The 55,843-nt window shown below is 42.3% G+C and overlaps 2 protein-coding genes across 9 annotated transcripts; one reads left to right on the top strand and one right to left on the bottom strand.

The window, feature by feature from the left end:
* Positions 1-200: 200 nt before the first annotated feature.
* Positions 201-30,722, top strand: ttll9 (tubulin tyrosine ligase-like family, member 9). Of its 8 annotated transcripts, none has more exons than XM_078418929.1 (14): positions 201-246; positions 2,729-2,769; positions 4,320-4,412; positions 8,444-8,555; positions 9,909-10,094; positions 10,766-10,834; positions 12,456-12,546; positions 13,462-13,502; positions 14,792-14,879; positions 17,620-17,678; positions 19,865-20,061; positions 22,028-22,141; positions 22,962-23,080; positions 26,950-30,722. In XM_078418929.1, exons 1-14 carry the CDS (start codon positions 232-234, stop codon positions 27,015-27,017), a joined length of 1,293 nt encoding a protein of 430 aa, XP_078275055.1. In that variant the 5' UTR covers positions 201-231; the 3' UTR covers positions 27,018-30,722. The 8 variants fall into 8 exon arrangements, with proteins under 8 accessions (XP_078275055.1, XP_078275060.1, XP_078275057.1 ...); XM_078418934.1 differs by having other exon boundaries at positions 8,449-8,555; XM_078418931.1 differs by lacking the exon at positions 8,444-8,555 and adding an exon at positions 8,586-8,710.
* Positions 30,723-38,585: 7,863 nt separating this feature from the next.
* LOC144604674 (uncharacterized) lies at positions 38,586-41,782 on the bottom strand. Its single transcript, XM_078419316.1, has one exon. It carries the CDS (start codon positions 41,704-41,706, stop codon positions 39,109-39,111), a length of 2,598 nt encoding a protein of 865 aa, XP_078275442.1. The 5' UTR covers positions 41,707-41,782; the 3' UTR covers positions 38,586-39,108.
* Positions 41,783-55,843: the final 14,061 nt, after the last annotated feature.

Here is a 55,843-nt window from a genome sequence, read left to right on the forward strand (position 1 = left end):
GGGCAAGTGCCCTTTGACCTCTGTGTCTCCCTCTCCTCTGACTCTCAGTCTGAAGAAGGGTCTCGACCCGAAACGTCACCCATTCCTTCTCCCCAGAGACGTTACTCCAGCATTTTGTGTCTATTCGGTGTTGAGCACCATCTGCAGTTCCTTCGCACACCCCCAACCGCGCATGTGCGTGTCGCGCAGAGCGGGCCGTCGCCATGGTGACGGTGCGGCGCGGAGGCCGCCATGAGCCGCAGCAAGGTGCGCTCTCCTCGACACATCCCTCTCAACCCGGACCCCAAACTCACTTCCCCATGATCTCTCTCCCTCTGCTTAACGCGCCCAATTCCTCTCCACCTCTCCCTTGTCCACTCGCACCTCTGCCCCCTCCCATTGCTCGGCATCCTTCCCTTCACCCTCTGACCCCCCCCCCCCCCCCCCCCACTCCTCCTCTCGTCTTCCTCTGGCACTGCACGTACCTTCTCCCCCTCCGTCCCCCCTTCCCTTCCCTTCCTCTACCGCCATCCCTCGATCTCTTGCAGCGCCGCACCGAGCAATGGCAGGGGTTTGGGGTATTGCTTTATTATTGTCACGTGTACAGATACTTTGTTTACTGTACACGAGTACAAGCCAAGACTCACACACACACACACACACACACACACACGACGTAACAGAGATATAGATACCGTCCTGGAGCTACAGATGCTGGTTTCCAAAACGAAGACACAAAGTGCTGGAGCAACTCAACAGGTCTGGAGAACATGGATTGGGAATGTTTCAGGTTGGGATGCTCTTCAGAAACTGTTGAAAAGTTAACTTGTATTCCACTGGAGTTTACAATACTACTGTTAATAGTTGTTCAATAAATTCACTGAAGTATTAATATGCTCAAATTCCCATTAAATACTAACAGTAGCGCATTAGTGAGGGATTGAACAGGGTAAAACCTAAAACAGTGTCTGAAGACAGGCCCCGAATTGAAACGTTACCTATTCACACTCTCCAGAGATGCTGCCTGAATTACTCCAGTACCTTGCCTTTTTTTCCACGTACAATAGATAGCGCAAAGGGAAAAATAACCGGAGTCCAGGATATAGTACTGTGAACCTTCATTATAACAGACCATGGGGGGTTATTGCCGATTGTCCGCTCTGAGTAAGGGATTACTGAGTAATAGAGTATCGTTGTATACAGCAAGTAGTAGAAACAAAGGACTGCTCAGGCAGGAAAGGCAAGGATCGGCGGAGTCATTGGGAACAGCCTGTGACGGCCGGATTGCAGGTAAGGATCGGCAGTATGTGCAGCCTGTAAGCGGCCGAAGAAACTGTGGGCTAGTGATGGCGGCAGTAGGTCTGGCCTTGAAGCAGCCGGGGAGGTGGTGCAGGCTGACGTTAACAGCTGTCCTTTTGCTGTTTACTGTTTCGTGATATATATAATTGACTTTGATGTAAACGAAGACAAGTTGGTTAGCGAGTTTGTAGATGACATAAAGATTGCTGAGGTCACGGACTGTGAGGAAGATGTCAAGGTATGCAGCGGGATATAGATCAGCTATAGAAATGTGCTGAGAAATCACAGATGGAGTTTAATCCGAGCAGATGTGAGGTGTTGCACTTTGGGAGGTCAAATGTAAGGGGAGAATATACAATTAATGGCATGACCCTTACAGCACTTAATTATAGATGGATTTTGGGGTCCAAGTCTATAACTCCCTGAACGCGGCAACAAAAAGAGAGAGTGGCAAAAATAAGCATATGGTTTGCTTGCTTTCATAGGTTGGGATATTGACTATAAGAGTCAGGAAATCATGATGCAGCTTTATAGGACTGTTTAGGCAGCATTTAGAGTATTAAGTACAGTTCTGGTCGTCCCATTGTAGGATGGATGTGGAGGCTTTGGAAAGGGTGCATTGGAGATTTACCAGAATGATTGCATTAGGGGGTATAGTTGCAGGGAGAGGTTAGACCGACTCTGGGAGACCTGATACAGGTAAATATAATTATGAGAGGCATTGACAGGGTGAACCTTTTTCACAGGACTGAAAAATCATATGCGAGAGGGCATAGCTCTAAGGTGATAGGTCTATTCAGTAGTCTGAGGAGAAGTTGTTTCTGAATCTGGTGGTATCCTTTGTATCTTCTGCCTGACAGGAGAGGGCAAAGAGGGAATGGTCTGGGTGAAAGCAGTTCTTGATTACATTGCTGCTTTCCTAATGCAGCATGAAGTGTAGATGAAATGGTTTGTATGATTACATAGGCTGCATCCATAGTTCTCTGCAAGTTCTTGTGGTCTTAGGTAATGCAATTGCCATTCCAACCATCTCCACTTTAGCACCATTGATGCTGACTGGAACATACATAACCCATTTCTGAAATCAATATCTAGGTTCTTCATCTTGCTGACATTGAAGGAGATGCTGTTGTCTCGACACCATGTTACTAAGTTCTTCATTTCCTTCCTGTACTTCCTGATTTCCTCTATATTGTGGGATCTTATGTATTTTTATGGGAGGGGGATTAGTATGTGAATGGGTGTGGTGGAACCAGCTTGCCTCTTTTCATCGTCCCCTCCATTCCTTCTTCCCCTCTTTCCCCTGCATTTCCCTTCCTTTCCTCCCTGTCGCCAACTCCCTGCTTTATAACCCTTCACCCCTACGTCCCACCCAGCACCTTCACCTGCACCTTTCCTTTACTTTTAACTCGTTCTGAAGGTGCAATAACATGTCTTTTCTTATCTATAGAGTGTTGTGAACAAAGGACCATTTGGAAACGTGAAACAAAGGTGGGTTGATTTGTTTTATTCGGTAGTAAATAAACTGATTAAATGGACTTTCCCTCTCCTTCAAAACCCCTTCCCCAACTCATAGAATCATAGAAAATTTGCTTTTAGTGGTCCATTCAACCTATTTAATCTGTGCCGGTCGGACAAAGTGTACCCAGCTTAATCGTATCTTCTGTCTCAGGATCATAGCTCGTCAAGCCCATATTTAACGCAGTTCACAGTGATGAGGATTTGAGCCTCAACCCTCCAAAAGGGCAATGAGTCCCAGACCCCCACTGCCTATTTTTCCTTATCACTCTTTAATCCTTCAATCAATCAATTTAAATTCATTGCCCTTGGTTTTTTGACATCCTTGCGAAGAACAATTGAACCTTTCCTATTATTCTATCTCAGCCGCTTATAATTTCATACAATTCACTTAAGCCTCCCCAATTTGAAGAAATTCCTGGTTTATTTAATTTTTCCTCAAAGTTGTCATTTGCCAGTTCCCGCAAATATGTGTTGTTCATACTGTGACCTAATGTATACAGTTCCAGCATAATCTCTAGTCTTGTATTCAATGTTTCAAATACGAAGAAATAACATGCCTTTAGTCTATAGAGCCATTCAGCATGGAAACAGGCCCTTTGGCCCAATGCGCATGCCAACCAACATGCCCTTCTACATCAGTCCTGTCTGCCTGCATTTGGCCAATATCCTTCTAAACCTATCCTATCCATGTACTTGTTCAAATGTCTTTTTAACATTGTGATAGTACCTGCCCTCAACTACCTCATCTGACAACTCTTTCCATACTCCCACCACCCTTTGTGTAAAAAAAGTTGTTCCTCGGGTTCCTATTAAATCTTTCCCCATCTCACCTGAAACACTGGTTCTTAATTATCCTACTCTGGGAAAAAGACTCTGCTTCTATCTAATCCCCTCATGATTTTATACACTTCTGTAAAATCGCCTGCCATTGTCCTGCACTCCAAGGAATAAAGTACTAGCTTGGTCAACCTCTCCCAATAGCTCAGGCCCTCGAGTCATGGCAACATCCTTATAAATCTTCTTTGCACTTTTTCCAGCTTAATGACCCTTTGTATAGCAGGGTGACCAAACGGTACACAATATTCCAAATGCGGCTTCAACTTCTTGTACAACTAACTGTAACATAACGTTACAAATTTCTACGCTCAATACCCTGACGGATGACAAAGACACAACATTAACCATCATAAGTCTTCCACCACTCTGGCACCAGAGATTGAACATTTGTAGTCAGAGGCTCTGGAATCTCCTACCTTATTTTAACAGTTAGGATAGAATTCACCCAGGCTTGGTGATTTATCCATTTTCTTCCCTTGTGTCCCTATCTTCTCTACCCCTAACCCCTATCAACCAACATTTTCTCCCTTTTCTATCACATTGCTCCTCTCCAGCCTCCTTTGCCCTTTTCCTTCTCTTTCCCCTATATATTTGGGTGATTAGGTAGCTTGATATTTTGGGTACTGGGAAGTAATGTTACACTCTAGTTTTTGCAGGCATTTACAGTATGTTCTTGTTACTAGGGACCAACGCAGCTTCATACGATTCAAATGTGTTTTGACAAATACTATTTTGGATGTTCTGCGGCAGCGACCTGGATGGGTTGAGGTTAAGGAGTGAGTACCCTATAATTAATGGGTCAGTGGGTGTGGAGCAGGATAAGAGGAAAGGGGTGGGAATAACATTAATTGGGATCGTTTGTGGCAACCATTCTCTTCTGAGACCTTTGTAGAACAAAACCGACCAAGGAACGGACAAATTTAAATGGTACATGTGATTGGACTGGTTCTGAGCAAATTGCTGGGTTAGAGAATGCGATTATGTCTCACAAAAATCTGGTCGCTATAACTAGTTCAGAACCTTCAAGTTCTGGGTGTCTTCCTTTCCTAGCCTGAACCATCATAATTATATTTAGTTTAAGAAATCATTTAATTCTCATGGTATTTTTCATGGGCTCAGATGGTAAAAAAAAAGTACAGTTGTGATTAGGAAACAGTTTGCTCACAACAATCTCAAAGGGACAACAAAATAAAAAAGACCAGATGAATATTGCATAGAGTTCCCTTGCTTTTCTTCAGGTAGGAGCATGTTATCATTTTTGCCCACCAGCGTGGGCACCTGGGTTTAATGTCTCCTGGAAAAAAGGCAGTTCTGAAAGTGTAGTGTTTCTCGCAGCACTGGAATAAATCATCATATCATCATCATATATCTACAGCCGGAAACAGGCCTTTTCGGCCCTCCAAGTCCGTGCCGCCCAGTGATCCCCGTACATTAACACTATCCTACACCCACTAGGGACAATTTTTACATTTACCCAGCCAATTAACCTACATACCTGTACGTCTTTGGAGTGTGGGAGGAAACCGAAGATCTCGGAGAAAACCCACGCAGGTCACGGGGAGAACGTACAAACTCCTTACAGTGCAGCACCCGTAGTCAGGATCGAACCTGGGTCTCCGGCGCTGCATTCGCTGTAAAGCAGCAACTCTACCGCTGCGCTACCGTGCCGCCCGTACGAATCTTAACTATATTGATTATTTTGTGGAGGAAAATGTTTAGGAAACTCATGAGATTTGTTTGTTGTCTTTCCTGGGGATAATTTCTAAATCAGAGTTGCTGTGCAGATTTTCAAAACTGGTGGGGCAGTTAAAGTTTGTAATTGAGCTATCAAGTACTATTAACAAAACTATGAAATCGGGACTATCGTTAGGCTGTTTAACCCTAACGCTAGGTGCTCCCAAAAGAGACCTTTCCATTTCTGTTGTACAGTGTCTCACACCTAAACACATGATATTAAAGTAATGTGCAGGAAGGAACTGCAGATGCTGGTTTACACTGAAGATAGACACAAAATGCTGGAGTAACAGCGGGACAGGCAGCTTCTCTGGAGAGAAGGAATGGGTGACGTTTCTAGTCGAGACCCTTCTTCAGACTGAGAGTCAGGGATGAGGGAATGTAGAGATACGGAGGGGTATTGTGTAAAAATGACAGATCAAAGCAGACGATGATAAGGAAATATAAAATGGTTCATTGTTCACTGAGGGGTAGGTGACAAGGAGGCAATCAGTAAAATTAATCAGAAGGACAGTGAAACTAGTCGGAGAACTAGGGGTGGGGGAGGGATGGAGAGAGAGGGAAAGCAAGGGTTACTTGAAGTTAGAGAAATCAATATTCATACTGCTGGGCTGTAAGCTGCCCAAGTAAAATATGAGGTGCTGTTCCCCCAATTTGCATTGGGCCTCACTCTGACAGTAGAGGAGGCCCAGGACGTAAAGGTCAGTTTGGGAATGCGAGGGGGGGTAAAGTGTTTAGCAACTTGGAGATTGTGTAGGCCTAGGCGGACTGAGTGGAGGTGTTCAGTGAAATGATCGCCGAGTTTGCACTTGGTCTCACCAATACATAGGACTCCGATATATGGGTGAGATTCTGACTTAAGAAATTCCTCCCGATCTTCTTTCTAAAGGTACGTCCTTTTATTCAGAGGCTATGCCCTCTGGTCCTAAACTCCTCCACTAGTAGAAACATCATCTTCATATTCACTCTATCCAGGCCTTTCACTATTTAGTAAATTTCAATTAGGTCCCCCCTCATCCTTTCTAAACTCCAGCGAGTACAAATGGTGCCTTCAAAAGCTCATCAGATGTTAACCCAATCATTCCTGGGATAATTCTCATAAACATCCACTGGACCCTGTCCAACGTCAGCACATCCTTCTTCAGATATGGGGCCCAAATGACCGGTGCCTTACAAAGCCTCAGCATTACATCCCTGTTTTTATATTCTAGACCTCTCGAAATAAATGCTAGCATTGCATTCGCCTTCCTTGCTACCGATGTGACCTGCAAATTAACTTTTTGGGAATCCTGCACCAGCATGCCCAAGTCCCTTTGCACCTCCGATTTCTGAATTCTCTCCCCATTTAGTCTACGCCTTTATTCGTACTATTAAAATGCATGACTCCTCACTTTGCTACGCTGTATTCCATCTGTCGTTTCTCAGCCCACTCTCCCAACCTGTCCAAGTCCTTCTGCAGTTGCTGCTTTCTCTACACTACGTGCCTCTCCACCTATCTTCACATCTTCTGCAAACTTGGCCACAAAGCCTTCAATTCCCACATCCAAATCATTGATATACATCATGAAGAATAGCAGACCAGCACTGACTCCTGCGGAAAACCACGAGTCACTGGCAGCCAACCAGGATAAAGCCCCCTTTGTTCAATCTGCTATCCATGATAGTTTCTTCCCTCTGATACCTTGGCTCTCATCTTCTTTAGCAGCCTCACGTGCAGCACCTTATCAAGGGTCTTCTGAAAATCCAGGTACGCTACATCCACTGACTCTCCTTTGTCTCTCCTGCTGTTTACCTCAAAGAATTCCAACCGGTTCATCAGGCAAGATCTCCCTTTCACAAAACCATGCTGACTGGCCTATTTTATTGTGTACTTCAAAGTACTCGGAAGCTTCATCCTTTGTAATGGAGACTAAAATCTTCCCAACCACTAAAGTCAGGCTAACCTGCCTATAAGTTCCGCTCTTCTGCTTCACTCCATTCTTGAACAGCGGAGTAACATTTGCAATTTCCCAGTCCTCTGGAACCACTCCTGACTCTAGTGATTCTTGAAAAATCACAACTAATACCTCCACAATCTCTAAAGCCTCCTCTTTCAGAACCCTGGGTGTAGTCCATCTAGTCCAGGTGATTCATCCACCTTCCGATCTTTCAGCCTCCCAGACATCTACTACTTACTAAACTTTTGCTGAGAGTGCCCTCCTTCCCACAACTTGTGGCGTTCCATTTGGCCTTTCTGCACTCTCCTCATCACACACAATTCAAGGGGCAGTGACTAAGCCAGCCATGTCTGTAAGGAAGATAGACACAAAATGCTAGAGTAACTCAGGGGGACAGGCAGCATCTCTGGATAGAAGGAATGATTGATGTTTCGGGTCGGGTCTCGACCCGAAACATCACCCATTCCTTTCATCCAGAGATGCTGCCTGTCCCGCTTAATTACTCCAGCATTTTGTGTCTATCTTCGGTTTAAACCAGCATCTGCAGTTAATTCCCACAACATGTCTGTAAGGAGCTTGTTTGACATAAGCTTTTAAGTGAACAAATGACTAACTCAGTACCGACCTAATTATTCCCTACAAATTACTGGAGTGTCGATAAACTGTTACACTCATGCCATAATTTGCATGTTGTTCTGCATACAGCCATGGTATTAGAGCTATATGCACATGTGCATGTGTGCAAACTTTTTAATAAAGATAGCTTGTGGTGTGTGCATTTCCTGTGATCAACTAGGTATTTTCCCCCTCCCCATCATTTAAAATATCATTTAAACTTTCCCTTAACCTTCATTGTTCCAAGGAGACAATCACTGTTCCTGAGCTCAAAACAGACCACAAGCAGAAGCTTTAAAAATGAAAGGATTTAAATAAATGGTATTCTCAGGATAAAGTTATCTGAGTTCTGAAACTCTGTGATTGCAAATCTCGTCACCAGCATGTTTAGAGAAACAGGCACATGGAGATATGTGAAGTGACCATGGTAATTGGTTTTGCTTGCTATCTTAGGTTTATGTGCTTTTTCTCTGGTAGTTGTGTTCAAGTCCTGTTTGCCATTGAATTCTCATTATTGACAGTGAAGGTGAATGGGACTTTTACTGGTGCGACATCAGCTGGCTACGAGAGAACTTCGGCTATACATATATGGATGAGCATGTTCGCATCTGTCACTTTCGCAATCACTATGAGGTATGAAAGTGGAACTCCTGCCACCCACAGGTACGGTGAAAAAGATCTCCAGAGCAGATGGAATGGCCCATACAGAGGATCTTTCTCTTGCCTGTGAGAGACAGGAAAGTATCAATATCACATCTTACTTCAGATTTCCCGAAAAAAAAATCTTGGTAATAAGAAATTATTATGATCCTTTGTTATAGTCAGAAAAAATGCAATTCAGGAGACAACGGGGCTCCTGGGGGGAAGGAGTTGAACACAGGTGGAGCTAAACAACCCAATCTTCTGCAAAGAGTTGTTTTTAAGAAGAGAGATGTCCAAATGCATCCATGCTTTTTTAATATGCATGTTTGCATATATCTTTAAGAACCGGATGTGGTATGACATTTGATAACATGGCATAAAAAACAGAAGCAAAAGTAGGCTAATCAACCCCTTGCACCTGCTTCACCATCAGATAAGATTTTTCACTTCAGCACTGTCTTCCTGCAGTAACCCGGTTCTTTGATTTCATGAATATCAAGCTCAGTCTCAATTATATTTAGTGACTGAACTTCCAAATCTTTCTTAGGTAGAGAACTGCAAATGCTCCTCATCTTTGAATGACAATTTTTATTTTCAAATTGTGACTCCAGGGTATAGGTGCCCCAGCCAGGGGAAACATCATTCCTGCATTTACCCTCCTAGCGGAATGTTATGGGTCAGTCAGATCACCTCTCATTCTTCTAAACTCGAGAGAAAATGGGTCAGGTCTTACCAAAATCAAAGTATAAATCCTTTCGCACAAGAATCATTGTGGTGATACCTGCACTCTTCTTTTATTAATGTATCTTTAATGAGTTAGGAGGACCAGACCTGTATGCGGTGTTCCATTCCAGTAAAACCTTCTTATTTAAAATTCCTAGTTAAATCCAACATACTATTGCCCTCTTAACTGCTTTGTGTATCTGCATGTTAACTTTAGTGATTTGCATGCAAGAATACCGGTCTTCAGAACACCAACAATTAACACTTCATAGTAACATTTTTAATTAATTGCAGTGTTAATTGCAGTAGGTTGCAGTGGAACATCTTGTATGTCAAAGGTGCAACATATATGCTAGTTTTATAGTTAAGTTTATGTTTACATAAATGAAAAAGTAGCCGGCAGCTACTTTTCTGTTAGCCTTCACACTGTCAGAAGTCCTGTTCTAATCTCGTAACAGTGACTGCTTCCCTTCTGATTGAACCTTCCCCATTATATCTCCCACAGTTAAAAGGATTCATTGGAAACAGTAGCATAGTGAACTATTTAAATTGGTCTCTATTTGTGTGTAAATCCAATGTTCAGAAACTGAGGTAGTTTCAATTTTCCCTCTTATGTGGTAGCTGACACGAAAAAACTTCATGGTGAAAAACCTAAAGCGGTTTCGCAAACAGCTGGAGCGTGAGCAGGGGAAGCTGGAGGCAGCTAAATGTGATTTCTTTCCAAAGACATTTGAGCTGCCTGTTGAATACCACCTGTTTGTGGAACAGTTTAAGAGAAACCCTGGAATCACTTGGATTATGAAACCGGTAAGAAAATACAGAGCATGACCCATTACCCCATTTCCTGCTCACTGGAAACCACAGTACCTATTCATTGATCCACACTTCCCAACTGTGACATATCCCCATCCAACTTTCAATATGTAACCCTACATATACAAATATCGACACAAAATGCTGGAGTAACTCAGCGGGACAGGCAGCATCTCTGGAGAGAAGGAATGGGAGACGTTTCGGGTCGAGACCCTTCTTCAGAGTCTGAAGAAAGGGTCTCGATCTGAAATGTCACCCATTCCTTCTCTCCAGAGATACTGCCTGTCCCGCTGAGTTACTCCAGCATTTTGTGTCTATCTTTGGTTTAAACCAGCATCTGCAGTTCCTTCATATACATGTACAAATATAACAGTGGAAGTGGTACACTACCAAGTGCCCTCAAAAATGTACACCCAATGTACAAACAATAATTGACATTTTCCAGTTGAGTGAATGGTTTTCAGTGCAACGAGTGACAGAGGAGGTAGCTAATCCGAGTGCCACTTTAGACCAATAAGCTGACCATTTCAATACGCCTTTTGATTTCAAGCAAAACAGCCACTGAAAATGTTGGCAGCATGTCATTCTCTCTTGGAACTTTACACTTTATGGTAGGAACTTTACACTTTGGTATTGCTTGTTAGCTGAAAATCTTTTTCTTTTAGGTTGCAAGGTCACAGGGAAAAGGTATCTTTCTTTTCCGAAAACTCAAAGATATCATGGAATGGAGAAAGGTACAGTTCTCTGACAATAAGTTTGTAACAATTAATATTCTCATATAAGGCAAACGTCTGTAGTTAGAATGGAATAGTAGAGCAACTAATAGTAACAAATTTTAAAAACTGCCGAAACTGGAAATCTGAAATAATAGAGCCTTTGAATTTCATCTATTCTCTTATCCTCTGTACTTCCAGGTGAAGTAAAGACTAAGTTGCCCTAGTCTTCACTTCCCATCCCACCAATCTCTGCATTCAATGGTTTATCATTAGCAATTTCTGCCACCATCAATGAGATTTCACTCCCAGGCACACCTTATTCTCCTCTTTCAGTATTCAGAATTGACCATCCTCTTTGAGATCCTTTCCCATTCTTCCATCTCCACCAACTGATCCTCTTCTAATTGCACTTTCCCATTAATTGCACGAGATGCAATATCTGTGCTTTTAATTCTTTCCAACATTCAGAGACCAGAGCAGGACTTCCAATAGGTTTAGGAGAGGGTGCAAAGGAGGTTTACCAGAATGCTGCCTGGATTAGAGGATTTAAGCTACAGGGAGAGTTATAGCATGGAAAGAGGCCCTTCGGCTCAACTTGCCCTCGCTGACCAACACCTCCCCCATCTACACCAGTCCCACCTGTGTGTATTTGGCCCATATGCTTCTAAACCTATCCTATCCATGTACCTATCCAAATACTTTTTAAACATTGTAATGGTACCAGTTTCAGCTACCTGCTCTGGCAGCTCATTCCATACACCCACCATCCTTTGTGTAAAAAAAAAAGCCTCTCAGGTTCCTATTAAATCTTTCCCCCCTCACCTTAATTCTATGTCTGGTTCTTGTTTTCCCCACTCTGGATAAAAGACTGTGCATTTACCCTGTCTATTTCTTTCATGATCTTACACGCATCTATAAGATCATCCCTCATCCTCCTTCACTCCAAGGAATAAAATCCTAGCCTTCTCAACCTCCTATAGCTCTGGCCCTCTATTCCTGGTAACATCCTCATAAATGTTCTCTGCAACCTACCAGCTTAACAACATCTTTCCTATAACAGGGTGGCCAAAACTGAACACAAGACTCAAAATGTGGGCTCACCAATGTTTTGTACAACTGTAACATAACCTTTCAACTTCTATACACAAGGAAAAGAGGTTGGATGCACTTGGATTGTTTTGTCTGGAACAATAGAGGTTGAAGAGAGTTGATAGAAATATATAAAATTATGAGAGGCATAGATAGGGTACACAGTCAGAAGCTTTTTCCCAGGGTTATAATGTCCAACACTAGAGGGCAGAGCAATAAGGTCAGAGGGGGACAGTTTAATGGAGATTTGAGGGGCAAGTTGGCTACTACACTGTATAAAGACAAATGACGATTTGAACCACCATTTCAATGAAACAGTAAAGATCACCATGGAAATCAGAAGCCGAATTGGCGGTAGCTTAAGTCCCATGACACCTCTTGTCTGCCAGGAACAGGCGTTGCTCTCCCCAAAACACTCACGATAAAGTCTCATTGCTAAAGACCTTGCTTCAAAATTGCCAAACCTGCTTATCCTGTCCCAACCTCAAAGATTGAGCTGTTTCTCCAAAACCCAGGTATCAATTTTCTCGTGGATCCTTTTATCTTCCAGGATGGGAATCGTGCCGATGACTCCAAAGATGAAGCAACAGTGGAAAGTTATGTTGTGCAGCGCTACATTGAGAACCCCTACCTGATAGGAGGTAGCATTCCCTGTCTCTTTTAGAGCACCTTTAATATGGTTAAATATCCATAGACATTTCACAGAAGTGTTAGCAAGCAACTTTGATGCTGCACCACATCAGATTTAGACTTTTTAAAAATATATATTGATGATATGGATATAAATGTAGGAGGAATGATTAGTAAGTTTGGGGATGACACAAAAGTTGTGGATAGTGAGGATGTTTGTCCAAGGTAATAGCAGGATATAGATCAGATGGAAAGTTAGGCCAAGCATTGGCAGAAGGAATTTAATGCTGACAAATGTTAGGTATGAATTTGTAAAATCAAATAGGGTCGAACATATACAGTCAATGGTAGGATGCCAAGGAATGTTGATGACCAGAGAGACCTAGGGGTCCGTCCATTCTTCCCTGAAAGTGGCTTTACAGGTGGATTGAGTGGTAAAAAAGGTCAGGGCAAAGAATATAAAAGTTGGGAGTTTTGATGCAACCTTACAAAAGACTGGATAAACTGCTCTTGCAGTATTATGTGCAGTTCTAATCGCCACACAACATGTCAATGTGATTGTGCTGACGAGAGTGCAGAGGAGATTCACCAAGACGTTGCTTGGATTGGTGACTTTAGTTTAAGGAAGTGATTGGACAGACTGGACTTAATTTTCCTGAAGCAAAAGTGACTGGGGCTGACCTATGAGAGGTCCAATTATAAGAAGTAAAGACAAGGCAATAATTGATTTTTTTTCCCGTGATAGGGATATCAAAAACAAGAAGCATAGGTTTACAGTGAGAAGAAGAAGTTTTAAAAAGGATTTGAGGGGGAAAGTTTTTTACATAGCGGTTGATATGTGGACCGCGGGCTCAGCCACTATTTATTTTCCCTTGAGAAAGTGGTTATTTATTTGGTTTACTAATGAGATCTTTGGTTATTTGCAGGGAGGAAGTTTGATCTGCGAGTCTATGTACTGGTGATGTCTGTAAGTACTTTTTGTTTCTGAAGACTCTCATGCTTCCATACATATTAAACAAATGCGGCATTCAACTATTTCATAGCATTGGATTAGGTACAAGGTTGTGTACTGAATTGGCACCAGAAAGGATTCTATTTAATATTCAGATATATTAATCATGTTTTACATTTACTCTGATGTTGGATTTATGTTTGCCCATTGAAAAAATATGTATGTAAATTGAATCTTATCTCTGACTGAAAATGATGGATGAATATGGCTAGAAAGATCAACACAAACAATCTGAAATGTATTTTAGAATAGTGTTTCTGAAGATGAATGGGGAATAAAATGAAGGGGTCTGAATACTTTCTGAATGCACTGTATAGAAGAAATGAATTAAAAATATGCAAAAAAGTAATGATGATAAAGGAAACAGGTCATTGTTAGCTATGGGCTAGGTAAAAACGGGTTACAGATAATGAGACTCAACACGACGACTTTGAAGCTAGTACAACGACTTGGATGGGGGAGGGATGGAGAGAGAGAGGGGATGCAAGGGGGATTGTGTGAGAGTGAGTTCATCTTACTGTATGTGCCAGCGTGTTCATTGCTGTTCCCGCATCATGACCAATGCCATTCTGGTGGAGAATGCGGGCATGAGTGCACTGCAGCTCCACACTGAGATGACCACTTTAGTTTCCGAGGGGCCTTATTCTCTCAGAGTTGTTGCTTAAGTCTATTGGTTTAAGGCAATTGACTCTCGGTTGAGGTTGTTTAACGGTGGGCGGCACGGTGGCGCAGCGGTAGAGTTGCTGCCTTACAGCGAAGGTTCGATCCTGACTACGGGCGCCGTCTGTACGGAGTTTGTACGTTCTCCCCGTGACCTGCGTGGGTTTTCTCCGAGATCTTTGGTTTCCTCCCACACTCCAAAGACGTACAGGTATGTAGGTTAATTGGCTGGGCAAATGTAAAAAATAAATTGTCCCTAGGGTGTAGGATAGTGTTAATGTGCTGGGATCGCTGGGCGGCGCGGACCCGGTGGGCCGAAGGGCCTGTTTACGCGCTTTATCTCTAAATCTAAAAATAAATCTAAATATTTAGGTACGTTAACTACTCAATGGATGATGGTAAATTGGGTGAATGTTTAATAGAAACATGACTATGAAATTGTGAGCTTTCCTCTGGTTTCTCAGAATCTAAAGGAGTGTCCACACATGCCAACTCACTCAGAGTTCCATTGGTAAGTGTAGTAGATTTTTTCGTAATGAAAAATACATGTTTAACTGTTCCTTTGCGATTCTCCCTCTATGCAGTACATCCCTCTGAAAGCCTGGTTATATCGAGATGGGTTTGCACGCTTTTCAAATACCCGTTTCTCCCTGACCAGCATTGATGATCATTGTATCCTTTGTTATATAATATTAAAGTATAACATCAACTCCCATAAGAATACTTGTGCATTTGCTGTAACCCACAACGTTCAAAGTATTCTTTATCTTGGTAACTCACAGCAATCTTTCAGGCAGTTCCTAATGATTGAGGATGACTTGCTTCCACTTGACCTCTGCAATTTCTGATTCCTAATGCATCGTCTGCAGAATCTGTATCCTCTGCAACAAGTAGAGTAGGTGAGGGGGTCGACAAGATTGTTCACATTTTTCCATTGTTTGTTATTAGACATGAGAATGATTTTCACCTACTCACATCTTTACTGCCCCTACCATAACTTGCTGAGCAAGATCAAGGGCATCAATGATGGCAACATTTTCCTGGAAAAAAGGATGTTGACGTTGGTTTGCCTATCTTGCCAGTGGATTCGAAGGAAACGCCTCACCCTGCTGATCACATGGTCTTAATATTTATATCCTTTTCAATGTCTCTACACATATACCATTTCCATGCCCTTGACATCTGAATTTCTTCTCTAGCCTTGATACCAGAATATTCCCTACAACCTTAACTCCCGGTCCCTATCTGTTGCCCTGTCATACTTCATGATGCTCCTCAAACTGGGCATAAGTTTCTTAATCCTTTCCATCCAATTATTTGTCCATGTGGAGCATTATTTTGTATTTGTCATTAATACTCTCATTAATGAATCTCCTGGATCCTTCAAACCTTATAAATCAGCAGTATTAACAGCCTTTCATTCTTGAAGAATTCTATGTAACATCTTTTTATTCCCCTCTTGCCTCACAAAATGTATTAGTCCCCATTTCTCCTCTGCCATTAGTCGATGCATATAGCCTCCACTTCCTGAATACAGTGCTCTTCACAATTAACCATTGTACCATTCAATGTCTTTGGAGCCATTGTGTTTTTTTTTTGTTTGCTGTACTGTTTGCTCTAATTTTTTTAACTCATGCCTGCTGGGACCTAATCAAACAACTTTTGAAAATCTGTTTCCTCTGGACATACCTTAGGATAGAGATGTGATTTCAGTCAAATAATTAGTTTGCACAAAGTATACACTCAATCATTTTCTTTATTTCACAACATGTTTCTCTGCCAATTATTGTATCGTCAGTGAAGTTAACACTTTTATCCAATTCTTTTATCCAATTCATTTTTATAAATTGTAAAATGTTGAGGCCCTAGCACCAATCTCCGTGGCACAGTAGTCATTACATCTTTCCAATCTGAAAAGGACCCATTTATACCTAATGGAAATTGATGAAGGTAGGACAGTCAATGTTGTATGCATGGATTTTAGGAAGGCTTTTGATAAGGTTTTTCATGATAGGGTGATCCAGAAAATTAAAATGTATGCGATTCATGATGACTTACTTGGTCGTATGGATTTGGAAATGGCTCATTCATAGAAGACAGTGGCTTATGGTGGACGATAGATATTTTAGCTGGAGATCTGTGACCAGTGAAGTTACGCAGGGATTGTTTCTTGGACCTCTGCTGTTTGCGATACATATAAAGTACCTAGATATAAATGTAGATGGGTTGGTGGGTAGATTTGCTGATGATATAAAAATTGGAGGAATTGCAGACTGTGAGGAAGGCTATTTGAAGATATAGATCAGCTGCAGAAGTGGCAAATGGATTTTAACCCAAGCAAGTGTGAGGTGTTACACTTTGACAGGTTGAATGTAAGGTGAAAGTATGCACTTAATGGCAAAAGCATTAATAGCATTGACATGCACACGGATCGTTCTTGGATTATATTCTGTGGAACGTTGGAGGTTGAGGGGAGACTTGATAGAAGTATTTAAAACAATGAGAGACATAGATAGGGTAGAGTAGTCAGAAGCTTTTTTTGCAAGATGGAAATGTCCAACACTAGAGGCTATAGCTATAAGATGAGAAGGGGAAAGTTTGATGGAGATGTGCAGGGCATGTTTTTTTACACAGAGGGTGGTGGGGGCCTAGAACGCATTGCTGGGGTGTTGGTGGAGGCAGATATGATAGTGATGTTTAAGAGGCTTTCAGATATGCACATAGATCTGCAGGGAATAGAGGGATATGGATCATAAGCAGGTAGGTGAGATCATTTCATGTCCGGCACAAACATCGTGGGCCGAAGGGCCCGTTCTTGTGCTGTACTGTTCTATGTATGTTCTGTCTGTTTCCTGTTAACCAGTTAATCTATCCATACCAATAGGTTACCTCCTACTTTATGAGCATTTATTTTCAATAACCTTTGATGCAGCATCTTAATCAAATGCTGCCTGAAATCTACCTATGGGACATCCCCCTGGTATCCACAGCTAAATCAAACGTTGCTTCTGCTTTATCTATAGCACTTGTTACTTCTGTAAATTGATTGGACATATTTTCCTTTCACAGAATCATATTGTCTTTTCCTGTTCACCGTGATTTTTTGTCTTAGTGCGCTGCTAAAACATGTTTAATAATAGGTTCTAATATTTTCCCCATGGCAGATGCTAAACTAATTGGCCTGTAATTTCTTCCTTTCTGTCTACCTCCCTTGAATAAAGTATTATTTTGTATATGTGCAAAGTTTTGAATGTGTCGGCAGCTTTTTCAATCTTTCTGAAGATCTGGACACCGCTGTATCTAGAAGTGTTTTCACACATTGATGCATGAATATTTCTAATCTGCAATAGTTATGCAATGCAACTATTATATGTACTGGTACTTTTTTTTCCATAATTCATATCTTAACCAGTTATACATCTTACAAATGTGGCTGTCCAGAAAACCGCTCCTGACTATGATCCAGAAAAGGTGGTTAACAATGATCCGTGAAATTGGAAGCGGAGGCAGTAATAGACAATAGACAACAGACAATAGGTGCAGGAGTAGGCCATTCGACCCTTTGAGCAAGCACCGCCATTCAATGTGATCATCGCTGATCATTCACAATCAGTACCCCATTCCTGTCCTCTCCCCATATCCCCTGACTCCACTATCATTAAGAGCTCTATCTAGCTATCTCTTGAAAGCATCCAGAGAATTGGCCTCCACTGCCTTCTGAGGCAGAGAATTCCACAGGTTTACAACTCTCTGAGTGAAAAAGTTTTCCTCATCTCCGTTCTAAATGGCCTATTCCTTATTCAAACTGTGGCCCCTGGTTCTGGACTCCCCCAACATTGGGAACATGTTTCCTGCCTCTAGCATGTCCAATCCCTTAATAATCTTATATGTTTCAATAAGATCCCCTCTCATCATCCTAAATTCCAGTGTATACAAGCCTAGTCGCTCCAGTCTTTCAATACGACAGTCCCGCCATTCCGGGAATTAACCTAGTGAACCTACGCTGCACTGCCTCAATAGCAAGAATGTCCTTCCTCAAATTTGGAGACCAAAACTGCACACAGTACTCCAGGTGCGGTATCACAAGGGCCCTGTACAACTGTAGGACCTCTTTGCTCTTATACACAACTCCTCTTGTCTTAAAGACCAACATGCCATTAGCAAAGTGTAGCATTCATTTGATATGGAAGTAGGGTTCCTGTTATTGAGAGGGGCTTGCAATAATTCTAAATCACCCTCTGATTTGTACGTCGACATCTGGGTGAATGTAATTCATAAATAACGCACGAGAATATAGGAAAGGAGCAAATCACTGAACCCCTTAAACCATCCTTCTCCAATTTTCCTCGTGTGGCTTTACACCTTTAGATGACCAAATATCACATCCTTGATTTAAAATCAATAATTGACTTGGCATATAAAAGTGTTTCCTAACATACAATTCAAATTCAAGTGCAAGTTTAAATCAGGACCTGAAACATCGCCTCTCCATGCCCTCCAGAGATGTTGCCTGACCCACAAAGTTACTCCAGCGCTTTGTGTTTTTTTGAAAACCAGCATCTTTGTTCCTCTCTGTTAATCCTTTCCAAATGCATCCAATGAATCTGCCCTTGATTCAGCCCATTCAGTAATTCTGTAAACATCAACAGTCTTGTAGTTCATCAGCTCTTCCCTGGAACTTATGCATTTTCATCTTCAGCAGTATCTGACTCAATCAATATTACCTTAATACAATATGTCGAGCCACGTCTTTTGCTCTCTGCCTTATTTTTAGTCAATTGCTCTGAAAATTGGTCTTGGAGGAATGGAGAATATGGATCATGTGCAGGCAGAGGTGGTCAGTTTATACGCATCATATTCGGCAGGGACATTGCATCCGTAATCCTAGTCTCGTTTTCAGGTATTTCGCAGTGTTCATTGACCTGCAGTGAAATGGACAAATGCTCAGTCCTCAGTGCTGGGTACCAGACCAGTTAACACTGCAAATCCATGATCCCAAAGTATTATTTAATGTCTTTGAAGGGAATCCCCTTCTTAATATTAACCACTGTTATTGCTTACTCAATTCTAGGGATATCACTTCCCATTCATTATCACATTACTTAATCAGAAGCCTTGGATTTACACTGCACCAATTTCTTTTAAATTTGCATCTTGGTTGCTTTAACTGAAAAACATTCAGGAAGGTCACATGTTTTACTCTTGGCACTCTTTTCAACACAAACTTTATTGAATTCCATCAGCAGTAAAACAGTAAAAATATTTTGAAGAGCTTAACCACACATTGCGTGACATGGCTGTCTTAGGACTAGGTAGCTTTATACTCAGCCCCCCCCCCCTTTTATTTACTGAATCGCACAATAAATCCAGACACTGCAATGTACAGTAAGGTGCTGTGACATATTGATACCCACTGTGGGACACATGTCAATGAATTGCAGTTAGTCTCAATTGCAGTGACTGCAACACTGTCAGATTGGTGTGTAAAAAAACATTTGGTTTACTGTTCACTACCAGACACAGAGATACTGATCCACTATAACATCCTGTTAGACGTTCTGAGTTGCTAAAACATTAGGTAAGACACTGAAACTCACTGGTGAGACATATTGAGACTGTGACAATTCAAATCAATGAGATGCTTTGCTCTCTTCTAGGGGTGCAAATGGTTGATGCAACAGCTACGACAGTATCTAACAGCAAAACATGGCACCGATACTGTAGAAACACTCTTCAGAGACATGGACAACATATTCATCAAAAGTTTGCAGAGTGTCCAGAGTGTAATAATTAATGACAAGCATTGCTTTGAACTATACGGATATGACATTTTGATCGATAAGAACCTGAAACCGTGAGGATAATGAATAATGGATTGATCTAAAGCCGTTTGAACTCATCAGATGTGACTGTGTGTGCCTTTGTGTTTGGTGACTCTGTACATGTTATATTTGCCTGCTATGTGCTGTGTATATGTACTCTGTATGAGTTATGTGCTTTCATATGTTCCTGTATGTGTTGTGGTTCTGTATGTGTGGTTATGTGTTGAATGCATGGAAACATAGAAAATAGGTGCAGGAGGAGGGCATTCGGCCCTTCGAGCCAGCACCATCATTCAATTTGATCATGGCTGATCATACAAAATCAGTACCCCGTTCCAGTTTTTTCCCCATATCCCTTGATTCCCTTAGCCCTAGAAGCTAAATCTAACTCTCTCTTGAAAACATCCAGCGAATTGGCCTCCACTGCCTTATGTGGCAGCGAATTCCACAGATTTACCTCAGTCCTAAATGGCCTACCTCTTATTTTTAAACTGTCATCCCTGGTTCTGGACTCCCCCAACATCGGGAACATTGGACCCTGTCCAATTCTCTTAAGAATTTTATATGTTTCTATAAGATCTCGTATCGTATACATGTCCAGTCGACCCATTCTTTCATCATACGTCAATCCCATCATCCCGGAAATTAACCTGGTAAACCTACGCTGCACTCCCTTGATAGCAATAATGTCCTTCCTCAAATTAGGAGACCAAAATTGCGCACAATAATCCAGGTGCAGTCTCACCAGGGCCCTGTACAACTGCAGTAGGACCTTCTTGCTCCTAAACTCAAATCCTCTCGCAATGAAGGCCAACATGCCATTGGCTTTCTTCACTGCCTGCTGTACCTGCATGCTTACTTTCAGTGACTGATGCACAAGCATACCCAGGTCTCGTTGCACCTCCCCTTCTCCGAATCTGACACCATTCAAATAATAAACTGCCTTCCTGTTCTTGCCACCAAAATGGATAACCTCACATTTATCCACATACTGCATCTGCCATCTGATGCATCTGCATCTACCCAAGTCACCCTGCAGCCTCATAGCATCCTCCTCGCAGCTTGCACTGCCACCCAGCTTTGTGTCATCCGCAAACTTAGAGATGTTACATTTAATTCCCTTGTCTAAATTGTTAATATATATTGTAAACAACTGGAATCCCAGCACCGACCCTTGCAGCACCCCACTAGTCACTGCCTGCTATTCTGAAAGGGACCTGTTAATTCCTATTCTTTGCTTCCTGTCTGCCAACTAGTTCTCTATCCATGTCAATACCCTAACCCCAATACCGTGTACTCTAATTTTGCACACTAATCTCTTGTGTGGGACCTTGTCAAAGGCTTTTTGAAAGTCCAGATACACCACATCCACTGGCTCCCCATATCCATTCTACTTGTTACGTCCTCAAAAAAATCCAAAAGATTGGTCAAGCATGATTTCCCTTTCATAAATCCATGCTGACTTTGACCGATCCCGTCACTACTTTCCACATACACTACTATAACATCTTTAATAATCGACTCCAGCATCTTCCCCACTACTGATGTAAGGCTAACTGTTCTGTAATTCCGTTTTCTCTCTGCCTCCTTTCTTAAAAAGTGGAGTTACATTGTCTACCCTCCAGTCCACAGGAACAGTCGAGAAAACATTTGAAAATAATCTCCAATGCATCCACAATTTCCAGGGATACCTCCTTGAGTACTCTGGGATGCAGACCATCTGGCCCTGGGGATTTATCTGCCTTCAGTTCCAACAGTTTACCGAACACAATTTTCTGATTAATGTGGATTCCCTTCCTCCATTCCACTAGATCCTCGGTCCCCCAGTATTTCTGGGAGATTGTGTCTTCCTTAGTGTTTCACACCTTGTTCCTGAGTAACTTCTCTGCTCATGTTGCATGACATTCTCAATGTTTGGTCTGCAGTTCCAGTCGGCAGCTCTTGAAGACACAGTGATGTCTGCCCCATCACATATTTGGTTTCTTCCTGTTTTATTAGGTGGCTTTTGGAAGTGAATGCATCTCCATCACTGATAGCTAGCAGCCAGGAGGATTATGAGCTGAAATGCCGTTTGCTGCAGGACACAGTGAACATTGTCGACATGGAAGGAAGGTGCGTGAAGAAAAAAACATATTTACATCATATCTTCGAAGTCCACATGATACTTTAACATGCTACAGAGATAAGGAATCTCTTATAAGGAGTACTGTGGGAGACAGATGGAGCAGCCAGTATGCACAAAACAATTTCTCAAAAAAAGTTATGAATGATAAATAATTGACTTTGGCAGTGTTTGTTGCACAAGAAATTTAGTTTAAAATCAAAAGGAATACAGATATTTAATGCCCATCCGAGCTAGTAGATTTTCAGAAAAAGGGCACTTCCTGAAGACCAATGCTCCCTCTGTGTTGCCTTTCAACTGTCTCTCAGAATCTCATCTAATAATTTTTCAACCACTGATGGTTCATCTGTCTGTAGTTCCAAAGCTTTTCCTTGCAACCTTTCTTAAGTAGAGGCACAGCATTTGTCACCCTCCAACCTTTTGACATCACTCCCATGATACAAATATCTTTGGCAAAGGTCCTGCAATTTCCCAAGCTTTCCACAATGCCCTGGGATACATTTGATCGGGTCTTGAAGATCTATCAAGACAGAGTATGCATCTGCTGATTCAGGCTGGGCACCTCTTCAAAGGTAGATGATGCAAGGTCCATTCTATGGATTAGAGCTCCCTGCAGCAACTTCCAATCAACAGAGACCTTTTTGCTGATTCTGTCAGGAATAGCACAGAGCTAAGGCAGATAAACAATATTGTGCACTAGAGCCTGTCTGAAATAAGTATGAGGAGGTTGTAGACTTGTGAAGAACATATACCTCCATATCTTCTTTGTTAGAATACCACATTCTATCACTACCAGGCTATGTTTTTCAGACTCTCTGGAAAAGAGAAGCAGGTCGGAGGTTTTGACCTGATGTGGAACGATGGTCCTATTTATAGTGAAGATGTAAATTTCGAAGGAGGCATTAATCTCATTGCTAACACTCACTTGGGTAATAATACATTGGATTTTATTTTTCTCCATCTGTTAGTGTTTGATTTCCTCTTTGTAGAATATATATAAATAGCTTTCTTCTCTGTCAATGAGCCTGGATGTAATACCATACTGATGTACATATTGGTCTATCTTACCGTGAGGATCCCTGTTTGGCGAATGGGAAAAGTAGTTTAAAATCAACTCACCAGTCCATAGCCCTGGACTACATCGATGTTGTTTTCATTTTGAAATGTATAGAATGGGTAGAATGTACATTAACTAAACCTTGCAAAGCTGTACTCTTAAGCATCATGGTATTTTATTGATACTAATATTTTTAAATGCATGATATAGAAGATTTCCGTATTCAAAGAGAGATCAGTTGTACACAGTACCATATTGAGCAAATGGACTTTCGATAGGTGTTTCAATAAATGAACCATATCAGACTGATTTGCAAACTTGAAGGGGGCATAATATTGATATCACTTCTAAATACTTTATTGTTTCAAAGTACTTTATTCACTTTCATTGTTCATATTCCTTTTATAATGGTTCTGCAGCCCTATTTTTCAGTAGCATAATGTGCCACCCATAATGGTCCAATTGCTTATAAAAAAGGACACAAAGTGGCCGGATAACTCGGCGGGTTGGGCTGCATTTCTGGAGAGTGATTTCTGGAGGCGGGTGATGTTTCGTCTCAGAACCCTTCTTCAGACTGATTGTGGGGTCTGAAAGTTTCAGACCACAATCAGTCTGAAGCTTTCCTCACAACCCTCACAATCAGTCTGAAGAAGGGTCCCGACCCAAAACATCACCTATCCATGTTCTCCAGAGATGCTGTCTGACCCATTGAGTTACTGCAGCACTTTGTGTTCTATAATCTTTAAAATATTGTTTAAGAGCTGGAAAGCAGAGAATAGAAGTGCAGAGTTCCTCCTAAAACTGGGAGAAGATGAATAATATTTGTAGTCTCCTTACGTCCTCTTCACCCCCTGAGGTAATAAGGAGATCGGTTGTGAAGAGGACATGGTGGATATTGGTAGGTTAAGTGTGCAGGCAAAGATCTGGTACATGGAGAAAATAGAAAGTAGGAGATTGATAGGTAGGTGGGCAGAGGAAGTAAGGCTCGGCTGGTAAGGAATGAAATCCAGTCCTTCGCAAGAAACAACATAGGATCAGAACATGTAGAATCGTTGTGTGTGGAGTTTAAAAAACTGCATGGGCATAAAGATCCTGCTGGGAGTTATGTACAGGCCTCTGAATAGAGTCGGGGTGTAGGGTAGAAATTACATTAGGAGATAGAAGACGTAAGAATGGCAATTTTACAGTGGTCATGAGGTATTTCAATATGCAGGTACACTGGGAAAATCAGGTTGGTACTCGACCCCACGAGGAGGAATTTGTAGAATGTTTACAAGATAGGTTTTTACAGCAGCTCATAGTTGAGCCTACTAGGGAAAAGGCAATTTTGGATTTGGTGTTTTGTAATGAACCAGATTTGATAAGGGAGCTTAAAGTGAATAGAAACCCTAATAGCCAGTGATCATAATATGAGAGAATTCAACCTGCAGTTTGAGAGGGAGAAGCCAAAGTCAGATGTATCGGTATTATTGTTGAGCAAAAGTAACTACAGAGGCACGATGGAGGAACTGGCAAAAGTTGATTGGAAGGGGAACCCTGCAGAAAGGATGATGGAGTAGCAAAGGCAGGAGTTTCTGGATAAAGACAGAGCAGGCCCACAAGTTAAAATTCTGAATCGGGGCAAGGCCAACTTTGGTGGTATAAGACAGAACCTTGCTAACGTTGATTAGAGTAGGTTTGTTTATGGGCAAAGGAACATCTGGAAAATGGGATGGTTTTAAAAGTGCATGTCAAGAGTACAGGGCATGCATGTTCCTGTTGGAGTAAAGGGCAAGGCAGGTGGGAGTAAGGAAGCTTGAAAAATTGAGGCTCTGGCTAGGAAAGAGGAGGCAGCTAGGATCAAATGTATCCCTACAAGTTTTGGGAAGTGAGGAAGCACAGGAATTGAGTAGATGGAATTCAGGAGGGCAAAAGGGGGCAGCAGATAGCTCTGGCAGATAATATTAAGGAAAATCCAAAGAGATTTTATAGTACATTAAGGGAAAGAGATATTAGAAAGAGAATAGAAAGAGCCTCTCAGAAAACAAGGCAATCATCTCTGTGGATACACAGGAGATAGGTAAGGTCTTCAATGAGTATTTCTCCTCTGTTTTTACCATGGAGAAAGACATGAAAACTGGAGAACTTGGCACAGTTAATGAGGATGTCTTGAGGATAGTCTGTATTATGGTTGAAGAGGTGCTGAACGTCTTCAAGGCACAGAAGGGAGATAAATCTCCCAGGTCTGATCAGATATATCTGAGGACAAGAGGGAAGCTAGAGAACAAATTGCAGGTGCCCAGGCTGAAATATATAAATCATCATTAGACGGATGTTGTGCCGGAAGACTGTAGGGTGGCTAATGTGCCTCTATTTAAGAAAGGCTGCAAGGAAAAGTCGGGAAACTATAGACCAGTAAACCCAACATCTGTGATAGGCAAATTACTGGAGAGTATCCTGAGCGTGTATGCATTTGGACAAACGGGCTGATTAGGTATAGTTTTGTATGTGGGAGATCGTATCTTATGAAACTGATGAAGTCTTTTGAAGAGGTAGCCAAACCGTTTGATGAGGGCAAAGACATAGAGGTTGTTTTACATGGACCTCAGCAAGGCACTTGATTAGGTTCCGCATGGTGGGCTGCTGTGGATGGTTAGATCACATGGGATCAGGGACAGTTAGCCGACTGGATTGGGTTCATGGAAAGAAGCAGAGGATGATGGTGGAAGGTTGTTTTTTGGACTGGAGGCCTGTGACTAGCAGTGTGCCTCGGGGATCAGAGCTGGGCCCATTGCTATTTGTGGTTTACATCAACAATTTGGATGAGAATGTACAAGGCATGATTAGTAAGTTTGCAGGTGACATTAAAATGGGTAGTATCATAGATAGCAATGGTGCTTATCAAAAATTACAGCCGGATCTTGTACAAGCGGGCTGAGGAATGGTTAATCGACTTTAATACAGATAGGTATTGCGAGGTGTTGCATGTTGGGAAATCACACAGGGCAGGAACTACACAGTGAAGTACACGGTTCTTTCAAAGTGGCGTCACGGGTAGATAGGGTGGGTCAAAAAGGCTTTTGGTACATAGGCCTTCATCGGTCAGGATATTGAGCATAGAAGATAGGATGTTATAGTAATAGTTGTACAAGATATTGGTGAGGCCACACTTGGCGTATTCGTGTTCAGTTTTAGTCAACCTGCTATAGGAAGCATGTTATTAAGCTAGGAAGTGTACAGAGAAGATTTACAAGGATGCTGCCAGAACTTGAGATTATGGGGAGAGGTTGGCAGGTTTGGAGCGCAGGAGGATGAGAGGTGATCTTACAGAGGAGTATAAGATCATGAGGGTAATAGACAGGGTGAATGCACAGAATCTTTTACCTAGAGCTGGAAAGTCAAGAACCACATGACATGGATTTAAGGTAAGAGGGAAAAAATGTAATAGGAACCCGAGGGGCAACTTTTTCACACGGAAGCTGGTGGGTATATAGAACGAGCTGCCAGCAAAGGTAATTGAGGCAGATACGATAGCAACATTTAAAAGACATTTGGACAGGCACATAGATAGGTCATATAGGTCAAACACAGGCAGGTGAGTCTAATGTAGATGGAGCATCTTGGTTGGCATGGGCAAATTGGGCTGAAGGGCTTGTTTCCGTGCTGTATGACTTTATGACTCTGACACATGCTGCTTTGAGACAGGTATTCTTTGTTGATTGATCCAGTTCATGTTGCCTTTGGTTTGTGTTTTATTTCCAGGCTGCTTGAATGATAGGGAGAAGCAGTTGTGGCATCTGTTAAAACCACTCTCTGCCCAGAAGAAGTAGCAGTGAACAGTTTGTGGAAACAGAAGAAGAATGCATGCAGTGTAATGCCTCGTCCCACACCTGGCTCGCTAATTCCTCAAATGTAATGTAGAGCAGGATAGCCTGCCTGCAGTTTTAAGTGTGCTCCTGTTTATCAGTGGTATCTTGCCATTGTTTGATAGCTAACACTTTTAAGCGATTAGTTACTCCTGAGGATTGTGCTGTGCATATTTTCTGTAACAACCACAAAAGCAAGTACACTCTCACTGTCGTTCTCTTGACTGCTCACTCCCAGTATATAAATATTCAGCACAAGATGTCCTAGTTCTCTGACAGAAACATTAAATTTGATTTGTATAAGAAAACTAAATGTCTTGGAGTACAAGTAAACTATTTGAGAAACATACAATGAAAGATTCAGTGGCAATAAATGCGTAGTTAGCAAACAAATTCCCTGATGTAGAGACTGGTGGGGGCAGTGCATCAAGGGCCATTGTCCCACAACTCAGTACAGACTTGTGTTCACATATGAAACAGGGAAGATTGCGTAGAATACCTTGAGATCACCTGCGTCTGATATTAACAGCACTGTAATGGTTTTGATAACATGTCCCATGGTCCTGCCTCCACCACCTCTATTACACTGGGGATGGTGGCCAACTTGATTGTGAAAGAGGCTTTTAACCAGGTTTCCAAGTGAAATCTGTGTTATGCAATCAGCTAGTTTAAATGGGAATTGAGACCTGCACTGTGCTTCAAGCTCTCACTGCTCACCAAGTATTGTAGAGCTGCTGGTTAGAAGACTGTGCATGGTAATGGATAGCTAGTGCCCAGGGTTCCTGGGGAGCTGTGATGCAAGGTATTATAGAAAGAACAGTACAGCACAGGAATGGTGTCTTCGCCCCATAATGTTTGTGCTGAACATGATACCAAGTTAAATCAATCTCATCTGCCTGTGCATGATCCATATCCCTCTATTCCCTGCACTTCCGAGTACTTGTCTAAAAGCCTTTTAAATGCGATTGTAATATCTGCCCCCCACCCCCGCAAGCAATACGTTCCATGCCCCCACTATTCTCTGTATAAAAAGCATGCCTCGCACATCTCCATTAAACCTTCCTCCTCTCACCTTATAACGTGCCCTCTAATGTTGGACATTTCCACCCTGGGAAAAAGGTTCTAACTATTTATGGCACTCATACTCCTGTCAAGTCTCCCCCAAATCCTCTGACATTCCAGAGATAACATTCCAAGTTTATCCAACCTCTCCCTGTAGTTGGAACCTTCTAATCCGGGCTGCATAATGGTAAACCTTCTCTGCACCCTCTTCAAAGCCTCAATATCTTTCCTGTACTGGGGTGACCAGAATTGCACACAAAACTCCAAATTTATTGTGAGGGCAGTTGTCCAGAATAGCACACTGAGGTGGCTGTTTTTACCTGTGATTGTTATCCAGTTCTTTTATGTTGGATATATTGGAGATTGGTTGAGCTCTTAGGATATAGGAAAGGATTTTCTCTGAGCCCCGAGGGAACTCCGAGAACAATGGGAAGTGCGATATTCAGAACACTGCGTGATCTGTTAGGCAGTTCACTGGTAGAGTTGCTGCTGAAGATACACATGAGCAGTGGAAAGATACTGGCTGGGTTGTTTAAGACGAGGAGATATCCAGAACTCTAGAGGAGTTGCTACCCAGAACAACAGGTGCGTTTGTCCAGTACACTACAAGGGGTTTGGGCAACAGTTTTTGTCCAAGGGATTGAATGGCGATGGTCTGGACACAGACAAGTAATATAGAGTTCACTGGTGGAAAATCTAGTACTCTGTATTTGGTCAGGAAACCTCATGTAGTATTTAGCAGGATTCTGAGAGTAATGCTGAGCAAAGAACTGGAAAGGATTTCCCTGGTGTCTGAGAAGAGAGTTTGCCAGAAACTGGTAGCTAGCCAGGATGATGGGGTTATTATTATTGTCCAAGATGGGAGGATAGCATTTCCCCAGGACGTTGAATAGCTTGGAAACCTGGCTCGAAGGGCCGAATGGCCTCCTCCTGCGTCTATTGTCTATTGTTGAGGGATCTAAACTCTTGGGTACTTTTATATGTGATTAATTTTTCAGGGCGTAAGGATTGTTGGCAAGGTTAACAGTGATCGTTCATCCTTAATTACCCTTGAAAAGGTGACAGTAAGCTGTGTTCTGCAATCCCAGGGAAGATACTAACAGCAATGTTGGTTAGAGAGTTGCAGGATTTACACATTGGGACAAAGAAAGGGTAATGATGAAGAGGATGGTTTGCAATTTGGAAGTAGGTTAAGGTTTCCACTTCTGCCTTGAGCAGCCACACAGTCTGAAGGTCTTGATTTAGAAAAGGCATTGTGGAGGTAACTTCATCAGCAGCTGGGTTCAGCATTTCAGGAACCATGAAGCATAATCAAATGGTTTCATTAACAATCCTTATGGGAAATGCTTTGTACAACTCGAACCTGATTGTCATAAATGCATTGTTATCTCTAATGGTCACTGCACAATAGCATTGAGTCCTTGACTCTTCAGTCATAACAGTTTCAGCAGATGAGTTATCTTCCTATTTGCTGCAATTTGTTATCATTGGTCCAGCAAAGTGATTTTTTTTGTGCTAAACTTTGACCTTAATGTATCAATGTTGTTGCATCGAGCATTATGTTATATAAAGCAAGTGTTAAATTTGTTGATCATCACCATTTCTAAAAATGGAGGTGATGAGGACTGATGAGGAGGTGATGTTGTACAGAGCAACATCGGGCATCCTTGATGCTTTCTTTCCGAATGAAACAATTCTGAAGGAATTACCCATGGTCATGCTATTGAATCTTGAAGGTTAAAAAATGGAGGTCCCAGTTGTCTTATCACTAATTTAACTAATGACAACGCAATGAACACTTTACCTGAAAGACATTGTACAGCTCAGTATATTACAAGTAGGCACCGTGCCTAACCCATCCAATGTCTGCACACCAGAATGCTTTCATCTGGAATTCCATTATTATGTGAAAGCCTCATTGCTGGCTACGGTCCACGAGAGGCTCTGCAGAATGTGCTTCCTCTGAGGACAACTAAGGAAACTGTTTTTATAAGACTAAAGGACAACAAAAATCTGGATTGATATAGGATGGTACAATGTGATAAACTAGCTATTTAAAAATTCCTTTAAACACCTGTAAAATTTCACAACTTCTCACTAAGAATTTGATTTTTTTTGCTCACTAAGAATTTGATCTTTTTGTGGGAGTACTGAAGTTCAACAGGCATTTGTAAAGTAGAATGGAACACTCATTTGCAAGAACGATGCAAAATCATTAAATAATAATCAAATTATATAGACACGTCCCTTGCACAATGTTGCTCCAGCTTTCCAAAGCTACCTTCATCACTCCCTTATTTAAATAATGATGCTGGAATAAATTGGTGGAAATATTGTAATCAGCATAAACCTAAGGCTTTAATTTTTCTGTTTTAGATAATAAAAAACAAAAAAAAAGCCTTGAAGTTTTACTTGAATTTTATTTTGCTGAAAAATCTTACAGGGGTGTGGTATTGTGTATCTTGTAAATAAATCAGATATGTGTATTTACAATTTTATTTTTGCTTTAACACCTCCATCAGATAGAAATCTGCCCAATCCCATTTTGTTGTATGATGCGTCATTCTGTGGCAGTGAACTGTTGGCAGTAAATTTTAATAAATCAAAATGACATTTATTGTGAATATTGTCATTTTAACTTGTAACATAGTTGCATTTTGTAGAGACTAAAAGTTGATACATCTCTAAACTGATATTTGTGGTAAATAAATTACCCAAATTTCCCAAAAGTAAAAGACAAAATATTCAACCGACACAGAAAACTTTAACCATGAAAAGAAACTTACAATGTATATAACGATATCAACTATTACTCATGTATTCTTCCTCATAACCAGCTTGTTGGGTGTTCAAACTACATCCTTGAGGTGCACCCCCTAGATCACCATGCAAATACACAGATTCACACACAGTGGCTGCAGGCAGGTGTGGAAGCCTCTTTCCAGTAGTGGCATTGAGTGCTGTTGTCATTCATGGCTGACTATAAGCAGCTCTACACCTAGATGGTGTGGCTGGTAAACATGATTTTGGACTGAAAATGTAGCAGTCTAGATATGACGATAGAATTTATGAGGCTGGTGGGGAGACAAATGCTAACATTCTGACTGACGACAGAACTTACTGAGCTCATGGTGCCAGTGCTACTCTCACAGGACTAGGCATCATTCAGCGAAACAGACGCTGAGACTGCACTTGGTCTCACCAATATACAGGAGGCCAAACCGGGAACACTGTTTGCAGTAGATGTGGTTAGCGGAGATGCACATAAAGCACTGTTTCACTTTGAAGGACTGTTGGGGTCTCTGGATGAAGGCGAGGGAGCAAGTATAGGGACAGGTGTTACATCTCTTGCGGTGCAGGGAAAAGTACCTGGGGAGGAGGTAGTTGGGGTGGGAAGATATGAGTGAACCAAAGAGTTGCAGAGGATGCAGTCTCTGCAGAAGGCAGAAAGGGGTGGGGATGGGAAGATTGTGACTGGGTGGTGGGATCACGTTGGAGATGAAGGAAATGCTGAAGAATGATGTGTTGGATGCGTAGGCTGGTGGGTGAAAGGTGAGGACCAGGGGATCTCTATCCTTGTTAACTCTTGTGGGAGGATGAGCGAAAGCAGAACTTCAGAAAAGTCACAGGAAACTACATATTCCTGCTCTCACTCCCCCTCCTTACTGGTCATCCTCTCACTTGCAACACCTCACGCTTGCTCAGAACAACATCGTCCATTGGCTCGAGACCAGACAAAGAACATGGAACAGTACAGCACAAGAACAAGCCCTTTGGCCCACAATGTATGTGCCAAACATGATGCCTAGACCATCTCTTATCTACCTGTGCATAATCCATATCCCTCCATTTCCTGCATATCCATAAACCTATCCAAAAGCCTCTTAAATGTCATTATCAAATCTGCCTCAATCTGTTACCTTCTCGGGTTGGACTATCCACATACTGTTTCAAGTAACCCTCGGATACACCTCAAATTCTGTAGGCTTTGGCACCTAGCAATTCCTAGACAATATTGGGAAAGTTAAAGTCACCCACTAAGGTAACCCTGTTGCCTTGGAATCTTTTGGAAATCTGCCTACATATCTGTTACTCTATCTCTCGCTTGCTATTGGGGGGCCTATATGAAAGAGTGCTTGTTCCTTTCCTATTTCTACATTCCACCCATATCTCCTCAGCGGATGAACCCTCCAGTATGTCCTCTCGAAGTGCAGCCATGACACTCTCCCTGATAAGGAGCACAATTCCTCCATCTATTTTGCCTCCCTCTCGATCACATCTGAAACAACAAATTTCCAGAATGTTGAGCTGCCATTCGTGAAGATATCTAGATTTCCATCAAGGCTTCAGCAATACCCTCTCTTGCCTCTCTAAATAATCTGCGATAGATCTTATCAGGCTTTGGAGACGTATCCACTTTAAGGCATTCAAGAGACCAAACGCTACCCACCTTCTTGATTTAAAAATGCCCTCGCATATTAATATACCTCAATTATTTCACTATCGTCCGTGCTCTTTGATGAATACCGATGCAAATATTTGATGTACAAAATATATATTAACCAAGGCAAGAGTAGGCCTAGAGGGAACTGTTTGTCTTGGACATTGGCAGTCTTTATGTCATGCATCTGGAAGAGCTGTTGGATAGATCATTGGATAAGCTCTCATCAAGGATTTTGTTGGCCAGACCAATGGGGGAGTTGTTTTAAAGAGGTCTGAGAGTGATGTTCACAGGATGCGAAACGAGTTGCTAGCTAGAATACATATGCTGGCTAAAACAATAGAAAGAACACCATGGGAGGATCTTGGTTAGGTGCCAAATGGGCAGGATACAGGAAAAATTGTTAGCCAAGTCTCTGGGAGGTTTTGGCTAAGATACTGGGATTATGGATGACATATTGGGTTTTAAATTGGCAAAAGTACAAGGAACACTATTGTCCTGGAAACTGAGGCACATAGGCCAGTGTCATGTTCGCGAACAGACAGTAAGCATTGTTGTCTGCATTTTGTTCAACAGTATGAACTGTCAGATACAGCAGGTGGTAAGTTGTTGGCCAGGAATCTTGGAGAGCTGTTAGGAAAGACCCTGGGGGTAGAATTAGGAAAGATACTGGATGGCACAGTGCCGCAGCTACCTCACAGCTCAAAAGACCCAAGTTCGATCCTGACCTCAGATGCTATCTGTGTGGAGTTTGCACGTTCTCCCTGTGACCACATGGGTTTCCTCCGGGTACTAGTTTCCTCTCACATCTCAAAAATGTACGGACTAGTAGGTCAATTGGCCTCTGTAATTTGGCCCTAGGTTGTAAAGAGTGGATGCGAAAATAGGATAACATAGAACTAGTGTGAATGTGTAATCGATGGTTGGCATGGACTCAGTGGGCTGAAGGGCCTGTTTCTATGTTGAAAATCTCTAAAACTAAATGTGACCTGGGTATTGGGAAAGCTGTTTACGAGAGAGAGGTGTTGGATCAGCAATTTAGCTTGAACATTGCAGAAGCTGCTGGACAAGATACTGGGTAAATTATTGGCCAGGTACTAGGACAATCACCACACAAGTCAATAGGAGGGAATAATAAATTGGAAGGGATAAATGAAATACTGACGAGAGCAGTTTAAAGGACTCCAACAGCACAATACTCTTGAATACTCTTGAAGACCCTATTGACCAGAAATGAGATTGGGTCAACAATAGCAATCCTCACACAGAGCCATCAGCTCATTCAACCATTCTGTCTACACTTCCAAAAATGTAACATAGAACGTAGAACAATATAGCATTGTAACAGGCCCTTCAGCCCAGTGTCTGTATTGAACATGATGCTAAATTAAACTAATCCCTTCTGTCAATATAACATCCCACATTCCCCACATCTCAACATTCCCTACATATTCCTGGACAGCCATCACCCAGAGGGTCACCATCTTGCAGACACAATGATACCCATTGAAGTTTCTAGCCATCTTCCCTCTGCAATCTCCAAACTTATAGCTCCCCAACCACTTACTGCCCATTTTGATCTCCACTAAATCCAGAAGTATGATTGCCTTGTTAGAACCATTGTTTCTCCCTACCACTGACCCACAGAACTGATCTCCAAACACCATGATTCTATCCCGTCCTCTCTTGTCCAGTCTCTTCTGACCCACAGTCGAGACATCTCGCAAGCTCTTTAACAACACATTTAAATAACTGAATTCCTAGCCCCCATCACCTCATCTTTACCATGGATGTCTACGCCGTTTACACCTCAATTGCAGATTCATCATCCACTCGTAAAAGAAATTCCTCAACTCTATTTTCAAGGTACGTCCTTTTATGCTGATTCTGTGCTTTTTGGTTGTAGACACTCCCATTACTAGAAATATCCTTTCTATGTCCAATCTACCTAGGCATTTCATTATCCAGTAGGTTTCAATGACCCTGGACTCTGTAATGGCAGCACATCCTTCCTCAAATACGGGGCCCAAATCTGCTGACCAGCTCCTGATAATATCTCAGTATTACATCCTTGCTATTATATTCTAATCCCCTCGAAATGAATGCTAGCATTGCATTTGCCTTCCTCACTGTCCTCAACTCTAGCAATCTTGGTTTTGTCTGCAAACTTACTAACCAACCCGTCTACATCTATGTCCAAGTCTTTTATATATATCACAAACAGAAGTTCCAGTACAGATCCCTGCGGGACTCCACTGATTACAGATCTCCAGCCTGAATAACTCCCTTTCATCACAACCCTGTCTTCTATTAGTAAGCCAGTTCTGAATCCATACGACCAAATCATTGTGAATCCCGTGCATTTTAATCTTCTGTATCAGTGGACCAAATGACTTACTAAAAAATGAAATCACCCAAGTGACTCCAGTTCATCCTCATTCAGACATGGAAGTCTTGTCCCTGTTCTACTCCCCCAATGTGGAACATTCGGTGGATGTGCCGATCATTCCATCTTCCAAGGAAGTTCTCTGTTGTTATCCTAACTTTATCACATCCCTCCTCAGGCAGATATCAAGGAGGAATTGAGTGACATGATCACCAAACACCAAATGATGTCTCATGAAGTCTTTCTCATCGAGACAGGGAACTACAGCCAGGCTAGCTTGAAGAAGTATCTGCCGAACTATAATCAGCACGTCACCTTCAACAACATTGCTCTACCACTCTCAGAAACACCTATTGCTGCATCCCTTGCCCGCACTGACCACTTTGCTGTTTCTTCTCCCTGCGTACAAATTCAGAGCTTAAGCGTAAGCTTAAGCAGGCGGGGAGACATCGTACACACATGATGTCCCAAGGAAGTATCATGAAGGTTCCACGTCTCAAAGAATCGCATGCAACTGCTTGATCTACAATAACGTCTACTTCTTCAGAAACTAGCTGGTAGCTTGCTGAAACCATTAATTCTAATTCTAATTCTAATGAATGTTTTCAGATCTCAGGTCTTAGATCATCTCAGTGTCTCTCCATCGTTCTCTCAGACACTCCTTATTTTATGAAATACCTCTTGTCTCTGCTTCACTTCATTACCCAAAATTCTATCCTTATGTCTATAGAACTCCATTCATAAACGAAAGCCTCCAGTCTTTACACTGGCACCATTCCAAAGATCCTAGTCCCAGCTAATAGTCATTAACTAGATACCATTTCTGAGGACACTGGAAGAGCTGAAATTTACTGGACTTTACTGGTAATTTACTGGTGCTGTTGGACGGGGAAAGTGGGAAGCTATCGAAGAAATTAAAAATCTGCAGATGCTGGAAACCTAAAAAGATGAACAGAAAATGCTGGAAATACTGTGCACATCAGGAACCATCTATGGAAAGATAAACAATTAACATCTTGGGTCCAGGAGCCTTCATCAGAGGGAACTATTGAATTGAATGTTGCAAGATCAGTTCACAAGGCTACTGGGAACTCTTTGACAGGATACTAGAAGGCAATGGAATAGGACAAGGGGTAGCTGAGATAAGCTACTGGAACTGATGTTGACCGGGACACGAGGAAAGCTGTTGGGAAAGACACTAGGTCAGTGGTTGGAAATACTACCAAGAACAATTCCTTTCTCTATCCCCGGATGTGGGATATGGAATAGGTGATGTTTAAGATCAAGACCCTTCTTTAGACAGAGTCAGTGGAGGGAATGGTAATGGTTTCCCTCTCCCCTTACTGAGGAAGGGTCTCGACCCGAAACATCACCTATTCCTTTTCTCCAGAGATGCTGCCCGACCTGCTGAGTTACTCCAACATTTTGTGTCTATCTTCAGTGTAAACCTGTATCTGCAGTTCCTTCCTACACAGGACATAGGATTTGCTGGATTGGAACTTTGGGCAATTATTAATAAGACTATTTGGAGAATTGATGGACAGGCCACTGGAAAAAAATGATATTCTTGTTAGATTCAAAGGGAGCTGCTGGACAGAACCATTAGAGTGCAGGACACCAGGAGAACCATTGGACAAGATAATGAGAAGCTGATGAACATCAGTCCTACAATGCCTACCCCTTATTATCTGTCAGGAGACACATCAAGGATAAAGCAGCCCATTTGGTTGGCATGCCAACCAACATCCTAACCATTCATTCCTTGGACATTGGCGCATAGTGGGTGTAGTGTGTATCAATTACAACTCCAATGATGCCTAAACCCATGGGCTCTACCACCAAGAAGGACAAGGCCAAGACATGCACAGGGACACCACCATCTGTAGATTGTCCTCCAAGTCACACATCATCCTGTCTAGGAAATGTATCATCATTCTTTCATTGTCACTGGCCCCAATCCTGATACTCCTTGCCAATAGCATTGCGGAACTACCTTCACCAGGATGGTAGTAATTCAAGATGGCAGCCCACCACCAATTATGGATCTGGCAATGAAACTAAGAAACTGTTAAGTAAGAGTTTACTGGCAGAGCGATTAGACGCGTCTTGGAGATTATTGGGGAAAGTGGTGAAAGTGACATGGAAAACCATTGGGTTTTACACTGGAAATCTGATGGGTGGGCTACTGGGAAGTATTAGATTGGACAATGAAGGTAGTAATTTCCCAGAATATTAGAGGAAAATGTTGGAGGCAGCTAGTGAACAGCATGCTGGTGGAACTGGGGAACAATACACTGGGGAAACTGTTGAACAATACATTATTTAATGTAGTTCCTACCACTGACTGCTATGCTTCCACAGTAAGTACCATTGTGTACATCAGACAACCTCTGAGGATATTCAAGGGATTATAAGCTTGTGAATCAGTGAGAATATTTTCCCCGTGCTTTTTAAATATTATTCAAATAAAGTAATAATGTGTGAATGTTGCCCAAGGGTCCCAGGAAGATTACTGAGCACAAAAGCAAGGACGTTGGTTCGAAAACAAGAACAGTATTACATCGAAAATGAACAACTTCACACCACCACATTAAATAATGTATTGTTCAACAGTTTCCCCAGTGTATTGTTTGGACTCGGACACCAGTTGTATTCAGCTCTGGAAGAACTGTTGGCTAAGACATTGTAAGACTTGTAGAGAACATTTTAAGCCACTAAACCTGGGTGTTAGGCAAAATATTAAAATACATATCACCTAAAAAATTAGACAGCTTTTGACAGGGCTCAAACATGGTCGGTGCATTAGACAAGTTGTTAGATCGCCTCTGAGGGAGCTGTTACTGAGGAACAATATTATCAAAGACTTTGAGAGAGGGGCAGGTAGTGTTTTAGCCAGGACAATGGGAGAAGGGTTGAGAAGATCACTGGGGAAGCTATTGGCCAGTTCAGTGTATTGGACAAGGTTTTTCTGAGCAAATGGTCCAATGATTTCATAAGCTAAAAATAGATTATTTAAGTTCCTTAATGGTATAACAAAATAAATGGCTGCATTCCCAAGCAGTACAGATTCTCGATATTCCGGTATTTGATGACTATAGTTGTATTTGTGTGCCGCACAGATCATGGAAAAATAGCAATGCTAATTGGGCAAAGAACACATGGGGAATTCCTCTCCCAACCTCAGGGAGAAATCTGGCACAGGAAAACATTCTACAAATATGGGCGGCAGAGTGGAGCTGCTGCCTTACGGCACCAGAGACCCAAGTTTGATCCTGACCTCAGGTGCTGCCTGTGTGAAACTTGCGTAAAGTGATGATATGAGATTCCTCTGAGCGCTCTGGTTTCCTCCCATATTCCAAAGATGTGAGGGGTTTTGTATTAAATGACCTCTGTAAGTTGCCGCTAGCGTGTAGGGAGTGGATTTAAAAAGTGGGATAACATAGAACTAGTGTGAACAGGTCAGCATGGACTTGGTGGGCCAAAAGACCTACTTCCATGCTGTATCTTTTAATCAAAAGGAGAAGAAATTTTGCATATCACTCTGGATAAAAATCCCCATACTTTGCCTCACCTACTTTACGCACTTTTACAGTAGAACAATGATTGTGACAGGCCAATATCAATAACTGTTTAATCACCAGAACTTCATAAGATGTTGCTCCAACATAAAACAGGATTTGGAGAACTTTTCTACTTGTCAAACGCACAGACCTTCCCCCACATTTGAAGTTTTCCTTAGAGTGCACAAGGGAACATTTCATTTGTTCCAATACTGATGTTACTCGATGCAACTGTCTATTTTTCTTGTGACCAAACATTACCAGATGTTAACTGAATTTTCATTATGCAATTAGCTGCTTGAATGGCTTCTTCCTGCAGAAAGCTTGGACTGGTCGTTACTGCTGACTCACAATTCCAGTCAATATCTGCAGTGGATCCTGATTTAGTCATTCTTGCATTCTTCAATTGAATCATATATTTATCCTCTTGAATTCCACCTGTGGGGAATAACCCCACCTGATCTCCAGTTGTCTTGTGCACTGCAGGTAGCTCCTGATAATCTTCCTGCATATCTGCAGTTTCTTGGTTCCAGGGTGGTGAGTTTTGCTTGATCATACTGCTGCAGCCTTGATCAAGTCTTCGTTTTTGGTGCCAGCTGCTGAAGGTCAATCTAAACCGACCGTCCCGTCCTCGATGTCATCAGGGACAGTGACCTGAAGAAACTGGCATGTCATCTTGTAATTGATACCATTGTTGTTGTCCCAGAACTCTACTCCATCAACACTATACTTGATAGCAAACTGCAGGCAGGTGCCTGACTGGAGCATGTGAGTAGTGGGATTCAGTGAGAATGTGAAGCGGTCCATTTTGCCTTCAACATTGCTTTCAAATAGGGCTGAAACATCAGTGAAGAGCTTCCAATCAGTGCAGGTGTAACGGACTGTCACCTCCTTATGGTATGCCAGGTTAATAACCAGGATAGTGCCACTGATAACCAGTTCTGACTCTGTCAATGCTTCCAAGCACACCTTCTGGCTGTTCAGTCGTTCGCGGAAGTTTTCATCGTCCTTGGGATTGGTGAATTCCATTGTGAAACGCTGCACCCATGTCATATGTTCTGTGGGCTCATTGGTACCGAAGCTGGCCAGGACATGTGATGGCACTGTTGGCTCTACTGATGAGTCAAAGTTTCGAATTTCTGCTAACTCTAGGCCTAATGAATCTGCAAATCTCACCCTATTACTGCTATTGCTTCTGTTGCTCCCTCGCCTCTCTTCCGGGGAGCCCGGGCATGATTTTGCTCGTTTCCGCACTGTCGGCTGCAACAGCCAGTCTCTTTTACCTGGACCAAGATGGGAGCCATCTTGTGCGCTATGCAAGTCATTCTGAGAGCCAAACCCATCAGCCAAGTGCACACTATCACATAGGCCTGAGATGTAACTCAGATTTTGAGTAAGAGTAATAAAGATCTGCTGTTCGAGTCCTACTTTCTGAGTGGGGTCCAGGGACTCCACATCTTGGCATTTGAAAAGCTTCATCTGTTGTTTGAAAGTCCTATTGCCACCTGAGGGGACATGAACACATTGCTCCAATTTCTTGCCCCAAACTGCTTTTGCATCCTGAAGCACAGTTGGCTTAATCTGCTCCTTTGACTTTGTGGTTCTATGTATAAGTGACGTTTTGGGTTGTGCAGGTTGAAAACTCATCCCTTCTACGTGCGCTTCTTCCGATTCCAGCTTCAATCCCACAGCACTCTCAATACTTGGATCGAGTGCCGGTTTAGTTCCATTTGTCAAGGGGTTGGTCAGCTCTGGCACTGTGCCATTAACCTGGGCATGACCAATGTCTTTTTCTGATTCGTGATCACTAACAATAAACTGGTCCTGCGTTTCTGGTCCTGAACTATCAACTGACAGGTTACCCTGGTTTAACTCACCCTTCTTACCTAGTGTACACTGGGTGACCTTCTCTGACCCACTATTCTTACCATGTGTACACTGGGCTATCTGCTCTAACCCATTACTCTTACTCAATACTGGTTGCAAAAGCTGGTCTAAATCATCAAGCAATGAAAACTGGGTGACTTGCTCCAAACTGCCTCTCTCACCCATTGTGAATTGGGTGATGTGCTTTAAATTATCACTCTCACTCAGGGTAGACTGGATAGATTGGGTGATACATTTTAAACCACCACTTTTACCCATTACCATCAGGGTGCCCTGCCCTAAACCAGCACTCTCACCCTCAGTGGACTGGGTGACCTGCTGTAAACCAACACTCTCACCCTCAGTGGACTGGGTGATCAGTCCTAAACCAACACCCTTACCCATAGTGGATTGACTGATCTGTCCGACACCAACACCCTCACCCTCAGTGGACTGGGTGATCTGTCCTAAACCAGCACTCTCGCTCTTGGTGGACTGGGTGATCTGTCCGACACCAACATCCTCACCCTTGGTGGACTGGGTGATCTGTCCTACACCAACACTCTCACCTTTGGTGGACTGGGTGATCTGTCCTACACCAACACCCTTACTATTGGTGGACTGGGTGATCTGTCCTAAACCAACGCCCTTACCCATTGTCAACTGAGTGATGTGCCTCACATCAACACCCTCACCCTCAGGAGACTGGGTGATCTGCCCTACACTAACACCCTTACCCATGATGGACTGGGTGATGTGCCGTAAACCAACACTCTCACTCTTGGTGTACTGGGTGATCTGCCCTGAGCCTCCATCCTTACCCAGGGCTGACTTAGTGACCTGTGTTATTCTTTTGCCCAAGTCAAGCACAGAACTGACCTTTTCTGAGGTGGAATCAACTATTTGCTCCTTGCTTGGTGGTGAAATCAACTTCAGACCTGCTGGTTTGATTCTTTGTTCTAACTCAGAATGACCAACAACTACCATCTGGCTCTTCCCATGTCTCACCATCTTATCCAGGGCTAACTGAATGCCTGACTCTGACCCAACACCTTTGACCGGGACAAACAGGGCACCCTGCTCTAACCTGGTGTTACCTGAGCCAGGTTGGGTGCCCAGCTCTGACCCGACGCCCGCTCTGCCCTGCCCGGGCTGTCCCGGCCGTGATTCCCCGGCGGCTGACAATTGTTTGACCCCCTTCTTCCAGCCCAGGACCTGCTGGATCTGGTTCCTGAAGCCCATGCAGCGGTTTCCTGGGCCTGCCCGGGCTTCGGGCGCTTGCGCCGGGCGGCCCTGGACGGCGCCGGCTTCGCCCAGACTCTGGGAAGCTGCTGCCATCGACGGTGCGGGCGGGCGGCGGCCACGGGCGCCGGGGCGGCTCCATCACCGCGTGCTTTATGACCAGCGTCGCCACGTCAGCCGCCCAGTGGTCAGCCCGTCCACAGGGGGCGGCAGCGACGCTGTGCCGCCTTGGCAAAGTGGTCAGTCAGCCCGTCTACAGGGGGCGGCAGCGACGCTGTGCCGCCTTGGCACAGTGGCCAGTCAGCCCGTCCACAGGGGGCGGCAGCGACGCTGTGCCGCCTTGGCACAGTGGTCAGTCAGCCCGTCCACAGGGGGCGGCATCGACGCTGTGCCGCCCTCCCACTGGGCGTCTGCTCTCGGTCCCCCGTCACAGCCACAATCCCTCAAGGCTCGCTCGTTGTGATTATTCCAACTCTTTTGCATTCTATATACTTACACCTTCCACCACATTTTGTTCACGTTCACGATTTTAAGTCTTGCCTTGATTCTCTTAACCAGGACTTATTGGCCTCATTATTATTTTAAAACATTGAGGAGGCACAGCGGTTTAGAGAAGATCCAGCGTTTTGAATTGGTGTGCACATCATTCCATCGTGTCATTCTTTTAGCACCATGTCAGTTAGTCTATATTTGCATCCTCACTCTCTGCCAATCCTGTTTTACACTTCTCACTTAACTGTTCCTTGCCTACCCATTCTACTTGCTAATCCAAGCCCTAGTAACATTTACTGGCTTCTATGTCATCCACTAATGTGGAACCCTTGTAATTCATAAGTAATAGAAGAGGCAGTGATCCCAGTGCTGACCCCCGGCAAAGCCATTCATCAGATTTGTTCACCAGCATTCTCTGCTTTTTGTCTTTAAGCCAATTTCATTTTCATGGTGCATTCATAATCATTCAATTACGAAAGCTCACCAACACCCTCATTTCCTCAGAAGTTTGAGGTGATTCAGCATTTCGCCAAATACTCTATCATACGTCTTCAGACGTATAAGTGGAGAGCCTGCAACTGGTTACATCACTGCCTGGTTCAATAATTCAAACATCCAAGAATGAAGGAAGCTGGAGAAAGTGATAGATATTGCCTGGTCTATCATGTGTACTGACCTTCCCCCTCGATGGGATCTACAAAAAGCACTACCCCAGGAAGGCAGCAAATTTCATCAAGCACCCACACCAACCTGGCCATGCTCCCATCTCACGACTACCGTCAGAAAGAAGCCTGAGACACATTACATCAGTTTAAAGAACAGCATCTTCCCATCAACCATAAGGCCTTAGCACTACACTGAAAAACCCTAACCATAACCCTACATCAGCACCGAACTATAATGGGCCTTATACTATTAAGGTTGCACTACATACTGTATGTTAGCTTGAACTAGTCATTGGGTTGTGGCATTTAATGTGCCAGAAAAGCTGCTGCAAGTAAGAATTTAATTGTTTCGGTCCTGCTGCATATGACGATTGAACAGACATTTGACTCTTGATGTATGATTCCATATGTCACAACTTTACTAACCAACTTTTATTTGGGACTTTGTAATAAACACCTGAAAATTCATGTACATGGTCCCAATGGTATTTAATGATTTGTTTTTATTTTATGTGATCAAAAAGGAACTCAATCAGGTCAATCAAACACCATTTGCTTTTAACTTCTCTTTACTGACTGCTTTGGTGACTTGAAGCTATTCTTGTTTTATCCAGTTATTGTCTTTAAAATCCTTCCCCACAAACAAGTTAACAGATGCTCTGCAGCTTCCTGGGCATGTGATAGGAGTCATATAGATATCAAGCATGGAACCAAATCCTACAACCCACACATCAATTCCAGCCATCATGTAATCATCTCTATTAAATCCCACTTTCCAGCACTCAGCTGGTGGCTTTCTATGTTTCAAGTGCCCCTATGTTCTTCAAGTGCTCAACTACAGTATGTATTACTAAAATGTTGTGAAATCACCTGCCTCCACGATCCACTCAGGCAGTGCTTTCCAGATTTCAACAATTCTCTGCGAAAAACTAAATCCACATATACTGTATTCTTTAAATAACAACTTGCTTTTATATTCTGTATCCCATACCCCATCTTAACCCCCTCTGCTGCCACCATCAGGGATCCTTGGATATGTGTACCTGGATATGTGTAACAATATTCCGGCTGGAAGTCTGTAACCAGTTTAGTTTAGTTTCCATTCATTTCATTTCATTTCATTTAGACATACGAAGTAGAAACAGGCCTTTCTGTTTACCAAGTCCACGCCGACCACAATCTCATAGAAACATAGGTGCAGGAGGAGGCCATTCGGCCCTTCGAGCCAGCACCCCCATTCATTGTGATCGTGGCTGATCGTCCACAATCAATAACCCATGCCTGCCTTCTCCCCATATCCCTTGATTCCACTAGCCACTGGAGCTCTATCTAACTCACTCTTAAATCCATCCAGTGATTTGGCCTCCATTGCCCTCTGTGGCAGAGAATTCCACAAATTGACAACTCTCTGGGTGAAAAAGTTCCTTCTCACCTCAGTTTTAAATGGCCTCCCCTTTATTCTAAGACTGTGGCCCCTGGTTCTGGACTCGCCCAACATTGGGAACATTTTTCCTGCATCTAGCTTGTCCAGTCCTTTTATAATTTTATATGTCTCTATAAGATCCCCCCGTCATCCTTCTAAACTCCAGTAAATACAAGGTTAGTCTTTTCAATCTTTCCTCATATGACAGTCCCACCATCCCAGGGATCAATCTCGTGAACCTACGCTGCACTGCCTCAATTACAAGGATATCCTTCCTCAAATTAGGAGACCAAATCTCCCATGCACTAGTTCTATCCTACACAAGGGACAATTTACAGGAGCCCGTTAACCTACAAACCTGTACGTCTTAGGGATGTGGGAGGAAACCGAGCACCCGGACAAAACCCACATGATCACAGCCATCCACAGTAAAGCAGGAATCCGTGCTGGGACCTCTGCTGTTTGTGATATATATAAATGACCCCGACGTAAACGTAGAAGGGTTGGTGAGTAAGTTTGCTGATGACACCAAAATTGGAGGAGATGCAGACAGCGAGGAATTCTGTCAGAGGATATAGCGGGATAGATCAGTCTCACCTTGATCACTCCCTCTTCTTCCCTCTCCGGCACATGTTTGGCATAAACATTGTGGGCAGAAGGGCCTGTTTTGGTGCTTTACTCTTCGATGTTTTATGTAGACTGGTCTCCCATGTGAACCTAATCCATGAAGACTACATCAACCTCTCTACTCTCATTGACACACTTAATGATATCCTCAAAAATGTAATCAAATTAATCAGACTGAATCTCTCAATAAGAAAGACATGTTTAACTTTCTTGATTAATCCCTGCCTCTCCAAATGCAGGTTAATTTAGCACTGCAGATATCTTCTGACATTTAATTCACCGGCCTTGCTTTTCCCTGCTGCCCTTGAATAAACATACATTTGCTAATGTTCATTCATTTGACACTTCTTCTGTAACCAAAGAGATTAAACTTTCAGATCCTCAGCAACCTTCATTTTTGTCTACCTGAGGAGTTACATCCTGAGGATCTATCCACCTTTAAGCCTGCCGAGATATATGATACTCCATCATTTCCAATGGTAATTAAAATTCCACCATTCCACTCCCCAAATTCTCCAACTACAATCTTGTTCCCCATTATGTCAATGGATGTGCAAGTGATATTAATAAAAAAGATAATGGTCGTGGAATACATTTTAATGATGATTAAAAAGGTACTATTGATGATGGGTATAATGGGTTGATGGGTTGAAAGGCCTGGATAGAGTGAATGTGGATAGGATGTTTCCACTAGTGGGAGAATCTGAGACCAGAAGTCATAGCCTCATAATAAATTGATGTACCTTTAGAAAGGAGATGAGAAGGAATTTCTTTGGTCAGAGGGTGGTTAATCTGTGGAATTCATTGCCATAGAGGGCCAAGTCAATGGATATTTTTAAGTCAGAGATTGACAGTTTTTTGATTAGTAAGGGTGTCAGGGGTTATGAGGCGAAGGCAGGAGAACGGGTTTGAGAGGGAAAGAAAGATCAGCCTTGATTGGATGGTGGAGTAGACTTGATGGGTCGAATGGCCTTATTCGGCTCCTAGACTTTATGAACTTAAGAACATGAAGTAATTCACAAAAGATGGATTTTGTGAATGTTTGGACAGATTGTTTAATTGACATAAATGGATTGTGTAAAACATTTATTAGTGAATGGTAGGGTTATATCAATCCATGAAGTTTGTGTAAGAGATTATATCAGAGGGTGTATATTAATGGAGATACAAGGAACTTCAGGTCTGCACTCTTGAGCAAAACGCAAAGTGCTAGAGGAACTCAGTGTGTCAGGCAGCATCTGTGAACGGAATCGACAGGCAATGTTTTGGACCAAGACCCTCCTTCAGTCTAATTATAATAAGGCAAAGAAAGTTAGAAAAGAGAGGGGGCATGACAAAGCCTGGCAAGTGATAGGTGGATAAATTTAAGGGGGGGGGGTGTGATTGGCAGATGGGTGGCATAAGTGTCAAAGGCTGAAGGTGAAAAGGGGAAAATAGGGCATCAGATTAGGAGTGAAGAAGAGGAATTAAATGTCATGCCAGAGGGAGGGATATAGGTGGAAGGGAGCAGGAGGAGGGTAGAGCAGAGGGTTGATAGGCAAATGAGGGACTTGGGTATGGGGAATGAGTGTAGAAACAAGGGGAAAAGACCAGGGTGGCTGGGTGTGGTGTGATGAGAGTTAGTGAGATTAATGATACGTTATACAATTTATTATTTCACTCCCATAAAAGAAAAAAAATAACCCTTTCTGCAACAAGTTATATTAATGGTGAGGCATTATTTTAATGGTTGTGACCATTATATTACTGTTGTTATATACAATCTGTATGGAGTTCTGGAATTCACTGCAATACTCTGGGGGTTTATTAACGAGACTTTATACAACTGTTGCTTTGCTCATGTAAAAGAAAGAAAAAACGCTGCAAAAACAGTTCATGCGCCAAGTTCAAAAAGCTGGGCCAAATTGAACGTCTTGGCAAGACAGCTTCAGGAGAATGTAATGCAATTTTCTCAGGAATGACCTTGGAACCCGCAAATATACAGAGTAGGCACTGGCAGTAAGCCTCAGAGTGTCTGCAAATTTTAAGGCTATAAACAATATAGTTCTGACAGACAAACAACAACAAATTGACAAACTGATAGACATTACAGAAGTCTATACTTGAAAAATGCGACTGCCTGTGATCATGTCTTAGCTGTCCTCAAGCTTCAAACACTGATTATTTTGGTGTGGAAAGGGGTATAAAGGAATCTGTGCTTGGTGAAGACACATGAAATGATTAAATACAAATGGACAGCAAAAACCTGCAGATTATATTCTTGCCCTAGGGTTCCTTTGGGAAGATACTAACATAGTAAAAAACTGAAGAATGAAAAGATGTTTATTCTATTGAAAAAATATGGAGGCAAAACAGACTGCAGCAGCTGGTAAGTGTGTTTGTGTTCAATGCAGTTATAGAGTCATAGAGTTCTACAGCATGGAAAAAGGGCCTTCTGCCCAACTTGCGCATGCCAACTAAGATGCCATTAGTCCCACCTGCCTGCATTTGGTCCATATCCTTCCAAACCTTTTCTATCCATGCATCTATCCAAATGCCTTTTAAGTGCTGTTATAGTACATGCCTACCTGCCTCAACTATCTCCTCTGGCAGCTCGTTCCATGTACTCACCATACCCTGTGTGAAAACGTTGCCCCCCCCCCCAGGTTCCTATTACATCTTTCCTCTCTCACCTTAAACCTGTGTTTTTTGGTTTCCGAATCCCCTACTCTGGATAAAAGATTATGTGCATCCACCCCATGTATTCCCCTCATAATTTTAAACACTTCTATAAAATCACCCCACATCCTCTTACCTTCAAGGAATAAAGTCCTAGCCTGCCCAACCTCTCCCTGTAGTTCAAATCTTAAAGTCCTGGCAACATCCTTGTAAATCTTCTCTGGACTTTTTCAGCGTAACAACATCCTTCCTACAGCAGGGTGACCAAAACTGAACACAATACTCCAAATGCGGCCTCACCAACATCTTGTACATCTTGTAACATAACATTCCAACTTCTCTACTCAATGCTCTGCCTGATGAAAGTCAATGTACCAAAAACCTCCTTGACTATTTTGTGATACCTCTTTCAAGGAATTATGTACCTGCATTCCTAGATCCCTCGGCTCTACAACACTCCCGAGGGCCCTGCCATTCACTGCGAAGGTCCTGCAACACCTCCAATTTATCTACATTCAACTCCATTAATGAATCCTCAGACCATTTGCCTAACAGATCAAGATCCTGCTGTGTTTTCTGATAAACATCTTTACTATCTACGATATCACCCACTTTAATGTCATCTGCAAACTTACTAATTATGCCTTGTACATTATCATCCAAATCATTGACAGAAACCATAAACAGCAATGGGCCCAGCACCGATCCTTGAGGCACACCACTAGTCACATGCCTCATCTGAAAAAACACTTTCTACCATCACCCTCTACTTCCTTCCATGAAGCCAATTCGGCCAGCTCTCTCTGGATCCTATGTGATCTAACCTTCCAGACCAGCCTACCATGTGGAACCTTATCAAATGTCTTGCTGGTCCAAAGACGTACAGGTATGTAGGTTAATTAGCTGGGTAAATGTAAAAAAATTGTCCCTAGTGGGTGTAGGATAGTGTTAATGTAAGGGGATCGCTGGGCGGCACGGACTTGGAGGGCCGAAAAGGCCTGTTTCCGGCTGTATATATATGATATGATATGATATAGAGAACATCTAGGGCTTTGACATTAGCCTTTTTGGCTACTTGTTAAAAAAATTCAACCAGATTCATAAGACATGATCTCCCATGTACAAAACCATGCCGACCATCCCTAATTACCCTGTCTATCCAAATGTATATACATCTTATCCCTCAAAATCCACGCTTTTCCTTGCATCTGAGCGGCACAACATTAGCCACTCTCCAATCTTCCGGCACGTCCCGTGCATAAGGATGATTCATACATCTCAGCCCAGCATCTGCCATTTCTTCTCTAGCTTCCCACTGTATCCTGAAATCTCCTGCTGCTGCTCCAACTCTGAAATACGCTGACTTTAACAATCCCACGGCTGCCTTTTCAGTTGGGAAGATGCCCTTGAAAAAAACCCTCAATCCTTACTGTCAAGATGTACTTTGAGAGAAGGTGTAGCTTTAGAGCAGCGTGCCCCAGAGTGATGCGATCTTTGCTCTCTGCCTACAATAGAAAAGGGCAAAGAACATAACCCAGCCCATCAGGAAACTTTTATCAGCTGAAGGAGCACTCATCTAAAATAGGTAGGGCCGTACAAAGTTCTCTCACCCTTTCCCATCTGATAAGAACACCTCATCAGAGGTTATTACCGCAGCCGCATGAAGTAGGATTTCATCCTTGTATCCACAGGTATTGGCAACTTCCTCTCTGTTCTCGAATATCAGGTCGTTTCAATGAAAAAACATTGCAATAGATTTTACAACAAAATGAAATGGAAGAGGTTGACAGGGGTCTTTAGGAAATCCAGGAATTATAATGGAGAATAAGGAAGTGGCAGAAATATTAAATTGATATTTGTCTGCCCAAACAAATAAATAGTCAGGAACAGAGCTAATAACTAATAAACTAATATTACTAAAGAAAATGTACACAAAGTTAATGAGACAAAAAGCCAAACAAACCTAATGGCCTGAATCCTAGGTGCTAAAAAATGGTTACAGCTATAATCAAGCACTTGTTTGGCCGGGGACTCGCAGTGAAAGAACTGTTCTATTGCTCTTTGAGAACCAACAGAGGTAGAATATTGTGATTTTCCGAAGGAGTTACAAAATTATAAATCTTGGAAATGGAGTGAGTGATTAGAATGGATTGAGGATTAGTTAGATAACAGAGAATAAACTAGGAATAAACAGCTTGTTTAACAGAGGCAGAATGTAACTAGTAGAGTGCTGGAAGGAATGGTACTTTGACCAGCGTTTTGCAAATTATGTTGGTGTGATTTATCAAAGTTTTAACATACAGCTACATGGGGAGGTAAGTCGTGAGGAAGATGTAAAGAACTTGCAAGGGATGATGGCTGGTTAAATGATCAGCCAGGAAGGTGCCAGCTGGAGTATAATATGAAAATAAACCATTTTGGAGGAAGGATTGGAAAAAAGATTTTGAAAGGTTTTTTAGAAAGTGAGAAACAAATAAATATGAATCGAAGGTATCACAAAATGCTGGAGTAACTCAGCAGGTCAGGCAGCATCTAGGAGAGATGGAATGGGTGACGTTTCGGGTCGAGACCCTTCTTCAGAATATGAATAATCATAAGGATGCAGTATGTGCATGTGCAAGACACATGACCCTTTCACCATTGTTGCTTGGTGTTGAGGTGTAAGTATGGGGAGACCACATTTGACATGTCTTATTCAGAACTGGTCTCATCATTCAAGTGAAGATATTCCTGTCATGAAGCTGATGGAATTCAGGCATGTGAAGGCTATTTTATTAAGACATCTAGTGGGATAGGCCTATATTCTCTGAAATGATAGGAACCCTCTACTCTTGGAAGGCCATGAATACCTAGTTGTTAATATTTCCTTTTACATAGTCCCTTGTAATCTAGGATGACCTGCTTCTATTCCCATTCTATTGATTCAGAGGAGGTTGTTGAGGCCAATGTGGAGGCTACACTCTTCTTAGATTAGGCATCTGAGGAAGGTGCCTGCGATGACAGATTGTGAGATAGTGTACTCACTGAGTACATTCAAGATTCAGATCCATAGTTTTGGGGGCAATAAGAACTAAAGGTTTAATGGGATTGCATGCTTACATGGAGGTGCTGTGGTTCAGCCATGATGTCACTGGATGGTAGAGCAGGCTTGGCCAGCCACGCGAGTAGCCCTGGTAAATGTTTCTTGTATTCTTACATGCAATCAGAGGAAAGTAGTTATATTGTCTCCCTCTCTCTCGTGCACACACATGTATATGAAGCCACCATCCGGCAGTGATGCAACTATACTTTCATTTAGATTGTCTGCAGACAATAGTTGTGGCAATTATCTTAAACTCAAGATATCACTGCAGCAGTTCCTCCGGCCTAGCGATATTCAGGCACAGAGATGACTTATGTTCAACAATCTCACTTTCCTTTGGCCTGATACAATTCCAATCTGTGGAAAATTTTCCACTCCAACTGCATCAGGGCTCCTTGATACAGATTTGGCAAAATGCTGCCTTGATTCAAAGTCAGTGCATGGTCCTGTTGCCACATTTTCACATCAGTATAATGATCTTTCTCTGTATCAAACATAGCGTGTGCTTATGATATGTGCATTGCAATCCACACCTTATTGTATGCACCCACCATTTCAGAACCACAACTTATGTTGGGGTGGGGTAAGGAGAAAGGTGCATCCTTCTTTTTCAATCTTATGAACCATTAAGAGCAGTGAAAAAATTAACAGATGTGCTCACTGTTCACATGTTGCCATGTGCAGTCTAATGTTCTGGGACATGTAACTTGAGTAATCTTCATAGACCAGACAAGAACCAGAAAATGTCAGACTTTCCCTAGCTCAGATTTATTATTTTATTTAATGTCATTAAACAAATGTCTGTGTTGTTGTTCCCACAGGGAAGATAATAGAATCTCTCTTCCAATTTGCAGGCTGTGACCAGCGATTGGCTGAAGTCTATAAACTACAAGACTGGATAAAGGCAATGGGCTCTCATTTAATTAAATACATGGCTTGCATGCATTCCACTCAACAGGAAAAATGGACCAATTATGGATAACAGGAAAACTTAAAGATAGCATTAAATATAAGATAAGATTTATAAATTGACCAGGATATCCAGTAAACCGGAGGATTGGGAGCATTTTTGGATCAAACGATTACCAAGAAATTGATAAAGAAATGGAAAACAGAATGTGAGATCAAACTGGTGAGAAGCATAAAAATAGATGGTAGGGGCATCTGAAGGATAGGACCGACCGGTGAGGGCAAATGTAGGTTCCTTACTAAAAGAATAAGAATGGTAGAATAAGAATTAAACAAATGCTTTGTGTCTCTCTTCTAAACACACAAAAATCCTCCTGGAAACGTTTCAATGCAAATGAATAAATAAAATAAATTAGTATTAGTAAAGAAATACTATGAGAAAAGTTAATGAATTGAAGTTTTGAAAGAGATGGCTTCAGAGGCTTTTCATACAAAAAATACTTTATTCATAAAAATATTCAGGAATATTTAACCAAAATACTCATCATTTTCAGAAAAAGTAATGTTATTCCACCGAGTTAACATCATCATCATGTTATCATTCATTTACAACATTAAAACAAATTTTCATTGAGTTTTTAATATTTGCTGTGCCCTGGTTCCTGGTACCCTGGTTCCCATGTTCCCTTTTAAGCTTAATGAGTTCACTGGAAAATATTAGGTGACATCTAAAAAACATAATATCTAAAAGGTGACTTGGTAAAGACATTGATCGGCAAGGGTCCTAATGGGCAAACTAGGAAGAGACAGGTCACAGGAAGAGATAAGTGACAGACCAGGACCAACCACAATGAGATCACAGAGAAATATGTCGGAAGCAAACTTTTTGGGGGAGAGTTATGACCAAATAAATCATATGAGCATACCCCAGCATGGGGAAAGAAACCTTTGCTTTATTTTACATATAACCTCAGGATCATGATGAGCACTTTATAGTCGGGCTTGTAACATCGAGGAAAGTGGCACCCAGTTTGTGTACAGCAAACTCCACAAGCAGCAAGGTTATACCAATGATGTGTTGGTTAGTCGAGTGTTAACATTTGTGTAGGGCACCTGGGATAAGTTCCTATTTTTCCTCAGTTTAGTGCACAGGGATCCTTTACGACTAAGAAGCAGATAAATCCTCAATTCAATTTCAAAATTGAAGAGCAGAGCAGCACTCCCTCAGTACTACACTGAAGTACCAGCACTGAAGTTCCAAGACTTTGGCGTACAAGATTCTGAATAAATATTGAACTCCCAACCAGGAAGAGAGACCCATGATTGGTACCTAAAGATGAAAGACAATAAACCACCTGGACAATTTGGGAAGCTCCCCACGATCCTGGGGAAGAATTTGGTGATAATATGACATATGAGTATTGAACTTGGTATAGTTTGCGTTGGAGGACAAGAAAGATGTTAAAACAGACCCCTTCATATTAGGGGGTCTGGGCATGCATAATTACAGCACAGATAATAATTCAGAATATATGATGATAAAGGTATAATAGTTGTAATTAGATAGCATAATTCCCAAAATGACTATTGTGTTTGTATCAGATACCCCGAGTGTAAACAAACTGAGTGAGAGTGAAGGCCATTTTCCAATCTCTGAGAAGAGATTTCCTATCAACAGGAGCCGTTGCCATCTGTAAGCTAAAAGAAGCCAATATGAGGCAATATGAAACCAATGTGAAAGCAATCCATATTCACTGGAGAATGTTAGACAACAGAAACCAAAAGGCAGAGCTGGAGAGTTCAAAAGGAGTATTATGTCTGGTGCTGCAGTTCAGCAAGTGGGAATCAATGATCCTGTGGGAAAGAGTATAACTTCCCACACTAATATCACTCACAAGGATACTTCTGGAAACTAGAAGCAGACAGTAACAGCAGGAAAGTGAACCGAGACTAAGGTCATCAAGCATCACCATCTCACACAGTACAATAATATCCACAGGCAAAACCTCTGCTTCAAGTAAAACGAAGGGGAAATTAGATCCCTCATTTAAAGAACATTCACTGAAAATGTACCCATTACAGAAATGAGCAATTCTAGTTCTGTAACAACAGCCAAAAAGAACGAGATCACAAAGAGTACCCTCAATTATCCATGATTGAGTTTGTGCAAATGTCCTTATGTTTTGCGACCTGACAATTAAGTAGGTGTCAGTATGATCTGCGAGGAGGATCTATGAGGCTGCAGGGTGACTTGGATAGGTTGGGTGAGTGGCCAGATGCATGGCAGATAGAGTATAACGTGAGGTTATCCACTTTGGTGGCAAGAACAGGAAGACAGATTATTAACTGAATGATATCAGATTAGGAAAAGGGGAGGTGCAACGAGACCTGGGTGTGCTTGTACATCAGTCACTGAAAGTAAGCATGCAGGTATAGCAGGCAGTGAAGCAAGCTAATGGCATGTTGGCCTTCATTGCAAGAGGATGAGTTTAGGAGCAAGGAGGCCCTATTGCAGTTGTACAGGGCCCTGGTGAGACCGCACCTGGAGTATTGTGTGCAATTTTGGTCTTCTAATTTGAGGAAGGACATTATTGCTATTGAGGGAGTGCAGTGTAGGTTCACCAAGTTTATTCCCAGGATGGCGGGACTAACATATATGAACGAATGGGTCGACTGGGCTTGTATTCTCTGGAATTTAGATGGATGAGAGGATATCTTATAGAAACATATAGAAACATATAAAGGATTGGACAGTCTAGATGCAGGAAAATTCTTCCCAATGTTGGGGAGTCCAGAACCAGGGGTCACAGTTTAAGAATAAGGGGTAGGTTATTTAGGACTGAGATGCAGAAAAACGTTTTCACCCAGAGTTGTGAATCTGTGAAATTCTTTGCCACAGAAGGCAGTGGAGGCCAATTCACTGGATGTTTTCAAGCGGGAGTTAGATTTAGTTCTTAGGGCTAAAGGAATCAAAGGATATGGGGAAAAAGCAGGAATGGGATACTGATGATCAGCCATAATCATATTGCATGGCGGTGCTGGTTTGAAGGGCAAAATGGCCTACTCCTGCACGTATTTTCCTCTGTTCTATGATTCTCTCCTGCTAGAGGTGTCATTGCACTTCCATGACATGAATGTTACTTGCCACTTAGTAGTTCATGCCTGAATGGTCTTTGTTTCATGCTCGGTTTAGTCTTAACTTCTGACTTCATGAAAGGAAAGTCGTTGATGAAGCAGCTGAAGATGGCTGGGTTAGCACATTGCCCCAAGGAACCCATGCAGTGATGTCCAGCATATTGCTACTTACTTTTAAAGATTACAAGAGTTTACCTTGTTATTTTCACCGCAGGGCAACGAAGCAGTGCAGCTGCCAGAGCAGTGCCTCATAGCACCAGAGACCTAGGTTCGAACCTGATCTCGGGTGCTGTCCATGTGGAGTTTTGCACGTTCACCCTGTGACTGTGTGGGTTTCCTCTGGGTGCTCAGGTTACCTCCCAAATCCCAAAGATGCCAGGTTTGTAGATTAATTAATTATAGTCATACAGCATGGAAACAGGGCCCTTGCCCAAACTGACCAACATGCACCATCTGCACTAGTCCCATCTACCTGCATTTGGGCCATATCCTTTGAAATCATTCCAATCCAAGTACCTTCTAAAAGCCTTTTAATTATTGTGCCAGTACCTGCCTCATCTACCCCCTCTGGCAGCACAAGATACAGCTCTCAGACGCGAATGTCTTCTGGGAAGTACTGGTTAGTTATTAAAAAAATAATATTAATCTATAGGTGTCAATATTCTCTCAAGGCACAAGGCTGCACAGAACTCTGGGGACAAAAACTGCATTTGCTGGAAATCTGAAATAAAAACTGAAAATGCTAGAAACACTCGGCAAGTCAGGCAGTACTTTGGAGGCAGAACCAGTTAAAGTTTGGGGTCCTCAACAGCGTTTCTCTTTTCACAGATGCTGCATGACATGCTGAGTATTTCCAACTCTTTCTGATTTTATTATATAGCTCTTTGGCATTTCCACCCTGGGAAAAAGATTCTGATCGTCTACCCTATCTTTACAAATTTCTATCAGCCTCCGCGCTCCAGAAAAAACAACCCAAGTTTGTCCAACTTTTCTGTTTAACTAATACCCTCCAATACAGGCAGCATTTTAGTTAAACTCCTCCTCATCCTCTCCAAAGCCACATCTTTTCTATAACAGGGCAGCCAGATCGGCAAACAATATTCAAAATGTGTCCCAACCAAAGTCCTATAAAGCAGCAAAATGACTTCCTGACTCTAATATCAAATACCAAGACCATTGAAAGCAAGCATACTATATGCCTTCTTTATCACTCTATCTACTTATGTTGCCACTTTTAGAGAG

Source organism: Rhinoraja longicauda, chromosome 22 (genome assembly GCF_053455715.1).
Source record: "Rhinoraja longicauda isolate Sanriku21f chromosome 22, sRhiLon1.1, whole genome shotgun sequence".
NCBI lineage: Eukaryota > Metazoa > Chordata > Chondrichthyes > Rajiformes > Arhynchobatidae > Rhinoraja > Rhinoraja longicauda.

Excerpts from the sequence above, each read along its gene's own strand:
- LOC144604674 (XM_078419316.1), bottom strand. The coding sequence starts at position 41,706 with ATGGCAGCAGCTTCCCAGAGTCTGGGCGAAGCCGGCGCCGTCCAGGGC.
- ttll9 (XM_078418928.1), top strand. The coding sequence starts at position 691 with ATGCTGGTTTCCAAAACGAAGACACAAAGTGCTGGAGCAACTCAACAG. Across the intron at positions 12,547-13,461 it reads GAACCCCTACCTGATAGGAG|GGAGGAAGTTTGATCTGCGA; the intron begins GTAGCATTCCCT and ends GGTTATTTGCAG. Across the intron at positions 13,503-14,791 it reads TCTATGTACTGGTGATGTCT|TACATCCCTCTGAAAGCCTG; the intron begins GTAAGTACTTTT and ends CCCTCTATGCAG.